The sequence below is a fragment of the Lampetra planeri genome, chromosome 19 (genome assembly GCF_965212315.1).
Source record: "Lampetra planeri chromosome 19, kcLamPlan1.2.h2, whole genome shotgun sequence".
NCBI lineage: Eukaryota > Metazoa > Chordata > Hyperoartia > Petromyzontiformes > Petromyzontidae > Lampetra > Lampetra planeri.
Genome location: NC_136125.1, coordinates 7508429 through 7569376, shown reverse-complemented (window position 1 = coordinate 7569376; position 60948 = coordinate 7508429). Strand labels below are relative to the sequence as shown.

The following is a 60948-nucleotide window of genomic DNA, read 5'->3' as shown; positions in this document are numbered from 1 at the left end:
ACCAGTTGAAAGGGTAAAAACCTACTACTATATTTTGCCACTGGTAAAGGAGATGTCTCATAGTCTAAACATGTCCTGAGCTGCTTTCACACAACTTTGAAACCTTGATGGGGAATGAATCATCCAGCAATATGCACTTCCTTTGTAATCCGTGGCAGACATTCGCATCACTTCCTGTTGGCCTCAAACTGACTTCCCAACCTCCAATATATAATATTGCAAATCACCCTGGAAGGAGAGACTGTAAAGATCCGGTAGGGCATATCGCCCTACCGCGCTGGTCACGTGACTGCACTGACATGAAACCGCACTGGAGTAGTGTTGCAGTGAGCGGCCTCGAACTGTGGTGGAGGACCAAATTGTAATTTAAGTATTTTTTCTCTTACTAGCAAAAGTTGCAAACAAGCTCAAGACAGTCTAGGTATATTCAAGGTTATAGCATGTCTTCCAGCTGTCCAATGTTCTTCCACATTATCCAGCGTGTTGGCACGATGTCCAACGTTTCACTCCATCTGATGGGAGCTTGGTCAGGAACTGAATTGAACATGTGTACAACCCAACAATACATTGGAGAGCTACAAGACGACCAAAAAAACCCGCAAAAACCTATGCAGCATGTCTTCTAGGCTGCATCTTCCTTTAATGACAAATGGAATAAATCTTCCCCATAAGCTTAAATCCACAATTATTTATCGCACGTGCACTCATATTCACACATACCACCCCCACCACAGATAGTCACTAGTTTTCTTTACGTCGGCAAAAAATTTTGCTTCTAATGTTAACGAGCCCAGACACTCCCGCCAAACCGTCTCCTCCAATTTCCGATCAGCGAAGTGGACGATGAAGAACACCGGGATATTTTTGGAATGTCGCCGACAGCAGAAATAAGTACACGTAGAAGGTGGCCGAAAGGTCAGGACACACTGTTATATTTATTTTAACAAATCTTCAAACTGCCTCTCATTAACATGAATGCACGCATATATTTTGAAATGATTACTGCTGTAATCTTTGAACATTCGGCAATTGTTTTGTCAATTTATTCAACGGTTCTTGGTCGAGTTTTCTAAACGACAGTTTTGAGGTGACCTCACATGAAGAAAAAAAATATATATTAATAGATAAAATATTTACTTAAATAAAACAATTAAAATGCTTTCATGCCAGTGTTAAATTAAACAACCCTGTGTGTCCTGACCTTCCAGCCACCCAGTCTAGTTATTTTGATGTATTATGTATGTCTGTAGAACTTCTTTCGCACCATATGTAGCCAACCGTGCGAATTGGAGGTATTAAAAGTGTCGATGTGCAGCACACCACGAAGGGACCAGGACGGTCATTTTACTTTTTGTAAAACGGCGGTGTGGCGGTGCCTCTGGTGCGGTCTAAACACCGTGGTCATGCACACAGGAAGGAGAGACTGGATGCAAAGGGTTCCTCCTTGTGCCATGACGATCTCGCATGGGAAAAAGAAGTGGAAGGCAGGCCCAACCTGGTGGCAAAACGTAGGTGCTGCTAACGGAGAAAATGGTAAATCTTTGACACACTGGACGTTCCTTGATGCCAATGTCAGAAATGCTTCTTGTCAAGTCCTTAAAAAAACCCAGCGTGTTTTGGCAAGGGGAAATGTTTTTTGCACATTTTTGTTAGGGTCCTCTTGTACTACCGTTCATTCTCGAGTTACAAGCCGATTGACGAACATCTTTCAATTGTTCTGCACAGACGACGACATGGATACTTGCGTCTGCTGCCACATCGAAGAGAAAAAGAGTACATTCTTCTCAAGAGTGTTTCTCTTAAATTAAAACGGAGAAAAAAAAAACCAAAACCAGATATCAAATAAAACCGGGGAAAAATAAATCACAAACACAACGAAATGAGAGGATTGCACTTTAAAACCGGGGTGTGGAACCTGCCTTTCGCAAGGCACTGCGGGCACACGAGGCCTACTGCTTCAAAATGGCCCGCAAATCACATGAATCCATCGCTGCACGCAGCATCTCGCGGTTGCATTAGTCAGTTACTAGAAGGGAATGTTACCCACCTGGAAACAATGTTTCTAATGCTATCACCCTCAGTCACTTCTGGCAATACAAGACCCTCCCCTTGATACTCGGTCGACATTATCATTGGATAATGTTGGTATTAATGTTTGGCCCGCCAAAGGTATTTGAAAGTTCTACCTGGCAATCGGTAAGAAAAAGGTTGCCCACCCCCTGTTTTAAAACAAAACAAGGACAACAATAAATCGTGACGCGACTGCGACGCAATAATCGTCGCTTCGATTCGGTCGTGCGGGGACGAGAGATTGAATTTTTGTCGCACGAGACGGAAACAACACGGACGCCACACGCATCGCACCGTCACTACACGCGGACGTTGTAAAACCAACAGAGCCCCTGGGTGAAGTTCCATCCCAGCGCCAACGACAGCACGTACAGAAGCGCTAGTGGCGCCATGGGGTACAGCAGCAGCACCGTGTTCTTCAGGAATGGCAGCACTGCGTCACGCACGCACAGGAATACACGTGCAGCGCTTTGTGAATCTACCACTCAACGCTGTCACTCGGCATCGCATTTATCACAGCGGTAGGGGCCATCCATTTAGTACATACGTAAAAATCTGTCTAAACTTTACCCCTCCCCCCCTCCCTGTACACACGCGTACTTTTTGCACCCCCCCCCCCCAATCCTATAGAACGGCCGATATTTAATCCACGCAAACAGATAGTCCACCGCCAGGAGCATTATTATTCTTTGGTTCTCTCGGTAAAGGCACGTAGATAGAAAAATTGAAAGTAGATAAAATAAAAACTGACGTTTCGATCACAACACAAGCGATCGTCATCAGGAGGAAGAAGGGATTATTATCAAGGCTTCATCCCCCCCCCCCCCCATTTCCTATGCGTGCGTACATTGTCAGTAGACCCCCATACGCAAACGTATGCATTTGGGTTAACCCCCCCCCCTCCATGCGTACGTACTAAATGGATGGCTCCGTATCATATCGCTCAAAGTCACGTAAATGTACGGGCCCCTTTTGTCAATCCATTGCCGGATGTGGCGCTCAATGTCCGCCACCTCTCACGATCCTGCAATGTAATAACCCACTCTGCACCCACAACACACTGGTGATTTCAGCATTTCGAGAGGACATCCTAAGGTCATTATTCTTAACCACCGGCCATCATCCCTCCTAAGCGACGTGTCCTGCCCAAGTAGTAACCCACTTCGTAACTACACACAATCCATATGCAGATATTATAAAGTGTTTGAAACGTAGCATCTGAAGTTGTCGAACCTCTCACATCTCAGATTACTCGCGAGTTGCCGTGCTGCCGGGCTCACCGTTGTAGCCAAGGAAGGTGATGTAGATGTAGTAGCCGATGGCGACGAGCCACAGTGTGTTTCCCACGAAATATCCGATGAACCAGTCCTGAATGATGACTCCTGCACGCAGAGGAGACATGACTACATCAGCCGCGGCGTGCGCCGACACGGAAAACTTTCAGTACACTTTGCTCTTTTGAAAATTATTTTTCTTTTCCCCAAAATGCTATCCTGGTTGGGCTATCGGCATCGTGTTGCGAGACAAATAATCCGTTTGGAACTTTCTCAGGGTAGCATAACGCATAGAGGACGGTTCCGGATATCACGAAACTGCTTTTTGAGATCCCTCCATGTGACCTTTGATCCACACAGTAGGGGGGGTCAGCACTTTCCCACCCACTAACGCTGTTGCAGAAAAATGTTGCATGACAATCAAACATTAGTTATAATTCTCAAAGGTGGAACTCTGCCAAAGCAAGCTCAGAGCCAAATTTATTAGGAGATTTAATTTTTTGCTGTGCCCATTAATGAGCGGGCTTAGAACATCAACTCCCTTAAATTTAGAATCACGTTTGAATCACGAGGTACTCGGCTGTTGGCGTACTATTGATGAAGAACAGCTGGATGAAGTGCAGGATGACGAGGAGCGGGAAGAAGGCGTTGAGGTGAACATCGAACGCGTAGCCCCACTCGACGTCACTCTCCCGTACGCCGCGGCCCATGAGGTATCGATTCGATATCAGCCTGGATCAATCACACGAAGAAAAAGATTCCCTATTTTCTATCCATACAGCCTCTTAGGTCAAGTCCTGTTACCAAGCACCTATGAGATCCAGCACGATGCACAAATGAGTAGTGTGGCCAGCACCATTCCCTGCCAACTTTGTCTCCCCAGTGCTAATGCTTCGGAACCGCACCTGGTACTCATTTAAAATTGAGTTGGAACAAAGGCAGGCCCAGGATTGGTGCAGATATTCACCACTGATGTTAGTCATGAGTGGAAATTGAATACGGGTCACTACTGCTTCCCACCACAGTATGCAAACCACGACACTACTGCTTCCCACTACGTAACTAATGCAGTGATTAGGAGGCCATGGTTGGTGGATCAGAGAGATGTGAAACTCAAGACACCACACCAGGTACGTTTTAAGGTTCAGATATTCGCTATCGATGTTGGCCATGACCAGAAATCGAACTTGGGTTGCCAGGTTCGTATTATTGCAGTGTGCTCACCACTACTTTTCTGCACACATATACACAAAGATAAAGATCCCCCGTATAGCCTTAATAGACTGTAGGGGCAAGTGCTGTTAGCGAGCACCTATGAAGGCCGGAACGGCACACGAGGGGGTGGGTGGCCGGCACTACGCCCGACTGCCTGTCTCCCCAGTGGCGATGTTTACACACCACACCAGGTACTCATTTCAGACTGAGTCGACCTAGGGGAGGCCCAGAACCGGTTCAGATAATCGTCACTGGTGTTGGCCATGAGTGGGAATCGAACCCGGGTCGCCAGGTTCATAGCGCAGCGCGCTAACCGCCACACTACCACTCCCCACAAATACATATACACACACAGCTATACACACACACACGGTCCTTCTGCCCAGACGTAAGTTGAGGAAATGGAGCCACCCACCACATGAGCGTCGATATGAGAAGCCCCACGCCGATGCAGTCGATGAACACGACCCACAGCAGCAGCTTCAGGGTGTTCAGGAAGCTCATACTCAGCACAAAGCCAAACCCCAATGTCGACACTAAGACACAGCGACGACAAAAATAACTTTCGATTTAAAGCTTTCGTGACTGCAGGGATTCTTCCCTTCTACGTGACTTTACCGAAAGAACCAAGAAGACAAAAATAACCTTCATCCAGAACACACACAATAGGCAAGTACCGATCGCCAAGTACCACGGTTCAAATAATTCTTAAAACTGTCTGTAATGAAACGGAGCTGTCTAGCTAGTGTAGCTGATGGTCTCAATTCAGTCACCAATGATTCCAGAATTTGTTTTATAGCTGTCACTCATTTTGGATTTTCCAGCTCAAAGAAAAAAAACATGACTTTGCCATGTGACACACAACTCTACAGCAGGGCATGCGCATAAGAAGGTGCACCGCCTGTTAATGATCAGTAGCAATTCAAGGGACCTCAGATTGTAGTTCTGCAAAGTTATCTTCCAGAGAGCATTCAGAATCAAGGGGTGATATCACACTGCTTTCTGCGAGAGTTCTGAATTAAAATATCTCCATCTCATTCTATTCCTCCACGTCTCCAGCAATGTATTTACAAAGGGATGTACTCTACATTGCAACATTATGCTGACATCGACATTAGAACACAATTGAGAATAACACACAAATTAGCTTAGAGGACAGTATATAATTTCCATGCAATTTAACGAGGTAATTTCATTCCACTTGTAATATGCAATTAGTATCTCAATTTCAAAGTAATTGGTAATTGTATTTAAATTACACAAGACATGGCTAACTGGTAAATTTCATCTACATAACGTGATTCCACTAATTTGTTATTTTAATGAATTTTGCCCATCTCTGATGTTTTATTTATTACGAACTTAACTTTACAATTTTACGCATTCTGATTCGCGATGTTTGCCACTGAGCCCGTAGATTGGAACAGTCTACCCTAAAGAAGCAAGAACCATTCGTTCTATCCACAGATTCAAATTTTCTACACTTAAAAAATCATCAGGAACTGATGAAGGCACATCCACTATAACCCCACACACAGGAGGGGTGATGCCTGGCTCAATGTCCCATTAGGGCTCCTGCCGGCATAAGCTAATTAAGATCAAGTTCACGACCTCGTCTCCTGCTTCTCACCACACAGCCAGACGCTGAGCAGCACGAGGAAGGCAGGGTCATCCCTCGCCCACTGGTCCTTGGTCTGCTTGCGGTAGTGGAAGTTGCGGTAGACCTTCTGCGGTGCCGTGAACAGGTAGAGCATCTGCCACGTCGCAAACTCGAAGTCCATCTGGCGGAAGCGCAGCAGCCTGCGCAGGTAGCGCGAGCGCTTGAAGCAGGCAGTGGCCGGCCCCGCGTCGCGCCCGTTTGCCCGCGGCTGGTTCGACGAGGGCAGCATTGCGGCCTGACTGCCCCCGGCCTCTCAGCTGTGATGGGGCTCCGGATGAGCTGACAACAAGCGAGTTGGGTGTAGACCTGGGGGTCAATTATAGGTACAATTACAGCAGCATTGTTAGCAGAAATTACAATTACATTAGGACTGTTAATTATTATTAATGTACGTATGTTGAACTTCTTTCGCGCCGTACGTAGCCAACCGTGTTAATCGGAGGTGTGGGACAACTGACATAATGACAACTGGCATAATGACAATTGTAATTGACACCTGGTATGGTTGAAGGGTGGTTGGGTGGGTGGCTCAGTGGGTGAATGTGACTGAATTCGCAGGTTGGTAGGGGAGTTAGTGGATTTGTGATTAGAGTGGGTCGCCCAATGAGTTGGTTGGACTGTTTGGCGATAGATGGGGTGAGTCAATCAATGGGTGAGTAAACGAGTTAGTGAGTGAGTGTAACTTCGTGGTTGGGATCGTGTGTTGGTGTCGGTAAATGAAGGGGTGGGCAACTGGGTGATTGAGTGGTTTATTGAATGGAATGCATTAACGTGACGTCTGGTGTGGACCAACGGCGCTGGGCGTAGTTATATTGTGCACGTAAAACAAAACAAAAGGCTAACAAAAATGAAACGGTCAAATTGTGAACTGCTGGAGATGATTCTTCTTCTTGGTTCTTTCGGTAAAGTCACGTAGAATGGAAATAATAAAATAATAAAAATAAAACTTGCTGGAGATGAGATTGGAGGTATAATTTCGAATAGTTGGAGGGCTATTCCGAGTGACTGGTCGTCTCGTTGGCTATGCCCGTGAAGGTGATGATCAAGTTGGAGAGCCAAGTGCTCGCTTGGCTACGGAATGGCAGGCGTTTGGCTCGCTTGCGTGCTACGCTCAAAAACGCATGCCCCCCCCTCTACCTCCTCTTACTTGCAATGTTTGACCTCTTTCATATTATATTCTTGGTTCTTTCGGTAGAGTCACGTAGAAGGGAAATAATAAAATACAAATATGAAACAATAAAACTTCTCACGACGTTTCAAAACTTTTTCATGTTATTTTAGTTTCGCATTTAATCCACGACGTCCACAACTTTCCGCGTACAAAGGGTGGCGCGGCTCACGCCTTGTGATCCAGCACTTTGGAGGGCAAGTGTTGGTGAATCACGCTCAGATTTGTTTCTGTGTGTACCCCTGATACTCTAAAGCCCCGCTGTTTTGTCGGGGAGATCGCCAGTGGGAGTAGATTCGTAGATCCGCCTGTACGGACGTTACCTCCCCAACCCCGTCACGGACAAGATGACACTGCCCCAAATATAAATACGCGGGCGGTGTGGTACTGTATCTGCAATTTACCGACTCTAAACAAAAGGAATTGGGAACGGAGAAATCACTTAAAAGAGAACTTTAATCTCTAATCGGCCGCGGGGAATCAACGTCACCCCCTCCGATCGTCTCCCACGCGATGCCACTAATTAGTGGAATTGGCCACGAATTATTGTAATTGGCAATGTAAGGAGAACCCCTCCTAGAAGCATAACATAGTCTTGAGGCTCGGGATTACGTGGGCATCGCTCTACTTTGAGACTTTACATTTGCAAAGTCTGAGGGGGTTTTGGAGAAAATTGTTCGACGAAGCGATGCGAATTTAAACAGCTCAGGGCTTTTTTACTCGCGGATGTTTGTTTTTATCTTTAAACAAACATAAATATTAGAACATAAGCAAACATAAACCTTACAACACAAACAAATATACAAATAAAAAATAGCCGCGTTAACAAACAATAAAACGATACAGCGCATAAGCAGCATCTCCAGAGAACCGAGCAACCCGATTGGACCCGCGCTGCAGTCACGTGCGCAGCGCCGGCCAACCAGCGCGCCGACTCGCGCATCCTCGCTACGGTTTACAAAACGCGGCCTGCGTCTGTTTGCAAGTTTACCCCCCTCCTCTCCTCTCCTCACAGCCGCGACGCAGGCGAATCCCCTCGCGGGGCGATCGCACGCGGGGCGAACGCCCCCACGGCCGATCGCCAACTCGCACGCGACCCGCGCGTGTTTCCGCGCCACATCACCTGCACAGGAGAGGGGGGGAGGTGTTCAACTTGGGCACAAGTTCCGCCTCTGCGCTCGCTTGGCCCGGCGGGGTTGAGGGGGGGCGAGTGACGTGGTGGAGGGGGCGGGGCACCGGCGGTCGTTGCTGGGAACAAAAATAAAGTGGATGCGAGAGACGCCCTCAGGGCACATCGAACGCTGAGCCATCCCGTGCGTGAAGCGACAACACCCGCCCCCGGGGCGATTCGAGTTTACAAAGCTGCTCGCGTCGTACATCCAGGAAACGTCGGTGATCGGACTTCCGTCGATTCCTCTCACAGTGTTGAGTGCACGGAATCGATTCAATGAATGACGACACAGTGCGTCGGCAAGGTCACGTGCGCTGTGGGTACTCCCACCTCCTCTCAGACGTGGAAGAGGAGGCCAAAGTCACCCTCTAGACCAGTGACGTGCGCTGAGCCAGATTCACACACTGAGGGGGGGCGTGGTCTCACAGAGGGGCGTGTCCTGACTGAGGGGGGCGTGTTAGACACGTCCCCCTCAGTGAGGCAGATGTGATAGCTGCCTCCCCTGGTGCTTTTTCATTGCAGTTTCATGACGAGACCAGCGAGCCTAAATATGTTTATGCAAATACGTGAAATAAGTTACCTGGAGTATGGAAGGCGAGGACATGAAATGAAGGGGTCTACAAACATTACATTGGTGACATACTGAGATAGTAACAGGCACGCGCTTATTGCCCGCGCTCCACCCAGTTACTGAGGGGTTGCGCAATCAGAGGGGAGGCTGAGCTCGTCGCTGCCTCACCTCTCGTCTCTTCCTGTATTTGCAGCGGAGCTTCGCAAATTTGGCGATTTTGACAAAAAAAACCGATTGGAATCGTGCAGAAATTTATAACACAGATCAGTGGAAAATCTTAATATGTATTTTATTTGATTATTCTTTTTTTTACTTTTCGTAACAGCTATTTTAATTGGAGTATGATAGGTGAGGCTCTGCCTCCCCCTGCCTCCCCTGACCGCACATTCCCTGCTCTAGAACTTGAACTTGAACTAGACGGCCTAGAGGGGGGCCCTCTATAGTGGAGGCTCTCCCGCGGTGGCTAGGAGATGTTAACTACCTCGCCTGGTGTGCAGGAGGTCGTAGGTGCGATCCCGACCCTGACGCCTGCTGCTGTATATTTCGAGTTTTCACGTCTCTCTCTCTCTCCCCTTGGTCGCGTGGACTTTTATCAGGGTCCTCCGGGTTTTCCCCTCCACATTTAGAATCAGCATCACGTGTTTAGTTCTAAAATTAAGAGTGTTTAGAGTAGTTGGCTGCTGTACATTTCCACGTGATAAGCCACCTCATTGAACTATCATTTGCGTTCGTAAGTCGGGCGCGCGTAAGTCGGGTGTGCGTAAGTCGGGTGTGCGTAAGTCGGGCGCGCATAAGTCGAGGACTCACGAGAATTTCATCGCGAGTGTTTGCACAGAATCGATTCCAGAATCGAGAATCAACAACGAAGGAATCGAATCGTTACGGACCCCAAGCTCAAACTCGCGTGTGCCCCGCTCACGGTCACGCAGACAGCAACACGCAAGGCGATTTTAAACATTAAACGCACAACTTTGATTTGTGTGTAGTAGTTGTAGTAGTAACACACCAATTAGCTGGTGATCGTGCGTTGTCTCAGTGTTAACCCGCCCGCACAAGACGAGACGCGGCTCGGGTGAGTTCGAGGCCTAATTATCATCGCAATGCACGACCAATAACATTACACTCATACTGTACATCTAAGGGGTTATTTTTGCGTGCGTTAGATCGCGTAAATATATAAACGCGTCGTCAAAACCCGCCACCACCCGACACGGCCGCTCAGTAAGGTTTGTCACGTAAACAGAACGTGGCCAATTCGTGAGTTAGTACAGCAACAGCGGTGGTGTGTTGGAGAGCAAATCCCACAACATTTACAGTCTAGCGGGTTTAACGACACACATTGATGTGATCCTAACCCCCCCCCCCCCCCAAAAAAAAGCCTCTATTATGGATGACATCGGTCGCGAAAGCCCCAACGTGTTAAACATACATTGCACTTAATAATACATTGCACTTAATAATACATTGCACTGCTGTTACCCCTTTCGTTTGTTATTCCACTGCGAATACATCATCACCACCACCACCACGTACTTCTTCACCACCGCGTAATTCACCGTGCCAATGAGTGAAAGCTGGCGAGGACGTGAGGCCCCCAGGACCACCGGCTCGTCGGACTATCGCTTCTGAGCCACCCACCCATTTGAAATTGAAATTCGCATCGCGGTTCGCTAACCGCTGCGCCACCGCTCCACCACGTGCTTCGCGAGGTCGCAGCTAAAGTCGCGATGCAATGTCACAACAGCCTGCAACTCCATTGGGACCTCCTTTGCCAGTAGCAAAATGTGATCATTGGGTTTTTTACCTTTTATCTGGCAACAAAACTGACACCGTTTTCGATTTAAAGCTTTCGTAACTGCAGGGATTCATCTTCTTGGTTCTTTCGGTAAAGTCACGTAGAAGGGAGATAATAAAATAATAAAAATAATACAATTCTCACGACGTTTCGGCCACAACGCAAGCAGCCGTCCTCAGGTGAAGAACAGGTCTGTCGGAAAGACAGTGGCTGAATGAACACCACTAAGCTTGGCAGCGTCTATTTAAGCTGGGTTAGGGGGGGAAGAGCGCCTTGACAAAGGAATTTGCATATCAACAAAGGAATTTGTATTATTTTATTATGTTTTATTTTTATTATTTTATCTCCCTTCTACGTGACTTTACCGAAAGAACCAAGAAGATGACACCGTTTTGTTGCCAGATAAAAGGGTAAAAAAACAATTATCATATTTTGCTACTGGCAAAGGAGGTTCCAATGGTGTAAATGCTTTACCCCGAGCTCTCATACTCTGATGGTGCATTGTCTTTGAGTTGTGCGCCTTTTGGCGTCATCTGGTCCAACACCAGAGTGAGACTAGGCTCTAAGGAAAGCTGTTTCGGGTGTGGACCAATCAATTTCAAGGACAGTGCATACATTATCAGAGTTGTGTTTTTTGTTTGCATTCCGACTGCAGGTATTGTGGTCAATGCAAACATGACTCCTTGTAAAAAAAGGTGTCAGTTTTGTTGCCAGATAAAAGGGTAAAAAACAATTATCAGCCTGCAACTCGTTCATGTTGTAGGCTCGCGAAAAAGCGTCGCTGGAGGCTTCCGTGTTGTTGAGTTGACGATGGCGGTGACGAGATGTTGAGGAGCCCGCAGGGGCTAGATATTTGGCGGTAGAGGGCAGGGCAGCGAAACCAATTGGACTGTACTTCTATGCCCCCCCACCCTTCCCTGACCGGCGTGTTGGAGAACAGTACGGGCAAATAACCCCCACGGAAATTGTATTAACAACATGGGTGTGCAAACGAGATGATGATGTTGATTTGAAGCTTTCGTGACTGCAGGAATCCATACTCTTTAGTTCTTTCGGTAAAATCACGTAGTTAGAAAATAAAATAGATCACGACTTTTGGGCGCAACACAAGCGTCCGTCAACATGCTTTCCCACGTGATGGTGGACGCTTGTGTTGCGCCCGAAACGTAGTGATCTATTTTATTTTTATACCTACGTGACTTTACCGAAAGAACCAAAGAGTATAGAGATGATGAAGTTCGAGAACCAGATCCCGGATCCGTTCATCAAGAACATCATGTCGGCAGTGATGTTGAGTGGCAGTGACGACGATGTGATGTTGATGGGAGAGTGGCGATTATAGAGAAGGCTTGGGCGGGAGACGCACGTGGCCGGTGGAGCGATGCCAGCGTACTACGAGGACAAGCCGGTGGACTCACGCCCGTGCGCGGGACTGCGCGAGGATCTACGCTCGTGTCTCGTGAAGAGCGACTGCGTCAAGGTGACAACCTCGCCCATCCGACGCTCTCTCTCTCATTCACTCACCCACCCACTCTCCCATATTCACTCGCTCGCCCGCTCTCTCATATTCGCTCGCTCGCCCACCTGCTCTCCTTCACTCGCTCGCCCACCCGCTCACTCATTCATCGTTCTCTCATTCAATCGCTCGCCCACCCGCTCGCTCGCCCACCCGCTCGCTCGCCCACCCGTTCTCTCTCATTCACTCGCTCGCCCATCCGCTCTCTCTCATATTCACTCGCTCGCCCACCCACTCTCTCATTCACTCGCTCGCCCACCTGCTCTCCCATATTCACTCGCTCATCCGCTCTCTCTCATTCACTCGCTCGCTCTCTCTCATTCGCTCACTCACTCGCCCACCCATACATTTGCTCACCCGTTTTCTCTCATTCACTCGCTCGCCCACCCGCTCTCTCATATTCACTCGTTCGCCCACCCACTCTTTCACTCGCTCCTCAGCTCCTTCGCCCACCCATCCGCTCTCTAATATTAACTCGCTCGCCCATCCGCTCATTCTCATTCACTCTCTCACCCACCCGCCCTTTTATCCACTCACTCGCCCGCTTGCCCACTTAATACGTTTTTATCATGAATAAAATGAGGGCGTCATTAATGCCAATTGCATCCCACAACGCTATACGTGAATTATATATATATGGCCCACATCCCTTTTAAGCCACAATAAATGATTTTATTTTACCAGGTATATAGCAACTACCATTTCATCCACCTGATCACTCACCCACTTGCCCAACTGCTCAACTCACTCGTTCATCCACTTCATTGCCTGCTTTGCGCGGCGCGTGCAGGCAGGGAACAGCGCCAAGGTGTGCCTGCGGACCGACAGCACCCTGGAACCCATGTGTAGAGCCCTGCAGATGTCCTTCTTCGAATGCAAGCGATCTCTGGTAAATGTGTGCGATGGCTTTTCAATTGAAACATAGTTTTAATGACAAATTGCCCCCTTTGTTAATTCACCGCCGGGTGAAGGCATTCCCTTTGCCGCCCGTCGGGGGTTATTTTACCATACTTCGCCATGCTGATTAATGGAGGGTTAGCGCAGAAGGGGGAGGAACCCAGGACCGGTTGAGAAATTGCTCACCACTAATAGTAGCCGTGGTTGGGAATCGAACAAGTTCATAGCGCAGTGTGTGGCTTTGCCCAGGAGTGAGAATAGATGTTGCTTGCGCACTGTCTCAGCATATGCTCCCCCACTTGCCTGGACCTGGTACGGCAGTCAAGGCTGGACTTGAATCACAAGCACACGACAGAAGCACTTCCTGAATGTCACTTTAAAGTCACTTTCCCGATGAACGAATCTACAGACTCATGTTCAATTTCCACAGCCTGTGCGAATCTAAAGCAGCTATTTGTCTTTGTAATGCCTGTCTTAAGTGATATTTTCACGGTTTTTTTTCCCGTTTCTTTTGCCAGCTGGACAACAGAACACGTTTTCGAGGGCGGAAGGGTTACTGAGCAGTGTTGAAACAAGGGGACATCTCGACCATTTATTAAACACGATGACCCAGCCGCCTCACCGTTGTCTCTTGGAATGGCTACGATTATGCTTTGTTCTGTTTAACTACTATGTAAAAAGAAGCGTACAACCAATAATAAATAAGTGAAAACAAATGCGCTTTGTGTCCAATATCTTTATTCCTTTTCGCTTCTTGTAAATTAGTGTTTGAGAGTTGAAGCAACAGCACAGTGTGACCCACAGCATCTGGACAATGATGGCAATCAAAACAAGTTCAGTGACCGTGTTGGCAGGCAGTGGTGTGAGCGCACATTCACAATGAAAATACTTTACCACCACCATCACGAACGAACACAACCCTGGTAAGTTAAAGTACAACTCGAATCGCCACCTTCATTAAAACTAAACAAAAATCCAATGACCAGATCACCTGGAATGTGATGATCTCATGAGATGCTGGACGTTGATCTGGATGGCGCTATTAAGAAGAGCCACTGCCCAAAACGTCTCCGATTATATATTTTGAAGGCAGTGTTCACAAAAATGTTGAGTGTTTTTGGGTCGTACTGGATGGATGATCATCGTGCATAAAATGGGTTGTTAACGGGGCTACGTTGTGGAAAGTAGAGGGCAGTGCAGAGAAATCCATTTGACTGTACAACACTCCCACGTCTACGCTCTCCGCCTTCAATCTGCAGTAAACTAGATGGTTATATAACCCACACTACGTGGGGGAGGTCTTCACTCAGCAGTGGATTTACAATATGGCTGTACATGTTCAAATACACACACAAATAAAGATAGACTACAGTTTGGTGCAATGGTTATGTTCAGAACCACAATGCACCATAATGATAATTATACCACGTTCACATTGGAGTGGTCTTCTGGAGATAAAAAAACATAACCCACTCCAGCTTCATTGGAACACTTTACAAACCACATTTTTATTGTATCATCTCCCCACAGAATGCACCTGAATAACTTATTTTTAATCCACCGAATTTACCTACTTTCGACAAAAGCCTACTTTCTGCACAATGAGATAGTGGATGAGGCTTTTATTTCAGGACAACCTTGCTCAATTAAGAACTTGCAACCAACGATTGATAACAGCAATAGCGTGTTTGTGTCTGGCATATTCCTAGTTTGAAGAACGGACAATGCCAGAATTGTTAACCTGTTGTAGACTTCCCTTTTATTAAGCGGTGTTCTTAATGAAGGTGGCGAGTGTATCGATTCATACATCCTTAAGTACGAATGTATTGATTGAACAACACAAAACAATCATGTTTTCACCAATGGTGCCTGTCTGCTCTTAAGCAGAGCCACGGTCTGCCAAAATGGACATTTCGATTTCATTGTCCTCTTCGATACAAACGGTGGTAAAGTATTCATTCAAAGACAGACGCTTCTAAGTCTGGCTATACACATTAGTCGCAAACAATGCAGATGGCAATGATAACCTTGATAAAAAAAAAATACAACAGACGACAATAAATTACTACGGCGACATTGCGCATGCAACGGTTAGAGTCGGGACGCGTTCACTTAAATGTACACCGCTTTTGTGCCACACGCTGACGTTAATACTGCACGAGTTGCGTTTTAGAAAACGAGGCTGAACAGCTGCTAACATGGCGACGGGAAAGTACACCATTGGAGGCTGCATGCAAACGGAGGTCGCTATTACGAAGTGAAATAAGGTAAAAAAAACATTACTGTCAAAGTCCTATTCTGGCTTTGGGTGTTTAGTTGTTGGGAATTCCTGAAGCCTTTGCTCGGCCTGTCATGGTGCAGAAAAACCACTGAACAGCAGTCGATTACACGGATCACGCAAAGCGACATTCACCCCACTGCTCAAAACAACTCCTTTTGAACAAACTCCCGCACACGCACACACACGCATGCACGCACGCACGCACGCACAGGTAAAGCGCTAACCCTGGGCACACACCAGCCCGATTCATGGCCGAGTGATACGAACGACAATGCAATTGAATTTCAGTTTGATCGCACGTTAGCGGGCTTACGTGGATTCAAAATTATGAATTTACTAACATTTAACTTATCAGTGATGTAATGTTTGTATTTATTCTGTAATACATCTTGTTTGATAGTTACTATGCTTTGCAGTTGGATTGTTAAGTATTGCGCGACACCTTGGGCCTGACGGGCGCCATGTTAACGCAATGTTCTGTTATTCCTTACATTTTAACATCAATTTAGTCTGAATTTGATACAAATGTAGATACCAATCTCCAAAGCATGCTTTTAGAGATTGGACAATTTAGCAGCCGATTTGGCTTTGACATTTCAATCACGTCAGCAGCGAGCGTCGCGACTTGTCGCGTCTCCCTCCTCCCCCCCAATTTTTGATCGCGTCAGTTTAGGAACCCAGAACCCACCTAACGAATCGATCCCCAATTGCATCATGATCGCAAATTAACCGAGCCTGAATCGGGCTATATTGTACCGCCCCGGCTTAGAATCGCTTGTACACCTTCACCGCTACCCCCCACGGCTCAGCACGGGCTCCGTGCTCAGCCCAATCGGCTCCCGAAGACGGCGGGGCTAAAGCGCGAGGTTGCGGCTCGGGAGGGGAGTCGTCCGCCAACTACTTGCGCTTGCTCTTCGAATCGGTGGTCTGGAAGACGCTGGATGCCGACATGAGGTTCTCGATGTACTGACCCAGGACCTGGTTCTCGGACTTCAGCTTCAGGTTCTCCTCCTTCACGGCATCCACACGCGACGAGAGGTCTGCGGCGGAGAGGGAGGGGGGCGGCGATGGCGATGAGAAACGCGAATCTCCCATGGCAATAACGAATCGTTTTGGTTGTGGGAATGGATCACTGGTTTATGGTCAAAAAGAGACAAGCGACTATCTTATCTTGTATGGATGTATATAGCGCCTCAAAACGAGGCGCTTTACCCACAATTCTAAAAGTGTACATAAGACTGCGGTTAAAATAAAGTGTGGGGTTACAGGACAAGTAAGAGTGGGGTAGTGAAAGGGGTTGCGGTAGGCCTGGTCGTAGCTGGGGGCTGGGGGCAGGGAGTAGCAGTAGTGGGGATGGACAAGGGAGAAGAGATGGGGGTTTTAGGGAGGAACGAAAGCACGTTAGTGACGATTGTATTATGTGCAGGGGGAGTTAGTTCCAGTGAAGGGCAGCAATAAGGGAAAAGGGACAAAACATGTGACTTAAAGGCAGGGCAAGGGAGGCACAGAGAGGGATAGAATAGATGATAAATCCACTGCTGGATGGAGGCCTCCCCACACTATACTGGTCTTGGAGGGCTGTTGGATGATGATGATCAGTGCTGACCGAGTGGGGGGATGGAGGGGAGACGTGCCCCACTGAATGTTAGCCACGGGCGGGAATAAACCGAAGCTGGCTAAGTTTGTAGCGCAGTGCACACACCTTCGAGCGTGTGCTGGAGCTCCAGAACCTGGTTGATGAGACGAGTTTTCTCCTCGACCTCCTCTGGGTTCTCATAGTCTGCACCTGCACAGCAGCAGCAGCAGCATCACCACGATGCAAAGTGAGATACAGACTTCCCATTACAAGGCAACAGATACTTAATGCAATTAAAACCGCACAGCAGTTTCTAAATTATAGTAAAAACATTGTAATGCGAGTCTGGGAAGTGTACCCATGTCCAGGGCATGTTACAGGAAGCCACCTGGTCTCCTACCCATCCTTGGATACAGCATCTCCCCACTATGAGCTCACATCACGTTGAAAACTCGGATTCGTCCAAGTGCTCCCAAACCAATTCTAGATCACACAACAAAGTCTTCAAGATCCTTCATGGACCTGCCCCTGCCTACCTCTCATCTCACTCTACTCCCTCCCCCTCCGCATGGCCAATGCTCCATTCTACCTCTCCACCTCTCAACTCACTCTACTCCCTTCCATTCACTCTCCAACCCAAGCAATCAAGGCCTTCTGTCAAAGCCTAGAGTCAGTCAACCTTCACTCAATGGGAGGCCACTCTTTAAATAAGACCCAGTATGTTTGGGCTACAGCTGCAGATGGGCTAGGGCAAGGCATAAGGTTGGTTCATTGCGACTCATCTAAGGTATGTGTCTCGTGTTTATTTTCGGACTCGGGTTAGGATCAGGGGTGTTGAACGATAACTAGAAACCGTTGCAAAAATATTTTACCGGTTCTGAGGTGCAGGATACAGGAATAATTTTTCGTGGCATTTTAGAAATCAATGCACCAACTGCCACACCTGGTACAAGGTAAAAGCACAGCCCTGCAATTGCTTGCTCATGCCACTGCTGTCGGAAGAAGCCTCCTCTCGCGTCAACTCCGAGGGTTCCTCTAAGGCAGTGGCTCTTAACCTGGGGTGCACGCACCCAGCGGGGTACGAGATGCCCTTTTTGGGGGTGCGAGACGTGGCCACTTTTTTAGAAGGTAAATCATCGAAACACCAATTAACACGGGCACGTAAGTACAACTATTTTGTTTCATCAAACCCATTTATTTATTCAGTTTAATACGTAGGCTATGTATTTCTTAACATACATTTTGAACGAACTTTTATTATTTATTTTAATTTTTCTACCTACGTGACTTTACCGAAAAAAACCCAAGAGTATGAATCCTTGCAGTCAAGAAAGCTTCAAATCTGAGAAGCAAAGGTTGTGCAAGGCTGCAGTCAAAGCTAAGAACCACTGCTCGAAGGGGTATTTGTTCCACGAGACGTTTTGGAAGAAACGAGCATCCCCACACTTTTCCCCATCACACATGGATGGGTGGGACAGGCCGTGGTGGGGTGGATTTTAGAAACTTGCCACATTGTTTTAACCGCCGTCTTGGGAGACAGAGTGGAAGAGACTAATTCTGGATTGCAAGTACAGTGCACCTCACCATTATGCCACTCCATCTCATTTTGTTTCTCATTTGATTCCAATATGCGCGGCTAACTGGGTAACTGTGTTTTTTTTACTTTTTAACACATAGGCTTTCACTACCAATATTATCCACAATACAGTTTTTTTTTGGGTTGGATCACGTAAATATAAATGTGTCGTTCAACCCGTCACCACCCGACACAGCCAATTATTAAGGTTTGTCACATAAACAGAACGTGCCAATTCGTTACGAGTACAGCACACCGGTGTGTTGGAGAGTAAATCCACAACATTTACAATCTGAGTACGACGTTTCGCCAGCAATTGCAACTCGCATCAGGCTTTTTGTACTGTATCCATGTGGTTATTGCGACCACATGAATACAGATTCACAAAGCCCTTTTGAGCTCTGAAACATCTTTGGAATGTACAAATGCATTAAATGCACTCGATTGTTAAGCTTAAGCTATGAATGCATTGACTCGGGTGTGTGTAAGCATCCATTATTTTCTACTCATTTTATTATTTAAAGCCGATGGGCAGAACCGGGCAGAATAAGACAGTACAGTACTGTAGAGACATTGCAAACAGTACACTACGGTTTACCTGGATTCTTGTACGTGGAAATTGAGTTTCCAGGTCTGTACGGCGAACAGTTGTATCAATACGGACACAAAAAAAAGTCTGTCTATTTGTGTTTCTTCCTTGTGATGGGACTTTGTAGGATGAACGTCGAGATTTATAAGTGGCACGGGGGTGACCCATAAGGTGTCTGAATTGGTCTGTAACAAGGTAGGGGCACTGATAAGGGGTTGACAGGTTTGAGACAGCATAGACAAAACAGAACAAGACACAACTAGAATGTACAAACCAGACGAAATCACCGAGCACAAACGAAACGATGCAAACGAGCTAGGAGTTAACAATGTGAATGACGCAGCATAAGACAAAGGCTGGAGTCTAAATGATGGAGACAAGGCAGACGATACAATACATACTACAATACATACTGTCATCATTATTTGGTTTTAATGGAGCGCTCTTTATGTAGGGGCTACTCAGAGTGCAGTACACGTGATAGGCGATGTACATCCCATCTCAAAAGTGCTCTTACACGCCAAAAGCGATGTCCAGTGGGGGGCGCGGGAGGGAGGGTGGGAAGTTTTGCCACACGTAAATCCCAATTGAGTAATTTGCAGTGTCATTTTTTTTATTTGGCAACTTTGGAACAGAATACCAGCACACAATGGCGTACTCTTGCAAAGAACTAGAGCAGTGTTCTTCAATCATTTTCAGAAGTGGGGCCGAGGCGGGGCACTTTCGCCGATAAGACATCATCAGTGAGGGCCGCCAAACATTTGAAACCATTGTTGGGTTTGACAGCAGCATAATGATGAGGTGGTGTTCACACTCTTTGTGAATTGTCGGCGGGCCGCACGTCAGGGGCAGCACTAAAGCCCACCAGGGGCCGCCAGTGGGCCGTGGGCCTTGCAATGAAGGACGCTGCAGAGGCCGCCAGTGGCCTGTGGGCCTTGCAATGAAGGACGCTGCAGAGGCCGCCAGTGGCCCGTGGGCCTTGCAATGAAGGACGCTGCAGGGGCCGTCAGTGGCCCGTGGGCCTTGCAATGAGGAACACTGCAGGGGCCGTCAGTGGCCCGTGGGCCTTGCAATGAAGGACGCTGCAGGGACCGCCAGTGGCCCATGGGCCTTGCAATGAGGAACACTGCAGGGGCCGCCAATGGGCCGTGGGCCTTGCAATGAAGGACACTGCAGAGGCCGTCAGTGGCTCATGGGCCTTGCAATGAGGAACACTGCAGGGGCCGCCAGTGGCCCGTGGGCCTTGCAATGAGGAACACTGCAGGGGCCGCCAATGGGCCGTGGGCCTTGCAATGAAGGACACTGCAGAGGCCGTCAGTGGCCCGTGGGCCTTGCAATGAGGAACACTGCAGGGGCCGCCAGTGGGCCGTGGGCCTTGCAATGAGGAACACTGCAGGGGCCGCCAATGGGTCGTGGGCCTTGCAATGAAGGACACTGCAGAGGCCGTCAGTGGCCCATGGGCCTTGCAATGAAGGACGCTGCAGGGGCCGCCAGTGGCCCGTGGGCCTTGCAATTAAGGACACTGCAGGGGCCGCCCGTGGACTCGAGGATCTTGTCACGTCCGCCGTAGAGCGGAAGTCGTGACGTCGTATTTGGTCCGACGATTACAATCTCGGTAATGATCTGGGTGGCCACTGCCATCAACCCTGATAAGCCTCACTGATAAGGGGGGGGGGGGGGGGGAAACCCCTTTACATTAAAAAATAACGCAGTCTTAAGCAAGAGCATATACTAGGCGACGTTTCGGGCAATTGGCCCTTCATCGCCGCACATAAACAGTGCAATGTTGCCCGAAACGTCGCCGATTATTTTACTGGACTAATTTTCTATTGAAAGGCCACAACACAGAAGCTGTTCGTGACGAATGCGTCGAGTTCATTGTCGTAGTTGTTGTTGTTTGTGCACCGATGCCACCGTCAGGGACATGGGGTCAGAACGTTTCATTCATGGTTTTGTTTTTTGTTTGTTGCGGTTGCACCCGAGTCAAGAGGCGAATGGCTCACAGGGTTATACCCCCTTAACTTGTATATAAGGGCTTGTCTCTTGGATTTTTCCTCACTTGGCGTCATCTGGTCCAACACCAATGGAGACTAGGCTCTAAGAAAAGCTGTCTCGGGTGTGGACCAATCAACTTCAAGGACAGTGCATATCATTATCATTATCAGAGTTGTTTCTTTTTGTTTGCATTTTGACTGCTTGTGTTGTGGTTATTGCAAACATGATCCCTTGTATAAAGGTGTCAGTTTTTGTACCAGTTGAAAGGGTAAAAACCTATTTCTATTTCTTGATACAGTAAATTTAGCTGTGACGGTCCCACCTGATGACGGAGACTTGTGTTGCCTCCGAAACGTCGTGAATTATTATTTTATTTCTATTATCATTTCTATTATTTTTATTATTTATTTCCATTTTTACCTACGTGACTTTACCGAAAAACCTAAGAGTACTTTACCTAATAGACGAAACTGAAAACTGAAACGTTACAGCAGCAGCACCAAAAATCACTGCTTAGGCGACACGGCCATTATAGAGGAGGCCATGCAGCGAGACGTCCAAGACACGACAGAGACACACGAGAGAGACACACACGGGACAGAGACACACACTAGAGAGACAGAGACACGAGAGACATAGATAAGAGACACACTAGAGACACACAGACTGCGTGTACTGTACGAACTGTACCACGTCACCTTCTGAATCCGCGTTCATCTTCGCCGGCGCAGGCAGATCCTCGCGAAAACCTTTCAAGACAAAGAATTACCGCCACGCCTTCTCATTTAAAACGTAGCCAACACATTTAACAAACACATTTTTTTTTAAACGTTAACATCGCAGCCGTTCTGTGTGCATTGGAGCAGCAACAACAACAACAGCACCGCGTATGGATAAAATCGTAGCTTTTGATTTCCCTGTTAGGGTCTCGCACAATGTAACAAATATTGTATTGCTGCTGTCGTTAATAGCACGCGTCAGGTGTTGTAATGTTTAATATATTTTATTTAAAAAAGGGAGAATTAAAGATCCATCATCACCTTTTGTGTGCCGCTCCTCCCGGTCGCTGGGCGTAAAAATGTCGGACAGTGGCGATGACGTCGACGCTTAAACGCAAAGTGTACCCAATAACAGCCAAAGCGCAAAGTGTACCCAATAACAGACAAAGCTCAAAGTGTACCCAATAACAGCCAAAGCTCAAAGTGTACCCAATAAGAGCCAAAGCGCAAAGTGTACCCAATAACAGACAAAGCTCAAAGTGTACCCAATAACAGACAAAGCTCAAAGTGTACCCAATAAGAGCCAAAGCGCAAAGTGTACCCAATAACAGACAAAGCTCAAAGTGTACCCAATAACAGCCAAAGCTCAAAGTGTACCCAATAACAGCCAAAGCTCAAAGTGTACCCAATAAGAGCCAAAGCGCAAAGTGTACCCAACAAGAGCCAAATCGCAAAGTGTACCCAATGTCAGTGAAAACACAAAGTGTACCCAATGGCAGACATAGAAAGTACCCAATGGAAGCGAAAAACTCGTTGGCTCAAAAGTGGCTTAACGCTACCACTTAGGGTGGTAAATGCTGACAATGATTTTATTAAAGAATTTTGTCTAGAGAAAATAGATATGCATGATAGCAAGGTCACCAGTAAGTAGTTTTTTTGCGAGGAAAAAAAATGAGATTAAAAGGGTAGCATAGTGTGTTTGATAAGAGTATCGTTTTGATGGAGGAAAAAAACCCGAATGTGATATGAAACATGTGGAATGACGTTAAAAAGGAAGTATGGACCTTATATTAAAAATTGTCTACACTCACAAACAGTATGTACGGGGGGTAAAAATAGTGAGGGAGATTGATAGGTTTCCCTAGTAATTTCTTCCCATTTCCAACCATGCTTGCAATGATTACATGAATCAAGTTGTCGGTTGTGGTGTATCACCTTGACAGTGGGTTAGAGACAGTATCTCCACAGCGTTGGTCCAAGCAGACTGCATTCTCACATCTGTTTCGGCTCAGACATCGCTTTCCCAGTGGATAAAGCAAGGTTAAGGGGCCGTCCATAAATGACGTCACGCGATTTTGGACGATTTTTGACCCCCCCCCTCGTCACGCGGCGTCATAAAAAGTCAGACCCCCCTCAAATATGACGTCACAAAGCTCTGCCCCCCTCCAAAAAATTAAACATGCTTCAAATCGCTTTAAACTATTGTCATTGTAGCGCGTATTTAATGTGGCGCTGCACTCTGTTGTAGGATGTTTTTATTAAAAAGTATATTTTATTAAGTAGAACGTGTTGTCTATATTTATTTAAAGTTGCGCATTTTGATGTGACGTCACATTTCTCACCCCCCCCTCGTCACACATCGTCACAAATGTCTGACCCCCCCCCCCCCCCCGGTGCGTGACGTCATTTATGGACGGCCAACTTCCCCAACCGGGGACAAAACAGTGCACTGCAGAGCAGAGGAACACAATGTGCGACAAATACACACACACAAATACAGGTGTGCGACATCCAATAAGGAACACGTGTCATTGTGAACCCAATGGGGGAAGTGTGTCAAAGCAGAGTGAAACACAGGCGTTAACAAAACACACATCGAGTTCGCAAAGACGACAGCAGAAGCGAAACCCAAAGAATGATGTGTGGGAGGCACCGTGTTCAGTTTCTCAAATTACTTTATTGGATCAACTTTCAAGTCCATCAATTCGAAAAACCGAGAACTCATTTTTATTTCTCATCTGCTTAAATAACGTGAGGGGTGTCTTCCTACACCTGCTGCCAAGAGCAGCCTAGCGCCTAGCACACACCGTATCCGTTAAACATGTACATTCGTAAAACGCAACTAGCTAAATTGTTAAATCCAATTTCGTTGGGGTTTTGTTTCATTAATTCGCTTTTTTAAGAAACCTATGTCATGTAACAAGAGATAACGCAAAGCTTATAAGATTTCACATTGACTTAATACGGGGAAGAGGGGGGGGGGGTCCTCACGAGTCCGTTACTCCAGAGACTGGCGATTCTGCATGAAGATGCTGGAACTTCTCGAGACCTGAACGAGACCGCCAACTTTTGCTGTCGTTAGACAACTTGTGACCCCAACATGGGAGTTAATTTGGATTTATTTTAGAAGGTTTAAGCAGCATCAACTTCCGGTCACACTGCATATGGCTAGCAACGCGTTTGATTTCAACCCTTCACAAGATTTATATCCCCACACAATCCCATATTCGATAATCCTTCATCCAACAGATCATGGGGATGCCTTTCGTAGTTGTCAATTGCGCAAAAAGCGTGCAGCAATTACAAAACCTTCACAACATTTTAATCGGCGTAGGAAATGACACCATTAACATTAATCGGCTGACGATTATCAACTAGAACTGATCTTCGGAGGAGTTAATTGATCATTGACTGCAACTCCAGTGGAGATAATTTTCACAGCACTCCCTAATGAAGGGGCCTTCATTTCGCTCGGTGTAACGTTTATGGACTGGGGGAAACCCACCGTTAAGGAATTTAAAAACAGACACAAACACACAAGGAGCCGAATTTGGGTTTGGCGTTAATAATCTGATGCACCAAAGTTTTAGATTTACACGAGGGGGGGGGGGGGGTGGGGAGTTCATGATCGCTACCGATTGCATAGAAACCGGTTGTTGCCCAGACTACTTGGCGAAAATTAAGCAATAGTTGCCCGTTCAAATTGTTTTTTAGCATCATGATTTTATTATCTTCTAGACATACAGAGCACATGCAGCAGTAGCTATTTACAAACCTATAACATAACTAAGATTCATTGGGTCGGGCAGGTGGGTAGGGTGAGAAGCAAAAACAATCCCAAAAAAATTCAGTGCACATTTTGGGCTCAACAACAAAAATGGTTACGAATGTTAAAACATTGTATGAAATATTTTCGCTGGCTGCCAACAGCTTCCTTGACCGCACTCTGCAAATAATCCCAGCAGCGGAAACAGCAGCGTCAACACGGCAGCTGCTCCAGCTTCAATACCACAGACCGTACTCTGGAAGCGAGATTTATTTGGAATATGAACTATGTATTGTACAGTGTAATCCACAGATTGGTGTTCTGCACACATGTTGAGCAACACTTATGTTGGTCCGATGTGCATCAAGGGAACACGACGTTCCTGGCTGCAAATTGAGTCAAATATTGTGGGGGTTGGAGCATTCAAAGTCGGCAGTGCAATCACCACCCACACTCACAAATGTACCTAGACATACAAAGGATAGTGATTGGATAGTCGTTTCCAGCCACGGGCCCAAAAAATGTAACCTTTTTCGCGATTAACAATGCTGCATCATAGTATACCGTGATGTAAATTCGCAAATGCAAAGCAGTCGCAACTACGCAGTTGCCGTGAGCGTCAGACTGAGTGGCTGTTGATACCCACCACCCAATCACATATTTGCAGTTGTGGCCACGTGAATTGGTAAATCTTTTGTTACAATCGCATCCCGGTTGAAAGGGATCATCTCCCATGGGCCATCAAAGCAACGGCAGGTGTTTAGAGATTTTTAACCGTCGTCAATGAATGTCATGGATTCACTTGCAGTTAATTGAAAAGCGGTTATGATCTCGGTACCAAAAATTGTGTGTGAAATATAAGTGCACCGCACATGTGCAGGGGGAATTCTGTATTGAGCTGGCAGCGGGAAAGTTAGGAAATTCTGGACATCCCAAAAAATGTATACGTTCACACCAAACATACAACAAACGCCAAACGCGACAGCTTTTATTTGTTAGTCAACAAAAAGCTGCCGATCCTGTCCACTGAGGTCCTTCCAGCTTCACGTGCAAATCAAGTTCACGCGCGAGACTTTTCAACGTTCCTTCAATGTCCCACACCGTGTTTCGTTGGTACCACGCTAATTTAATGGACGCCGTGAAAAATTGCTGACACGTCAACTAATGAGAATAGTTGCCGAGGTGGAATGACATTTTTAGGGGGGGGGGGTGACTGTATTTAATTTCTCTTTATTATGCAGGAGTTTTAAACATGCAAGTTCATATTATGGTACTTGCTACAGTGTCAGTGTTTCCTAACCAAGAGTTAGATTCAGTCTAGGGTTGGTCTTGGGACCACAGATGCTGAGGATAAACTCGCGTTGTAACGACGGCAAATGGAGGGTTAGGGTAGTGCCAGGTTTAGGGTGGGTGCTAGGGTTTGTATCTTAAAGTAGGCGCAACCCAAAAGAGTAGCTCTTTCTTTTGATGTACACACTTAAGCTTGTTCATGGTTGTACCAACACGAGTTTTAATCTTCAATAAAAAGCAATAACACTTTCAATTGACCTTCAAGCACTCCGGTGTAGTGCGCACCAGTGACATCACTAGTGACGTCACTAAACCGCTATGGCGTCGTGCCGACAAGTCTTTTTGCTTGATAACGAAACTTCAAACTCGTATTTGGATAGCCTGTGTCACAAAGCCTAGGAACATCTACAAGAGCTATTCTTTGAGGGTCAAAACTTCCTTTGGCGGTGCAGAATTATAACGAGTCGTCACCTCGATTAACATCGCTCCTCCATCTGCGCTGAGCCGACGGGCATGACCCCCCGTCCCCGCTCAAGACCATGGCAACGTTGTCAAGTGAAGCTGCGACACGCTGGCACAGTATTGAGATGTCGCCAGACGGCTGACAAGAATGAGAAACCGTGGCAATCTCTAAAGCACGGACCACCGCAATCGCTATCGAGAGACGCGTGCCAAGAAGCACTGCGTGCACAGGCAACCAAGCAGGAGCCGGCGAGCTGCATGTACGCTCGTTTAAAACGCTTAATTTCCGCAGGAGGGAAAAGGAGGCAGTGGATGGGTGGGGAAAAGGGCTTCCCTAGGCGTTTAAATAACGTTTGTCTAAGTGCGCCAAAGTAAGCCAAGCCATCATCCAAGGTTTCCACGCAGAGCACGCTTTCTAGGATTGCTTTCTAATGATTCGCAAAGGCGGTAGAGGGGTCGGTGGACCGGACTGCTGAACGCGTGTGCTGTGCACGTTGCCGTTTTTGCGGCCACTAACAAAAGCGGCTCTTCGCGTGTTTCCTTTTTTAAATTATAAAACACCTAAGAATGTAATCGACTTGCGCGGCGGCTTACGATTGAGAGCGAAGGCTCTACCAGAAAACCTCGGAAGGTTTCGTCGTTGGCAAACTGGGGGGAGGAGAAAAAAAACCCACAAAAAATGTTAAAAAAATAAAATAAAACGGCGTGAAGTAGGAGGAGTTGAGGGGGGTTGGGTCACACACGGCGTTGTCCCTGCCCCCCAGGCCCCCCGTACCCCCCCCCCCCCCCACATCGAGGGGGTTCTCGTGAGGCTTTGGGCGATGCCTCCCGCTCATTCCTTTCGGGCCTTCCTTTTCCTGGGAGACGTTTTACCAGCGTCGGCATCATTCGCCTGTACCTGCTGAGAGAAGTTGAGCGCAAAGTGGTTAGCAGGTGACAAAAGCATCCCCCCCTTCGTCCATGTATTTACCAGTTATGCAAATTATTCATACAGAAACAAATAGGCTAATATTAGACGTGGGCTAACTGCGCGAACGCAAATGTACAATTGATGCGGTGCAAAGTTTGCGAAGAATGAGACAAAGAAATTGACCGTTAATAATTAAACCGCGAACCACAATCGCTATGATTAAAATCGTTTCGGGAAGGTCAAAAGCCGTCAAGAGGTTTATTTTATAGCGACAGTCATACGCAGAAGGGCAAAAGCAGTGTTGTTGCTTGACATAATAGGTGCAGGGCATCAACAGCACGGGATGGCTGGGGGAAGGGAGTTCTAACTTTAAAGTATTTTGTCTAACCAGGTGAGAACTCAAGAGACTAGTCAGTCATATTTGCAAGAGTGACCTGGACATAAGTATGCCAGTAGGGGGCAGTAATTAGCATGTATAATCCAAATAAGTAGATAATCAGCGCAGCAAAATTTGGAGCTTGACGCTGGCACACATTGGCCTACTCTTGCGAATGACGTCAGGGGATCAGGAGATGGTTGAACGTCCAGTGTGGAGCCGACGACGCGTGGCACACCATCTCGGTTACGACACCCGCAGTAATAATCAGGGTGGCCACTGGATTTCAACAAACGTGAAGCTCTGCAACAAGCGGTAAACGCGCTAAAGCTGGTGCGACGTCACCGGCCAGACAACGGGACCAGAAGAGGAGGAAAGAAACGACCGCTGGGGTTGGTCAGTCACCTCGTCGTCCGCCTCCAGGTCGGCCTTGGACTTGGCGGCCTTGTTCCTGGGCTTCTCCTGCTGCTCATCAGCAGCAGCTGCGGCGTCTTCCTCCTCCCCGCTCTTCCCCCCTTCTGTGTCGCTCCCACCTGCGAGTGACAGACACAAGGAGACGCGGTCAACATCAACACTGCTGCTGCTTCTGGAGGCACCTGAACGGGCTTTTCTTTATCCAACACCAGACCCGTGTTGGTCCTTGCCGCTCTTTAAAAGTGTCACAATTTTAACTCTCCGAGCTATTATACATTCTGAAGTGGGGAAACATCTAATTTATTGCTTTGGTGCTTTCGTTATCAAGGTTGCCATTGTTATGGAGCGGCAAGAACGGTATATACAGGCATTAGATGGGGAGATAGAATCGCCAAAAATGAGAAGTGAGTTCCGGTCATTGGGGAACAGCATAGCAGCAGGCTTGTATCTATGTTGGGATGTCTTTCACACTGTTATGTAGCCAACTGTGTTCATTAGAGGTGCGGGGAAGAACAAACTAACCACAAAAAGCAGGTCTAAAGAAATTCGTTTTTTATATAGATTTAAAAGTGAGTAGCTCCCAGTGTCTTCCTAATATCGGAAAGAAAGTGCGTTCCAGACGGCCGCAGAAGCGCATCTGAAAGCGCGCGACGCGGTGACCGGCTTTGTCCGATGGCCAGCCAAAAGCCGCTGCTGCCAGGATGACCAGCTTGACCCAACTGCGCAGAGCGGCGTCCCGATGCGGTCACCTTTCTTTGCGGCGCCGTCAGCTGCGTCGCCCGCCCCCTCCTCCGCCGCTTCATCTTCCTCCTCGTCCTCCTCGTCCTCTGCCTCCTCCTCTTCCTTCTCGGGGTCGTCAGGCTGGGGCTCGTCAGTCTTCTTCGGGTCGCTCTCGTCCGGAGGCCCAAATTTCTGCCATAAGCACAACGGTTGGGTGGGGGTACAGGTTAGGCAGTGTCCGCGTCAAGCAGGTGTGGGGCAAGGCTTCACCATGACCAACGCCAAAACACCTGACCATCGCATCCCTTGAGACATTCTTCAGATGTTGAACGATCAAGCGCCGACACATGCCAAGCACCTGACATCTTAGTCTTATTATCACTACCGCCACCACCAGGATTACATTTTTCTCACCTGGTTCACCAACCTCTGGGTACCATCTGTGATGTCAGTCTCAATAACCTGCACTGCCCAATTCCTGAAAATGTGCCTTGGCCATCGCAACCTCTCCCCCCACCTCCCAAATGTCTCAATTATTTCGTGCCACAATCTATTCTTAACTTCCGAGTCACTTCTCTTATCCTGCCATGACATTTGCAGCAGCCTTTTCTTGTCCCTGCAGATAAAGGCTAGACACGTCTTTTCTAATTGCTTTGTTAAAAAGGTCTGGCTCACTGACCCACACAGTAACAAAGACAATATCACTGCCTGTAAACAGTTTATCTCAAAATTCTAAATTATATGACGGGGAGGGATATGAGAGTCAGGAAGGTGGCTTATAGGACTGGCTACCTGTCTATTTGATGAGGGCGAGTAATAGGCTGTCTTGCTAGTTGGTGAGTGTTACTAGGAGATATACAACTAGAGGCTAGTTGGTTACGATTTGGCTGGTGCCTGGTGCTAGCGATTCGTTGGTTAGTGCGTTGGGGTTATAGGGATAGAATTTGATTGGCTTGAATACCCTACTCACAAAACGCTCACCCATCCCCCCCCCCCCCCCAAGGCAAAACCACAATGACAATAAAACGTAATACAATTTTCATGAAGTGTAAAAACAACCGCGTCTTTAGACGCCGTACACAAACAGCGGGTACGTTTACTATTAACTATTAAAAACTATGAACTATTTTTATTGTACCAGGAGGGGCCCACTGAGCTGTATAGCTCTTTTCATCATGTAGAAATGTATTTCAGCCAAACACTCAAATCGCACGTTGTTTCTAAATGTGGAGGGAAAAACCAGAGGACCTGGAGAAAAACAACGCGGCCACGTGGAAAACATGCAAACTCCAAATATACAGGCGTCAGGGTCGGGATGGAACCCACAACCCCCTGTACGTTGACATCTCGCCACCGTGGCACCCTTTTCACTGGCCGCAAGAGGATTACAATTAAAATGCATCGCTCGTTGTCCTCCCGGCGACGGTACTCAAGTTTGTGCCGTGCCTCACCTTGCTGGGCCAGCAGAAGGAGACGAGCAGCACGATGGGCAGCGCTACGGTGAACACGTACACGGCCCACAGCCACGGCCGCTCCTCCGCCGCCTGGTACAGCTTCATCACAATGCCGGGCTGCACGCAGCAGCAGCAGCAGCAACAACACACACACACAGCCACACAGGGGTGGCGGCACCGGGGAGAATATTAAGGATGGCTTTCATCCAGCAGTCGATAGATAAGGCTGATAACTGGTAGTTCAGATGACAATTATCATGAATTAATTAGTAGCAAGACAAGTGGATTTTGCTGCACTGCGTGGTGTTTAGCCCTGGTCTACGTCGTGCTATAACTGCTGTATGCTCCTACATCTTAGCCCCCCCCACCCCCACAGCCTTTAACCAACCCACTCTGACCAGCGTAGTGAAGGTTGCCTAGATAATCAGTGCAGCCTGGGGAGGCCTTCAGCCAGCAGTGTACACGTGCACAGTAGTAGTAACCCACCTGAATCAATTAGCCTACAAACTCAAGCACCTGCTCACCAACTATTATTCAACCACTGCTAACTCAGCCATTGCTACATAAACAAATGTAATTGCTCAACCACCTCTACTTCCACTAGCTCAACGTGGATAGCTCAACTACTCAAATCCACCACCTTCCAAACTCAACAACTCCCAATTTAACCACTACCTGATCGTCAACTTACATTAAATCAATCCCTAACTCAACATAAAGCAATAACCGTTAACTCAACCACTGCTAATGTAAGAATTATTAACTCAATCGTTTATACCTAACTCAACCACTTTTATCTGCACAATGCCTAAAACAATGAGCAACACTGAGTGGGGAAATCAACAGTGCATCGACTCGCCCCCCGCCATAGGAACGTGGAATTCCCAAGACTAATCCCTAACCCATTCCGCCTTCACAAACGCCCTTGCTGCAGCATCTCCTACACGCGGCACCGTGACTGCCAGCGGCTCTCGCTATGCTGAGCAATGGAAGTACACTCACACAGGGGGGCACAAGGAATGGACGCACGCACGCACACATGAGCAAGGGAATGGCACACGCACCTCGTCAGCAGCGGCTGCCTGCCTCTTGAGGCCCCAGCTGTCGGCGGCCCATTGGTCGGCGACGGCACGCTCCGAGCAGATAATGAAGTTGTCGAAGAGGATATCGGACGTCATGGACCAGAGTTCGAGGCCAATGGCGTTGAACGCCGTCAAGCGGAAGGGGTGCAGGTCCTCGAAGAAGTCGGGGTTTGCGATCTTCCGCGGCTTCCAGACGCCCTGGAGGAATCGGATAAGATGGTTTAAACCGGGGTTCAACTCTATTTACCGGGATCCCACAACTGGTGTGCGCTGGTCGCGTGTATGGACGTTATTGACGTCACATGGCGGGGTGACATCACAATGTCCATACCTGTGCCCACTAATCTGTGCAAACTGTCTGCACGTCTGGTCTCTTCCTTGTTCATCCTGCTTTCATAACAAGAATCTGTATTTCTCGAGGCCTCGCCGAGCCATTTTGCTTTGTGGGGCCACAGTTTGGCAGGTCGCACCATGAGGCTTCTCGGATGTCTGTTTTAAACAACTGTGGTAAAACAATAGCGGTAGCAATAATAATAATAATGAAGAAGCGTAACAATGTGCCTGCCTCACAGTTTGGAAATTGCAAAAAGAATCATTGTATCTTCTATGGCAATTGTGTTACATGCAGGATACGTTATAGTGGCTGTAGGATACACAAATCAATAAAAAAAATTCCAATAACGAAGGATAAAGGTTCTCATCACGTTCACTGTAGTTCACAAAGACTTACGCCACCAACCTTAGGACAGACCGGTACAGAATTTCTACGAATAATGTTACGATTGTCACAATGTCCGCGGCGCACAGGGGGAACACTCGCCTGGTAGTTGGGGTTGTCAATGTTGGACGCCTTCCACTTGCCCTTGTAGGCCGGGTTGGAGACCATGGGGGCCTTCCACACGCCGCAGCCCGGCGCCGTCTCGCACGTTGGGTTGGGGACCTGCGGAGCCTCCCACTCGCCGTCCATCTCCTCGTCCCTGTGCGACAGCATAGAGGGGAATGATGCAGCGACGCGCACACGCGCCGAGGTTTACACCACGCGTGGACCCACTGTGGGCTAAAATGGGCAACCGTCAAGCAGAGCAGAATGTGTGTTTACAGACCGAGGGGTGCTGGCACCTCCTCCTCCACCTCAACATCCAATCTCCTTGTGCCCCCGGTTCGTGAGGATGGGACACAGAGAGGAACGATGCAGCACGCCCGCTCAGATTTACATCACGTGTTGACCAGGGGTTGTAACAGCAACGCAACGATTTGTCAATTGAAAAAAAAAACATGCCAACACTCATGATAAGAGCCGGGACCTGAACAGGGGCAGAGAAGGCGACTGCACAGACGTTTTTGGGAAGCAAGTTCAAGTTTATGGGGACAGCAGAATCAAACAAGTGACCTCTCACTGAACGCAGGCTTTGGAGAGCAAGTCTTCTTTGCTCGAGTAGAGTGTGCGCTGAAGCGAGTAGATTGAGATGAGAGGGGAGATGGGAGGCAAGGGCGAAGAGGCCATGGAGGATCACAAAGACGTTGAGTGCAATCTTGAAAATAACCGGGGATTGTATTGGGAGCCAGCAAAATAATTGGAGTATTGGGGTTATGTGAGAATATTTAATTATGTTTTATTTTTATTATTTTATTACTTCCCTTCTACGTGACTTTACCGAAAGAACCAAGAAGATTATGTGGTCTCGTTTATGGGTGCCTGTGAGGTGATGATCTATGACTTTGGAGAGGAGGGAGTTCGGGAAGCGGTCGGCAGTAGAGGAGAGAGTTGCAATGCTCCGAGTGAGCATGTGATATGATGATGCTGATGACGACGCTCACCAATCCTCCGGCTTGACGGCCTCGGGGTCGGCCGTGTACTCCGGCTCATCGTCCAGCCAGCCCTCCGGCTTCACGGCATCCGGATCGGAGATCTGAGCTGGGGCATCCTCATCCCTGTTGGCCCGTCAACCACGGGGACCAAGCGGGGACAGCGGAGAGTGGGACACGGGGAGACAAGCCAGGCGGACGGTAAGATACAAGCATCGCAACAACGTTTACTGAAATATAGAATGTTACGTTATAAGCTTAATACCAATGAATACAAAAACAATGTATTGGGACACACTGTGCTTTGAACCTGATGACCTGCGTTCAATTCCTGTGTGAGAATCCATGTTTAATAAAAAATCTATGAAAATTAAATGACACTGTACCATTTAGGCTAATGGAAACAGAAGAACACGAGACGGAATAAACGAAAAATAATATAATTGAATAAAGGGGAAAACCAGACAAATAAAGCATACATTCTTGCTTTCACTTGTAACGCCCAGTCAGAACAATCAGTGAGGGGGGGGTGAATGATTACCATGCCTGGTTGCCAAGAGAGTACATTAGTAATAAAATTTTTACAAGCGTGTCGAACACGGTAAGAGTAACAAGGAGAGGATGATACAACGGAACATGCCTTGGCCTGTAGTAGCGCTCATAACCTTGAAGACTACTTGGATTTTATTGCATAATCATTGCAGTGTCACCACGAAAATAACGCATGTGAGTAATGCTAAGGCCCATTACCCGTGTTACCACACAGCTGACCATCGTGTCACCAGCGCATTGTTAATGCCCAAGGATGCTCTCCAAGGTCACTTATTGCCAAGTACTCTTTTATGGCAAGTTTACCTGTGGGTAGGTCGTCTAGACCGTGTAAAATTCTAATTGCTTCCAAAGCGACCATATCGCTCGCATTGTTTACTTCAGCCACACCACTTCTACCACCGGCAAAGCTCACGGAAACCACACCACTGTTCTGGCAACACCAATTGTTCCTGGCCACACCACAGCTAATCTGCTCAAATCAACACTACCACTCATTCACCACAACGCTCACACGCTGAACCAGATCACTCATTCTTGACCACACCACAGCTAACCCGCTCCAACCAACATCACACTCACGCTGAACCACACACTCGCTCTACCCCAACCACACCGCTCTGTGTCGCTGTGTGGCCACACCACCCACACCCACCAGTCTTCGGGCTTGACGGCATCGGGGTCAGGGATCTTGGCGCGCTCGTCCCAGTCTTCGGGCTTGCTGTCGTCGGGGTCCTCAATTTCACGCGCGGGGTTCACGGCCGGGGTCATGTCCTCGAGGAGGCTCCCGCTGCCCACCACCGTCTGGTCAATCAGGATCTCGTATCGGTTGTCCGGGGACAGCACTGTCGAGGGAGAGCGGCGGTGGTGGCAGTGGTGGACGGAAGGGTTGGGGGACGGCGGGGAGGTGGACGGGAGGGGAGGTGGAAAATTGACAAAGCAAAGTTACAAACAACTAACCCAGGTTATAAATTCTATACAGCAATGATACCCTGCAGGGTCAGAATACTATTATATGGTTAGGTGGAATGGTTAGGATGCCTGCGCAAGATTTTGTAGAACCACGCTCAAATTGGCTTTTGTTTATATTCTCAGGTAAAAGACTAATAGGCCAACTACCAAGTATGATAATAATAATTGCAAGTATGACAACAGAAGAATGGGGCAAACTGGCCGGAGGGTAAACTACAGCAGGGAGGGTGCTCAAATAATGTACAGCATTCGGATCCTACAGTGGGGTGAAAATACTCCAAGGTGTACCCAAAACTCTGAAGTCATTTTGGAAGAAAAAAATTCTGAAAGTGGGAAACAAGGGTGTCAAATAAAAAGTTACAAAATGGAAGTGGCCATGGTGGCAATAAAGGCTGCATGCCTCAACATAAAAACCCTCCCAAGTTTAGCTGTAAAATACAGGAGAAAAAAGTTCACAATGGGAATTGTGAGTGCCCAATACGGCGGCAGCTGCCAGAGGGCTCTCTCATGAGGGCTCACACGAGGCGTACCCAGCGTGTAGAGGTGGGGCTTCTTGTCAGTGTAGTAGGGCTTGAGGTCAACATCGGATTTCTTGGCATGCTTCTCCTCGTAGGTGCCCGTCTTGGGGTTGCGGTGGCGCATGATGAAGTGCAGCTTGTAGTCCTCGCCGCACTTGTCCGGCCCGAACATGATGGTGTAAGATGTCTTGTCGTAGAACTTGGTCTAGGAGGGAGGAATACATGGGGGGGGGGGGGCGTGGGTGGCAATACAGGAGGGCTTTTAGGCTTGCCGCACGTTTACCCAATGGATGAAACGGGCCCCTGTCCAATTTAAAAGACCCCCCCCATCCCACTTTTCATAGCCCTCCCCCCCGGGCCCTCTCAGTTCGTGGGACACCATGCAGTAGCACTGTTTGCAGATTCGATAGCTATGCCACTGATGGCAGTGATATACAAGTTGATGCCAGGTTCGCCCAAATCACACATTCGATAGTTCGTCTCTGCCTGCGTTATTTGGCAAAGTACGGCCACATTAGCACACAATGCTGGTTGTGGTTTAGTCTTCATGAACACAAAATTAGCTAAACTTCAAACGGATTGTTTAGAGTAAGGATATGAATGATCTAGCCCAGCAAAGGTTTTGATGCATTCCCACCATTCAGGATATTAAACAGCATGATTGATGGTATAATAGAAACGAGTAAATGTGTTTCTGGAATTTAGAACGGTTTTAAAAGTACTTGGGAAAAGGGACGATGGCGGGAGAAAAATGGGTTTTCTGGAGCAGTGAGAGGAAACAAAAATAAATATATTTTTTGCATAAAGATTTTTTTGGGTTATATCGTGGAAATATAAAAGTGTCGTTAAACCCATCACCACCCAACAAAGCCAATTAGTAAGGTTTGTCACGAAAACAAACCCTGCCAATTAGTTACTTCAGCACCCCAGTGTGTTGGAGTAAACCCACAACATCTACAACTCGAGTATGACGTTTCGCTGCCGATTACAACTGGCCTCATCAGGCAATAGCCAGAATTGCAAAGACATGTTTTGACCTGCAGAGTGACGTTTGAACTAAGGTACGGTTATACGAACACATGTATAAAACAGTGTGGCTGTAGGAACACGAATAATTGCAAAGTGCAAGTGATCTCCACTCACCAAGTCAAGGTCGGCGTTTCCAGAGAGCAGCTTTATGTAGGCACCACCGCACTCGATGCCGTTCTGGAAATTCACCTCATATCTGCAGGAAAGACAGGCGTTTCAGTTTTGACGACTCATTTTCGCCACCACTATCATTCATCATTGTCGTCACCATCGCGAGCCACAACCTTAACTCGTGCTGGATAAAAGCCGGCATGTCCTTCAGTGTCCAGCGATGCTGCAATTCATCTCACAACCTGTGCATGAAATTATCTCATTGCCCCATCTCACACACACATACAGGTACGCACACGCATAAATGCAAACACGTATATAATGATGCTATTTATTTATCTAGGAAACCCTGAGTCTTAAATACACTTCTCAGCAGGGCCCTGCATTAAGGACATATGGCCAATTTCTTTGAAAGTAAAATAATGCCAACACTTTTGAGGTGGTAAAGCTCAAAGCTCTACACAGATATATATATTAAAGAAACCATTGTGGTACTCTCCTGACCACCTCACAGCCCCAAGGCCACAAAGAGTATTCCAAGGCAGTCTCCCATCCAATAACTATCCAGGCTTAAGCTTCCTTGGCTTCCAGGGAACATTACGTACGAATCACTAATTATATTGGCTGTACAATAAAAAGCCATTAACAAACGTTTGCCACTACGTGTGCCTTTAATATGTATTCTGTCCAGTGGTCTAATGTCAATGATTGGCAAGAACAGCCACCGCATTCTATCACGAGTGTTGTCTATCAGTCGCCATCTGCCTTTTAGCGACCCAAGCCCGCTTTAATTTTCTCAACACAATGTCGCTAGATATATGTTTGTTCCCCGAGCCACTATAAAAAATTCAAACACAGGCGCACCACAAATGTAATTGTTCGCGCCATACTGTGCATCAAAGGACCTCCTCTAAAGTGTCATACGTGAAAAAACATTTATGTTCAAAATGAATAATATTGTATTAAACACAGGTGGGGCAGTCAAAGCAATTAAACTTGTATAATTATGCTCAGAAAATTCACTTTGATGAAAAAATCCCCACAAATTGTAGGGTTCTGGCCTGAAATTAGTGACGCATCTATTCAACCATAAATATAAATGCCCATGCTAAACGATACATGTAGTGGATGTGCAAAGATTAATGTTGTTCTTATCTTATAGGTTGTATGTAATAGAAATTGGGTCAACCAACCAGCGACTGAGGGCACTGCCAATGAATGCAAAGTAAAACAAATTCCAATCTTGAATTAAATTGCTAGCAGCAACCCTGAATGGAAACAATTCATTGAAAAGAATGGCAAATAAAACCATTCCTACAAAGCAAAATCGTACATGGATGAACAATATAGGAAGCACTGGAAATGCAGGCCAAAGTGACATAGATAATGTATTCCCAATTCCAACTCTGCATGTTCTTCTCAGACACGGGGGGGGGGGGCGGGGGTGCCTGCGTTTTCATCACCATTTTTATTAGGTCCCAAAATAAATTCCGCCTCACAACACTACCGAGTGCCTCTCATTCAGCTCAGAAGTTTCCCCACTCTGAATTGGATATCAAAACCACCTGGTGTCTCCACGCAGCTCGTTTCGCCGCAAACATGCGGTTGCCTCATTTCCATTTTTAGCTCTCCCCTTGCACGCACCGGCAAATGTGTTTTGATTGAAGCACTCCCGGCTTGGCCAACATAAATAGATGCACTGTGCTTCTGAACGCCGTTCGGTCCAATCAACACACAAATGTTTAATTTATGCACGAGCAAATTATCCTTAAGTTCTTCTTACTCCTACAGCCAATTCAATCATGTGTACACACGCTACCCTACTGGCAGGCTTTATCAATCTACTGCTGAATAAGAGTCTCCCCATACCTGGACAATTCATGAGAGATTATTTGACCACACATGATAATGCTGGTCAATGCGGATCAGTCAAGGGGCGCAGAGACGTCGAAGCACGAAAGAACAGCACAACAGCGTTTGCTGCACTGACCTCTACCGGTCACCACGTAGCCTTACAACCTGTTTGTGAATGGTGGTTACCCATTTAAACACTGCCCATGGTCACCTCTGCTTAAGCTGCAGCGATATCATGAGATTGGGCATGTTCCGGGTAATTTGGTCACGCACAAATTCCAAGAAATGCAATGAACACCTAGACATCCGAAATACTCTTGTTTGCAAGTACCAACAGCAGCATTGAAAATGTTCATGTCGAAAGTTTGCAACCCCTTGCTCGGTAATAATAATCACAGCTGCACAGCGAAGGATTTACAGCACAATCGATGTCTGCAATTGGAGTTGTATCCTAGCGAGACCATCCACGGCAACACGGTTCGCCGTTGACTCTAAACAAAAAGTTAGCGTGTGGCATGCAGTTTGGGATCAAACATCGGAAAAAACCCGGCTCTCTTTCTGCTGCTCGCAAAGACAACTTTGCCAACAATGTTAAACACTCGAGGGACAAAAGACGAACAAAGTGGAAAATGTAATGTCCTTCTGTAAAATGCTAATTTACAATGGATGAGAAAAATATATTTAGCTTGTAAAACAAAGCACTGTTTTCTGAAACTATTCCAATTCAGCTATTTTCTCTGTGCAGCCAATGGGAGTGGCTTGCTTTAAACTTTAAATCCACATTCCACTCGGCCACACATCTGTGCAAATAAACTAACAAACCAATCACATCCCCCCCCCAGGCACACATTGGCAAGAGCATGTGAATACACACACATAGAAGCACTCCCAAACCAAAAAGAGAAATATCTTCAGCCGGCACAGCACGAAGGGGTGGGTGGCAAACACCACGCTCGGCCGCCTTTGTCTCCCCATTGGCGATGTTTACACACCGCAACAGGTACTCATTTGAGGCGGAGTCGACCTAAGGGAGGCCCAGGACTGGTTCAGATAATTGGCCGTGAACGGAATCAAACCTGGGTCGCCAGGTTCGTAGCGCACTACGGCTCCCCCATACATACGCATACAAACACATATGCACACAGGCACAAAGACAAGGATCCAGGAATAACCTACAAAGGCTATGGAGGAAAGTTCTATGTGCGAGCACCTGTTAAAGCAAAGCACTCGTGCACACAGACGTGTACCTAGAACACAAAAAAAAACACAGCACACCTGGCCAACTGTGCCAGAGCCTTCCTAAACGGTCTCATCAACATGCCTGCGTGGCTTCAAAAGATGAAGGCTCGCACAATAATGAAGGGATCAAAACAATATAAAACCCAAACGCCGTGCACCTGTTTCCCAAAGGGCCCTATTAAACAAGAGCCCACAGCTGCCATCACATTCACAAGAACACAACGGTTTCCCAGAGGGGTATAGGCGCAGCATTGGCAGCGACACGCTCGGACCATCCAGTGTGGCACCATATCTAGGTCCACGGCAAGTGATATCCTGCGCTGGCAACAAGACCCCGACCACCACACGGTCACTTGCACCAGTCCAGGAAGCCGGCAGCAACGAGTGAGCACGTAGCGGCTTTGCACCGCGAACACCAAATTGCGCGTGTTAGGAATGGGCAAGACAGGCGATATACAAACGGCACAAAAACGTCAGTCGAGACGAGCATTCCAAAACGAGACGGAGGGAACACACAGAACAAGACGGCACAAACGAGACAAAAATCATCAATTCTTGAACTCGGTCATGATCCTTGAATGGGGGTGACAGTTCCTGAAATTGCATGTGGATGTTAAATTGTATCACACCCAGTAATAACGGTCATTGCCAGCAGTTTCACAAACACTCCCTGCCTGTAATTTATTTCGGTGGAAACCATTTACAGTGTTGTTACATTAATACATTTCATCTGTAAATCCTGCATGAGGGCTGTTAAAGTGGTGAAAGCCTACACTAGTGCCTCGGCTTTCTATTCGGTATTCATTTTGTCAGTGATCTTACCAATGACCTCCTATGGGTAGGGTTACAGTCAAGGTTAAGAGTTTTGTAATGATCCAAGGTTCAGGAAAAATAGGCATTCATCCCACAACTTCGGCAAAGCGGAAATAGACCATAAAAAAGAAAGTGACAGAATTAAAAGGCAAAATCAATGGCTGTGGTGTGGGACACGCACTGCACGATGAGCGGCTTGTCGATGAAGTGGAAGGGTCTGGTGAGGGCGCCGGAAATGGCGTGGTGCTTGGCGCGAGACTTCAGCACCAGCCCCTTGTCGTCGGGCAGCTTCCCATCCAGCTGCTCCTCCACGAGCCACTTCCCTGTGGTGGCACAAGATGGGGCACGCGCCATCCATCAGTCGCTCATCGTTTGCCGAGGGTGGTGGCGGCGGAGAGCACGCGACGCTCTTTCATGCAGAGCGACGACCGGTCCTCGCCTAATGTTAATAGCCCCATATATATACTGCACTTTAGAATGAAGTGTTTGAGCAAACCAGAAACAAAAGTGCACGCCTCAGACAGTGGCATGGGGAAAACAGTGCTATAAACCAACTTCATTCGCTGTCTGACGTTGGGCAACCTTGAAAACTTTCACCAGAGGGTTCACCAAACTTTCATCTCCATTTAATCTCCAATAGTGGTTTTGAAGGACTAGAAAATGTGACACCGCTATTGAAATTGTGTTATCCCTGCGTGCCATCCGAGGCAGGCAATTCTGTTTATAGTGACTGGAAATATTTAATGATCCTCTATGGAATTGACCCTGCCTATTTTTCCCCTCTCAGCTCACTCAACTCCACCCACTCATACCTCTCTGATCTCATTCTACGACGCTGTACGCATTCTCTGCTCCAAAAACCCACGACCAAATAATTCTGTCACAACCCTTCGCTCAGGGGGAAGCTGCTCATTCGCCACTGCTGGTACCTCATCTCAAACTCCCTTCCCCCAGCCATACATGCTGTCGACTCCCTCTGTGCAAACACATGCCAGAAACTTTTTACAGATTTTTCTCTACCTTTGTATCAATTAAAAAATAATCTTCCCAGTATGCCGATTTCTCACTGTTTAGCTAGGTTACATGTTTGCACATGCTGTACCTACCAAACTAAGCTCTCTGTACTGAGCTGAGGCTGCTACATAAAACCAGACTTTCACGTGTCCAAAGCCAAACCAAGCATATTTTTCATTAGGAGTGCTTTAAAATCTAAATATTTACAATACACGGGTATGTTTCTCCATTTACAAAATAAACATGGTTCGTTTATATTCTTCAGTAGCATTTGTTTCCACTGGTCGTCAACTCTGGACTCGTTTAAAAATTTCTGAAGCTCATTAGCAGATGGTCCATTTATTTGCAAAGAATGAATAATAATTCACCACTCATTGTTATGCCACTGCTGGATGAATACCACCAATGCTGTGTTAAGTCACGGGAGATGTTTGACCACACTTCCCATGTTGGCCATTGTGGGTGAGTGAAACCAGCTGGGCATGATCGGTTTAGAAATAAAACACCATTGATACAAGCCATGTCCAGGAATTTAACTCGGGTCACCAGGTTCAATGGCATGGTGCTCCAATCCCAATGCCACTTCCTCCCTCAAGATATAAAATATTCATTCAAATTAATAGCAATAAATATAAATCCAATAATTGTTTTATTCAGAGCAAAGTTAAAGTCATTAGCAGTCTAACAACTTAATTTATATGGCTGCCCTCTGTCTGCTCCCAAAGGCAAATCCTCTAAAACATGTGTAGAGGAGAGCTCAAAATTAAGGTGGTAATTTGTTTTGCTTTGTGGTGCTCAAGTGGTCCCTTAACACTTGTGTGCACTCGGTCAATGTCAAATTGACGCCGGCTCGTTGGTACTCGTTTAATCACTTATGGATGCCATAATCAGATTGCTTGGTCTGTCCTTTGTTTAACCGAGGTTGCAATGAGATTATCACTCTTGAAGAACTCCAAGGATCTTGTGAGTCTGAATCTCAGCAGCACCGAGGTTCTGCTCTCGGTAATGAACTCGGGGAGGTATGGGTGTTTGAAATCTGCATTGCTTTGCATCAGACCTGGGGTTAATTATAATTACCGCAGCACTATTCGTGGAAAATTACAATGACAATGCGCTTGTAATTTATTATGAATTGCGAAGTTGCAATTGACCCCAGGTCTGATTGTGTGCTCGAGGATATAAAAAAAAATCCCCCAAAAAATACATGCCGTCTTGGGTGGCATGCAACCAGGCCATGCATCCCATACCGTTTAATACGCATTCAAAGCTTCAATAAGGGACTTGAAATCACGATGAAGTGTCTCATCACGGCACTGCAATCATGTCACAGTCCCAAATCTTTATACGTCAATGGGTGGTGTAAGTACAGCACTGTGATTAAGTGCCCGACTTGCCAACAGGAAGCACCGACAAAGGACAACTTGTTTTTGGGTTGCATCTTGTTCTGACATGTACATAAGCCTTGTCAATCCACTGCTGAATGAAGGCCTCCCCTACGTGAGGTACGCAAATGTAGGAGCCAAGTACTGCACAATAACACAGCCTATATAACCTGTCATGCGCAGTGATCGCCCCTTCAAGGACTGTGCAGGTTCAGCCCTGCTTGGTGTGGGTGATTCGACATATTCCGGGCAATTTGTTCACAAAGCCTTCCAATGAGCAACGCTCACATTATTCATTTAGATCGTACGACATCAGTCTGGCCTTTCTTGCTGCCAAACGGAATCCATCAGCAGCGCCGACACGTGACAAGTTTATGCCCCTTGCTTTATAAGGACAGCATTCATAGCCACGGCCGGCAGTCATGCGATTTCCTCAAGCATCCATGAGTGCCGTGGCATTCTCACCCCTCCCCACCCAGCCCTGACACAAAAGAGGACCATCTTCAACAGTGCAACATGTACAATTACACCCACTTACCATCATACTTAGCAATATCTTCATCCGTGTCCTCTTTCTTGGCTTTGGAAACGACCCAGCTGGTGGTGGGAGAAACAGCGCCAAATCACCCAATTATGGCAAAACCCACACACGTGAAAACGCGCCCTCCCCACTGCCCGTATCCTTTAACAAGACGGGGTGCCAAATTGGACGAAGTGACCGCCAGAAGCTGTTAACCTCCCCAAGATTGAAATCAAAACCACACGATCCACAGACTAAAACGTACAACTAAACAAGCTGGGTCTATAATAAATGTATGCTGTAGCTAGGCAAATGGTGTAGGACAGGGAGAATTACTGTGGGTATCTGTCCATTTAAACATTAATTATCCCAAACTGTGAGGCAAGGCACTCTGTTAGTAATGAATGAAAAAATGAAGCTGTGGGTCTGCGTTCTGTGCACACACTTGTCCAATGTGCCGCTGTCGAAGGAATCCACGAAGTACGTGTCTCCGATGGGATGGGGAGCCTTGTACACGACCTGCGAGGAATGCCAGGCACACAGACAGCGTCTATGATTCACAGTTGTTATGGGTAAACACCAGTTTCATCAGCCAAACCCACCAACAGCAATTTAATATCTCAAGATTAAATTAACTACCCGCATCTATCTTAAAGACTAAATTAATATTTCCAAAACCGTCTGTGAAAATATGAACATATGGTGTTTACGTAAAAAAGCTGCACTCTATGTAATCATTACGAGCATGGCCAACACGGAGATGCAGCAATGGGATCAGAATCAACATCTTTATTTATCCTGGAAGAATCCGATGAGCTATGAAGCTCTTTTTCACGGATGTCCAGTAAGGATCAGCTCAAAGGCATGGGCGAAATGGATTGTTACATCAAGAGACCATGAAGAATGGTGACCAAGTGCGGAGGACTTCATCCATCAGTCGAATGAGCTGATTCTGATGTATCAACATCTTTGCAAAGTCAGCTTTATTTTTCACATCTAATAAGTTAACACATTTTAATTTGTCGCTAAGCTTACTGAGATTATTTACTTCCCACTGTTTTACGAGAAACATTAATAAACTGAGATTGCGTCGCCATCATAAATCTCTGCTGCAGCCACTATGTGTTAATGAACAAACTCGACCTCCCAGATTCCCTCCTCCCACCACAATCAACGACCTCTAACCTCCGCTCCCCACTTTGCTGCTGCTCCTCCCCACCCAACGGCTTACTACATGTGGTCACGATATGGTGGACTCATACCTTGGGGGCGGCTGGAGGCTCGGGCTGTTTGGTGTCCACGTCGTCCAACTCTGGGTCGTTGTCGATGTTCAAGTCCATGTCATCCTCTACATCATCGTCCAGAAGTGGCTCCATGTCGTGGTCGTGATCGTGGTCGTGATCGTGGTCGTGATCGTGACCATGGTCGTGATCGTGGTCGTGATCGTGACCGTGGTCGTGATCGCCGTGCGAGCGAGCAGGGCCCGGCACCAGCACCAGCGTCAGCAGCACCAGCAGCAGCGACGTGGTGCTCAGCAACCGGCAGCGGGAAGCCATTTTATCGGTTTGTTAGGGCCTTGGTGAAGCACCTGTGAAGGGATGGTATAGGTATGATTCCACATCACCCAAATATTGCATCCTTTCATCATTCTACTCCCCTCTATCCTAGGCAAAGCTTTTCTATCGAAGCCTTCATTAAGTCGAATGTTGCGAAATGTTTCCTACTGCAACCAGTCTGGAACTCCATTCCCCCAGGCGCCAATGCTGTTTACTATAAGCCCCTGTTGCAGAACAGGCTCAACACCTTTTGTCGAGAGTTTTGAGATGCAGTTATATTTATATGTAACAAACCCAAATAGTAGTGTAATATAATCGTTGGCACGATCATAGGTACGGTACCAATATCATTATTATCAATGTCATCATTATCACAACAATGACCAGCAACAACCACCACCAAAATAAATACCACCAATCACCACTACAATCAAAAATGTCACTGCTAAAAACATTAACGCTGTCTAAACGGTCACAACCACTACTCATAATACTACAAGCAACAATGCAAAGATTGAAGTAAATACATGCTTATGCTCACGACAGATGTATCCAACCGTACGCGAGAAAAGATTCTTAAAAAGGTTTTATGCGATTGGTTCATGTGTTCTCTACTGCCACTAAAAACTTCCCGCACTGCAAAGGCGGAAAAGAATCGATCACCGAATCGTAACCATTCCAATCGTGAGCGAGCGATTCGTTACATGACTGCATCTCAATCACCACCTCTACTGCCAGCATTGCTACCACAACCATCACCATCGCTATTATAACCACGACCATAACTGTCATAATAACAAACGCCACCATAATTATCACAAACACAATTATCGCTACCATCAACGCTCACATTACAAAAATATTTTCACGTTCAGAATAAGCATTGACAAGTGGCGGTGACGTCACAAACGGCGCTTGTGCCAGGCTATGTGCACGTTAAAGGCCACGTCAAGTGTCGAACACCCACAGACAGGAGGTCACGAGACAGACCCAGGCAGGTTCCATGGGTTGACTGACGGAGATGACTGCTCGATGCACACCACCTGTACCCTCTACTGTGCATCACAACCACCAGCAGCAACATAGCTGCTGTCGGTGTAACGATCGAAGCTCCTGTTAACCTGACGATGCTGGATGCAATCACCAGAGAAACGTCGTACCCATTTCAATATTGTAACATCACTCTCCAACACGCCGGTGTGCTGAAGGAATACATATATCTAAAGCAAGTTTGATTCACGTGACACTTACCATTGTCTGCGTCGGGTGGAGGAGGGTTTACGACACATTTTACACGAACTAACGCAACACACCCGATTATGAATCGACATCGCTTTTAACGCTCCAACCACTCACACCATCACAACGATAACTTACAACCATTCCCATCTCCACCATGAACAACATTCACATCACAACCATTCTCTATGAACGTCTGGACGAATGCCACGGCCAAACATTAAAACGTAAAATCGCACTCGCACACTAAAAAAACACCCTTCGACTCCCCCCCTCATTTCTCGAACCACAAAAACCCAACGAAACGAAAATCCATTCAATTAAACTTCCTTATTCCTTCATCAACGCAGCAGATCGTCGACCAAGCGTCACTCGACGTTGCTACCGGCGGAGGGAACAATCGCACCCTGTATATCATTCCAAGGACGTAACATTTGTTGGCAAGATGTGCGGCAGCCTCAAGAGGCTGCTCACAAATGTCCAACTCGCCGACAGATAACAACACAACAGCCGTGAATGTCCAGACTTCTTCTAACGTCCAGACGGGCAAACATCTCTGGAGGGGGGGCCCGGGACCGTGCAGAGCATTTTAACGTCACCCCCAACCCCCCCCCAAATTAATGTTTTAATTAGGCGTAACCGATTTTACACGGTAAAATTACAAGCCGCGCACGATGTTGAAGGTAACACGTTATTGACGTAACACATTATTAATGTAACACGTTATAATGTAATGTTATAATTATAAATGGATGGGGAGGGGGGGCGCCTCAGGCCTAGCAGCCGCAAGGCCGCGAGCTCGGTCATTCTACCTCAGGCGAAGCCTCATTAAAAAACAAACAAAACAAAAGCGGCGCTTTATGGCGAGCAAACAACCGACGGGCAATGTTATCCACGACATTAATTTCAACGAGAGATATTTTTTTTTAATAAACAATCGCGGAAAAAAAACCTTTTTAATTTAAAAGCCGTGGAAGCGGCCGCGCGACGTCCCCTCACCTCGGAGTCTCCGCGTCTCAGCCCCGCCCCCCCCTCGCGTGACGTCACGCGCGGCGCCCTCTTCACGCCGTGGACGCTCCCCATTGGCCGAGGGCGGAGACACCCGCGGGCGCGTGGTGGTGCAGCCGAGTTGACCAATGGGAGGGCAACGCGGAGCCCGGCGGCAAAGGCGGCGGCGCGTGATTGGTCCGCGGCGGGTTGGCCATTCACAAACGGCGTGGACGCGACTACTTTGGCCTCGGCGAGGAAGGGGGGTGATTGGTAGTTCGTGCATTATCTTAGTGTTAGTTTTTTTTGATAATTAAACAAAATTAATCACGCGTTTTTATATTTAGACCACTATTATTCATCTGGAGATTGCTCGTAAGGCGACTTCTTTGCAGATCGTCGATTTTAACGCCTGCGCGAGTGGACTCATCACCTCCGAGTTAATGATTAATGGACTCGTCCTTTCGGCAAAGCAGCAGCGCGCAGAACCGTCGAGAATGGTCGCGAGAATCGATTCCTGAATCTGAAGCACCCGTCGGAATCTATTATTTTATTCACTTTTTAAACAGCAATTGTTATTAAGACTACACTGAAACCAGCAAGGTGGCGTCTTCCGCGAACGATGACTGTCTTATCAGCAAATAGGTATCACCGTGGGCTGCTTACGCTTCTAGAAGGTGTTTTTCAACGACGTCAACCCGATTTGCGGAATCGCTAAGCTGACAATTCCTACACCGAACGATTCAGGCGGGCGCTGTCAATGGCCGAGCAATTACGTCACAACAATATCTAGGAATATTTCCCCCAGATATTGCCTAACATTCTGCACTTGATTCTAGATTTGAAGCTTTCGTGACTGCAAGGATTCATACTCTTAGGTTTTTTCGGTAAAGTCACGTAGGTAAAACTAAATAATAAAAAATAAAAATAATATAAATAATAATAGAAATAAAATAATAATTTTATTCTGCACTTGGTAAAATATTACGCCAGGTGATGCATTACGATGATAATCTTTCATAATAGAGGTTTTTGGGGGGTTAGATCGCGTAAGTATAAATGTGTCGTAACCCTCCACCACCCGGCACAGCCAATTAGTAAGGGATTTGTCACGTAAACAAAACGCCAATTAATTACCACGTCAGCCCACGGCTGTGTTGGAGAGTAAATCCACAACATTTACAACACACCGGTGGGCTAAAGTAGTAACTATTTGGCGTTTTGTTTACGTGACAAATCCCTTACTAATTGGCCGTGCCGGGTGGTGGAGGTTTACGACACAAATAACGCGATCTAACCCAAACACCTTTATTATGAATATTGGTCGCGAAAACCTACGTGTTAAACGATTATGATGTTTAACCTAACGGTGGCCAGCAGGGGGAAGTGTAGAAAAAAAATATTGTTGTACGGTACTGCACTTACGTCTATGTTCCCTGCATTAACCAAGCTGCTTTGGCCAGAATGGCGAAGCATGGTCAAATAACCTCACCATGACTTGCATAATGTGGGGAGACCCTCATCCAGCAGTAGATGACCTTTTTAAGAATATATAAGACTAGCAGTAGTACCCGGCGTTGCCCAGGTGAAAAATATATTTCTTAATAACCTTACATATATACACACCCTCACCACTCACCCTCACCATTCACCCTCACCACTCTCCCTCACCACTCATCCTCACCAATCACACCCTCACCACTCACCCTCAACACTCACCCTCACCACTCACCCTCACCATTCACCCTCACCACTGTCTCTCACCACTCTCCCTCACCACTCATCCTCACCAATCACACCCTCACCAATCACCACTCACCACTCACCCTCAACACTCACCCTCACCACTCACCCTCACCACTCACCCTCACCACTCAACCTCCCCTCACCACTCACTAATCACCACTCACAATCGCCACTCACAACCGCCCTTACCATTATATTTTTGCCCCAGTCAACGCCGGATATTTCCCATTCGTAGCAGTTTATATCAACTCTATAAGCAACTTATATTAAACAGGAAGCGCGATCCTAAAGTAATTTACAACCTTCGATTAGTCCTTTGTGCGATTCAAAGAATCGATTCCTGGCATGTTGGGGGTTTACATTTTGAATGATAGAGTTTCATTTTCATTGTTCTTTTTTTTTGTAATTTTTTCAGGAGTTTTTAATTACATTTTTGCCCCGGTCAACGCCGGATATTTCCCGTTCGTAGCAGTTTATATCGACTTTAACCAACTTAGAGTAAACGGGAATCGTCCGAATCTAAAGGAATCTACAACCTTCGATTCCTTTGCGCGATTCAGAGAATCGATTCTTGGCGCGTCGGGTTTAAAAGTAATTGCACAGTTGTTTTTTCATTGGTATGTAATGTTTGAAAGTTTTCATAAGATTTTAAATGTATTTTCCCCCTGGGCAACGCTGGGTATATCGAGTTTATACCACAAAGTCGTCGCTTGACACGGGTGGGGTGTCGAGGCCTAGTACCGTGCAGAGCCTCCGGCCTCGCCTAGATTGCCCACCCGGCTGAGGCTGGGTACCGGGGCCGTTACCCCCCCCCCCCCGCGCTACAATAATACTGTGTAATCGCTATAATTTTATTATCTACCGACCCTATAATAGTAATTGCACACATTGTGGTGGGGGGGGAGTGAAGAGGACGTGAAACTTTGATGAATTTACCTCAGAGTCGCGTGGTGGGTGTCGAGGCCTAGTACCGTGCAGAGCCTCCGGCCTCGCCTAAATTGCCCATCCGGCTGAGGCTGGGTACGGGTGCCGTCCCCCCCCCCCCCGCGCTACAATAATAGTGTGTAATCGCTATCATTTTATTATCTACCGACCCTATAATAGTAATTGCACACATTGGGGTGGGAGGGGAGTGAAGAGGACGTGAAACTTTGATGAATTTACCTCAGAGTCGCGTGTTAATGCGTGCGCATATTTGTAACGGGAACTAAAAATGGCGTCCACCCGGCAGCGAATGCGTCGCTACCCGTTGCCAGGGGCAACCGCCGTCCAATGAAATTGCGTATGGTCCGGCGACACACAGACACACAGACAGACAGACAGATTTGCGATTTTATATATATAGATTGCTCAGTGCTACAAATTTCCACATGACTAGCCACTTCGTTGCGCTATCATTTGTAGTCAGGTGGCTTCTGAAAATAATCTGATAGTTCAGTGGGCCTTACCTGGCAACATAACAATAGTTTCGTATTTTGTGTGATTTGTTTGTTTCCTTTTTGTACTTTGCACTCCAATCGTGCTTTTGTATTATAACATTTTAAACCCAACCCGACTGGAAATCTGTGAAAAAGAGCTTTATAGTTCATCGGATTCCCCCCGTGAAAATACATATTTCCATTATTCCGATTCTTATTGGAATGTTGTTACTTGTGTTCGTGCACCACTGCCGCACGGGAGCTACGGATTTTTCTTGACAGATTTCCAAATGCATTCTTATCCATCACGTGGCACGATTCCAATCGTCCAGTTGGAATACATTGGTGGGGGGGTAAATGTTTTATTGAATCCCGGGTGTCTTTTTTTTGTTTCAGGTTTCCACAGTGAAAAGTGTAACCTCCAAACCGCAAATTAAGAGCGTGTCTTTTTCCCTACTATGCTGTGAGAAAGGGCCATTGCCCGAAACGTCAGCCTTCTTACATGTTGTAAAGCAACGTTTAATGGCGAATGTTGTTTTCGTTTATCCAGAAGGGGGCAGTGTTAGCGCGTGTGACTCAATCATTGTAGGCCCTGTATAAACGCGTGTACATTGTATAGCAATTTATTGAAAATAAGATTAGGCTTTACCCTTCCTGGCAATAAAACAGGTGTTAAGATGTTCAAACACCAAATAGACCGGATACCTTTTGCAAGCAATCAAGTCTGCATTAACCATAGATATAACTTGTGTTAATCTACGTGTGTGAATCCATTGCTGGATGACGCGTCTCACCAGACCGTGCAGGCCAATGGGGATTAGTCAACCATATACTGGTAGGAGCCTCCTGGTTCCACCAGCCCACAGGGGATTATTGTGTCCGTCCGTCCGTCGTGAATCCAAAAAGGGGAGGGGTGGGGCTGGGTGGAGAGGGGAGGGTGGGGAGGGGCTGGGTGGGGAGGGAGGGGAGGGGCTGGGTGGGGAGGGTGGGGAGGGGCTGGGTGGGGAGGGTGGGGCTCGGTGGGGAGTGGTAGGGGTGGGGAGGTGGGGGAGGGGCTGGGTGGGGAGGGTGGGGAGGGGCTGGTCACCCCGTGGTGCCCTTATAAAACTCAACGTTTAACCTACTCACGCCGGCTTGTGCCCGCCCTCACAGTCGGGCATATTTGCGGAATTCATTACGCTGCCGTTGACCCTGGCCATTGACCGAGCAACCCAACGTTCCTACCAGCTCCCTCCGCAGGAATGTGTTTTAACCACGCTGGTCAACGCGAGTTGGTGAAGGAGAGAAGCACAGCAGTAGGCTTGCGCTCTGCTACCCACAACCCAACTCCGCTTCCTTATGACAACCTGTGTGTGCGCATTTATGATGGTCGCCCATCAAAGCACCTTCCGGGCTCAATACCTGTTGAGCTCCCGAGATCGGCTACAGCCCGGGCGATTGTATCATGGGTCCATGAACTAAGCCCACACTTTAGAACATCTGGTGATCATCGATGATAAACCGGAGATTAAGGTGATAACATTTATAATTTAATGTTGAACATTCAGGCTCAGACTCCAGCTGCTAAAGGCCCTTCGAGCTAAGCAGCTCTGTAGAGGCAGTTACAGGACACAGAGACTCATAGCGATCCATCGAGCTAAATAGACATCCATGCAGTTTGTTACACAGAGATCCAGAGACTCGGGAGTTACACAGGTCTACATAGAGACCCACAGAGATCGATAGAGTTACGTAGACATCCACAGAGTTAGAGGGGTGCCACGCTGGCGAGATGCAAATTACCTCGCCTGGTATACAGAAAATCGTGGCTTCGATCCTGACCCTGACGCCTGTTGTATATTTGGAGTTTGAATGTTCTCCGTTCCCGTGGTCGCGTGGGTTTTTATCTGGGTCCTCCGATTTTCCCCCTCCACATTTAGAAACATGCGCTTAGAATATTTGGCTGCTATGGACGTCCACGCGATAAGCCACTGAATTGAAAGAGAGCGATATAGCTCAGCGAACCTTATCTGGTAAAATGCAAATTTGGAAAAACTAAAATAGAGACCCATGGACCACAGTCCAGGACTGTCGGCAGTTGGCGGCAGTCACGGGACACTGCAGGGAGGGGATGTGCAAACTAACAGAAGATTAAACATAAATAACTTGCACGAACCCCGCGCCATAACGCACTACAAACAGGGTAATAACAATAAACAACGTTTACATACAGATCAAAAACGGTGTCAACAAATCTTGTCACAGACGTGGGTATATCACCCGTAGATACGTATACAGCAATAATTATATCATGGCACCTAAATCTAGATTTGAAGCTTTCGTGACTGCAGCAATCCCATACTCTCTGGATCTTTCGGTAAAGTCACGTGACACCTACTTCTAACGCACATGCGACGGGGTAAAGAAGCAATGGTGCAGCGCACAAGGGTGGCACAGTCGTGTTTTTTACAATCGGGTTTAATTGTCTTTTTATATTAAACCCGATCATCTGAGATTGGGAGAAATCCGGTTTAATTGGTTCTAATTGCAGAACCGCACTTCGCCAACTTCTCAACGATGGGCTTCATCCATTCCAAGCTAAGGAACTCACTGGCGCCCACGATTGTGGAGGAGAAGCTCGTGTTCATCAAGACCAACCTGCCCGCCGCATTCTACGACTACCCCGTGCCCGACGGCCCCCCCCCCCCCCGAGTACGATAGCAGCACCGACGAGGAAGCAGACTAAGCCTTGGATCAGAGTTTTGTATTCATGAAACCAGGTTTTAATTCCCCGAAATCGGGTTTAATTGTATTAAAGAAAAAACCCGATGCCTGCCGCTGTACAAATCGGGTTTTTTTCACCCATGGCAGCACACTGCACTCCGAACTGGTGCCACCTGATCTCGATTCCCGGCAACGGCGAACAGCAATGGCAATTCATTGTACCGGTTCCAATCCCGATTCTGGGTCTCCCCTGATGGGATACGGTAACATTATTTCGTGAAGCTCAGTCCAGGAGAGCTCCGTCTGAAATGCAGACCGATGACAATGATGGTGATGGTGAAGTGCTGCTGCTATTGCTGCCACTGCTCATGACAATGAAAACAAAAGTGTAAATCAGCTGGTCGTTTAGGGCCCCTGCGCTGTTCATTGGATTGGCGAGTGACGGTGGCGACGGTGGTGCTGCGCTTAAGTCACGCCCGCTCTCCCGCGCCCGTGGGCATCAGTCACTCGTGATTATTGCTCATTACGGGTAATGATACCATTACATACGTGAGCATATGTACTCACTTGCCTTTCTATGAGCTCACGTCTATAAACGCACATTTGGCGGGAATCACGTAAATGTAGCGCTACAATTGCGCGGAGCGGTGGCGCAGCGGTTGACGCACTGCGTCGTTAAACCGTCAAAGGCAATCAACCACGGCTTATATCAGTGGCGAGTGATATCTGAACCCGTCCACGGCGCTCCGCCCACAACCCTTCACTCACCCGCAATTATCAGAGTGGTGAAGAATGGGGAAATGAACCCCCCACGACCAGGGCCGGATAATGGTCCCGTGAGGCCCCTGGGCTTTCCTATATTGGTGTCTTTCTTGCCTTCCTCCTCTCAAAACCATCCACTAGATCGTCAAAATCTAGCTGTTTGACAAGGTCTGACTCTATTGACATAAGTGACAATGAGTTGAGACGTGTTTGGCACATGCTACTCCGCAGCTCATTTTTTATTCTGCCTAAAAGGGAAAATGTCCGCTCAGCCTGGCAGTTTGTCACTGGCAATGCTAGAAAAATCCGAAGTGCCACGAAAACATTGGGGAACACTGACTGCAAATTAAGTGCCTGCAACGTCTCAAGCTATTTAGTTGGACAATTCTCATCCTCAGTGTCAGACATGGAAGACTTGAATTGGATGAGTTCGTTGGCAAACTTCATATCCAGGTCTGATGGATATGCGGCGGAGAGTGCATTTACCGTTTCCACTATGACATCAATGTTCCTTTTCCGCCAAACTTTTTAATGTTCAGTTAAGAATGGGTCAAATTGTGATAGCAATTCTAGGATGCCAAGGAAATTACCGTTATGGGATGACCCAAACCGTTCATCATCTCCCCTAAACGCAAGTCCTATTTCACCCAAGAACTTGATCACTGCTACAACTCTTTTCAAAATGTTCCTCCAATATTTACGCTCCCCATCAAGTTGCTGCATGAGATCTGCATCTATTGCACTGCCCTTTGTGCAAGGCAAGCATGCATGATCTGTGTTCTGCACTCTTCTCGTGTTCCCCTATTCTTTCAGTGCTTCCAGTCACTAAACCCCTGACTAACGCCACCGAGCTTGCTGGAGAACAGTTTACATGCAAAACAGTGCACATAATCTGTTGAGGGTGAGTACAGTAGGCACTGCCTATAAACCTTCTGCCCATTTTACAATATACAGTTCAGAAGTTCATTGTTGAAACTTCTAGTCTTTCCACCAAGCGCTCTATCTCGGACTGAAGCTGGGTATTTTTCACTGCGGTTTTGGAAGGGGACTGCACCTCTTTCAATAAGCACTGACTTAACAATGTCACTGGAAGTGGTTTGCCATAAAGCAGGGTCAGTGAACTCATAGCACCAGGAATGGCTTGGTTGCTGATTTGATTCTTGTGAAGTGGCCAACTGCTTCTGAGGTGGAAATGATGGTTCTTGTACACCATTAGCTATTGAGAGTTCGCCTTCAAAGGATGGCTCTGGGGGAGTGACAACATTACTGGAAACTGAACTAGTGCTAGTTCCTTTCTCACAGCTGACAATAGTGCTACTGTCATCAGTATTACTATCAGAGGGGTTTTGAAAGAAGTTGGCGATGAGTGGAACACTTTGAAGCAAAACTGCCTCTCTTGCATCCTTTTCTTTTTCGACTTTCCTTTTGGAAGCAGCACTATTCCAACGTTTGTGGTCCATATTTCAGAACTAGTATGCTATTTATATGTATATATTTATAACATATCTGAATACAGTACTTATTAAATAGTAAACAAATTAATATATATTCATAATGACAACACCCTTCAAATACTTTTGTTGGAAAATACAATCAGGTGGTAGTATTTTATAGTCTACTTGTACATAAAGGCAGCTTTGAGTAGATGAAAGAAAAAATAGGAAAGCACGTAAAAGAAAATAACCCTAACCATTTTAAAAGGCAGTTATAAAATAGTCCTTATGAGGGATTGTTGAATAGCCTTTCAAAAGGCTGTTGTTTAAAAAAAAGATGAACAAAGTCTCTGAATATATTACCGTTTCATACCAATCAAGAAACGGGCATCTGTCTGTGGCTTTTCCTACCAATAAATGTCTTATATACCTGCCTGATACAGAGAGAATTATGTTGCTTGAAATTCAGAAGATAACTTTTTTTCATTGGCTGAACAACCAACAAAGGTTTCTGATAAGTCAGTGAAATGACTTGGTCGAGACTATGCACATAGGGGGGCAAAACACGTTCCTTCGGAGTGGGCAGGTAGGAACTTGGTTGGACAGCGCATTCGTGCACGACGGACAAATATGCACGACAGACAGACGAATAATCCCTGGTGGGCAGTGTGGGAACCTGTTGTTCCTACCTGTAAAAGACCTCGTAAGAGCTGTTGACAATTTGCATGTCAACGTGAGCATTATCTATTTCCGTGGATCTAAAAACAGATGGTCTATGGAAAAAATGAATGGGGTTTTCCTTAATCTTTAAGTATGGATTGGATCTCTTATATATGCATTAGTGTATGAAAATATGTAGATTTTGGCATATACGGCTAACTAAGCTCTCAACGAACAACGAGCCCTCGGTCTCTCTAGCTGGCTTTTTAGTGCGGCTATTTTAGTTGTAAGGGCAGCTAGCTGTCAAAAATGGCAGCTAGATAATTTCTGTTAACAAGCTGAATCATATGGGCTGCTAGCTAGGGAAAATGGGCTGCTAGGTAAAATAAAGGGATAGCTAGTTACGGTCAGTCAAATAACGAACGGCTTGTCATAATATGACGCCCTTCAAACCAAGGCCGTAATTATAATATATATTGGGGGGGGGGGGGGACACATTCCCCCCCCCCCCAATATTCAAATATGCTCAAAATGTCCCCCCCGAATATATTGCTATAAAAATAATTGCTATGCTATGTAAATAAAAATAACAATTTGCTAAACCTTGGCCACAATAGCTGGACTTGTCTTCATATAAATTAATGCATAAATTTCCGTGTATTTGATTGTGGTTATGCTTTATTAATCAATAATCTCTGCCATTACGTACAAAGAATCAGGAAATGTTAAAAAAGTTAAAACAGAGTAATGTAATACAATACACTATTAGACATTATTGTACAAAATTAATCAAAAGTCCATCCCATGTGTTAGTGAATTTTTTAATATTTTAGGCAGGAAATTAGTTTTCAAATTTAAATATTTTTCTGGGTTGGGACCCCCAGACAACCCTGGAAGATTTGGTCCCCCCCAATGTTGACTCCATGGCTACGGCCTTGCTTCAAAAGGTCCTGTTATGCAGAATGAACTGACTTGTTGGTGAATATTGTATCATGTCACAGCATATTATAGCGTGCCAACCAGTGGCTCAGTTGTACAGAAGCACTGGACTCTCCGAGAGGCTCTCGTTTTAAGCGTGTAATGTGTGTACCAAGGGGCCCCCAGGTGTTACGCTCGATGTATGCACCGAGGGGCCCGGAGGCCCTAGTGGTCAGCTCACCCTTTCAACACCAAGAGGTCTGGGGGCCCTCGCTCTGTAAGCACTGCGGGGTCTGGGGGCAGTAGTGGTCAGCTCACGCTATAAGCACCCAGGGGCCGAGTGGTCAGCTTGCGCTGTGCGCACTGAGGGCCCTGGCGTTCAACTTCCTTCGCAAGTCTTGGGCCACGCACCGCGCGCGGCCTGAGGCTTGGAGGCCCCCTGGCAGTCCGAGGCCCCGGGGCACTGGCCCCACTGGCCCGGTCCATAACCCAGCCTTGCCCACGACCGGCAGGGCGTTGGGGGTACTTTCAAGCAGCGGTGGATTTAATTTACCGCACAGCTGTCAACCCATATGGGTTACCCTGTATTCTTGTACAGGGAAATTGAGTTTTTAGGTCCATACCGCAAACAGCCGTTTCAATACGGACAAACATGTTTTTGTCTCTATGTTTGTGTTTCTCCCTTGTGATGGGACTTTGTAGGATGAACATTGAGATTTATAAGGCCACGGGGTGACCAATAATGTCTGAATTGGTCTGTCATAAGGTAGGGCACTAATAAGGGTTTAACGGGTATGTTACCATTTGTGTTAACTTTTAAGCATGTATTTATTAAGCATGGCTATGGAGAGCCAATAGGCTGATGGGCTGATACATGTTAATATGTATATGTGGAGAAGCACCGGTGTTCTTGGAGTATTATCCGGCCAGGCGCCACGGTGGCGAGATGTTAACGACCTCGCCTGGTATACAGGAGGTCGCTTTTGAAAATCAGCGAAATAGCTCAGTGGGCCTTACCTGGTAAAATTCTAGTTTTATAGGTGTCTCCGTGGTACAACGAATGACTTTGCATCAGAAGGGTGCGAATTGAAATCCTCGTTAGCAGGGTTGACTCAATCAGGCCATCATCCCTGCGGGGTCACTAAAATAAGCACCACTGTGTGCGGGAAATCAACAGTGGCTGTTCCTATATATAGACTCCCCACCCCGCCATAGGAACGAGGAATTTCCGCCACTGGCTCAGGGCGTGTAAACGGGAGATGAACAACATACGCCTCAATGCTCACATGAGCAGGGAAATCAGCGTGCCTTTCACTGTCGTGGTGGTAGTGCGGGTGGAGAGGTGGGGAGGGGGGCAGTGCCCTGGCTCGTTATATTTATGGGTGTGTGTGTGGGGGGGTATCTGCCACGCTCCACCGACGCACACGGAGTGAACCACGTGGTCGCACCGATTGGTATGCGGGGCGCGCGCGCGACGGCGCAGATGGGATGATAATTGAAGCATTACAACGCACGCGCGGCGGTTCAAAGGGAGAGGGGTAGTGGGGTTTTTTTGAATTAATGTGGGGGGTGGTGGTGGGGAGGGAACATCACTCAAGACCCCCCCCCCCGCTCGAAGTGTCTCATACACGGCAAATGTGAAGGGGCGCACACTTGCAATCGAGATACGAAGGCAGCGTGGGACGAGCGGTGGTGGAGTTGTTAGCGCACTGCGCGACGAACCCAGTGACCCGAGGTTGATTCGCGGTGCTGGGCTTCCGCTAGATTGACTTGGCCGTAAACATTACTACCTGCATGATGCGGTCTGCAAACATCAGCACTGGGGAGACAAAGGCGGCCGGGCGTGGTGCTGGCCACCCACCTCATCGTGTGCCGTGCCAACTGTCATAGGTGCTTGCAAATAGCACTCACCCCAACAGTCTCTCTGAAGGCGATAGGGAAATCTTTGTCTTTGTGCGAGAGAGTATGCACGTGGGAGAGAAAGTGTGTATGTGTGTGCGTTGTGGAGTGCGAGTCTCTTTGTGTGCGGGGGATTGTATGTGCGGAAGAGTTTGTATGTGAACCCGTGATTAAGCCGGGTGATGTTACACTGTTTTGTGTGAGAATTTGCAATGGAAATTCGACTCATGACAACAATGACTGACGCCTGTTAGCATAGCTGGGAATGAATTGTGGGTTTAAAAAAAGAAGTGGAGGAGGAGGGAGAGAATGGTCGGTTGACGGGATAGAACTTATGCGGTGAAACATAACTGGCGTGTTGGTCATTGCCCAGCCGGGTCAAGGTCACCAATTGAGGCGCCGTGGTGGTGAGATGTTAACTCCCTCGCCTGCTATGCAGCAGGTCGTGGGTCCGATCCCGGGTCCTCCGGTTTGTTTTCCCCTCCACATTTGGAAAGACGCGTTGAGAGTATTTGGCTGCTATACATTTTCACGTGAGAAGCCGCTTCGTTGAGATATCATTTGCGGCCAGGTCGCTTCTGAATAAGAGCTACACAGTAGCGCAAGTGAATGTTACCTGGTAAAATACAAAGTTTATTTGGTTGAACAGATTTGTAAATAAGTAATATTTAAAAATACTTTTTTTAAAAAACACGCTTTAATGAAATGTACCGTACGAGTAATGGCAGAACTCCACGACTCCAGGAAGTGGCCCCAAGGCTTGCCACAACGTCAGGGGCCGTGGTGATTTACAGCCAACGTCAGTTGAGCGTATAAAAAAAACATATGTAAAAAAGATGGTTTAAAATTTTTATTGTTATTTTTAATGATAGAATATAGTATTGTCATCAGTATGACATAAATATACGAAGTTTGTAGTCGATACCACATTGGGAAGTGGGTTAAAATTTAGTTATAAGATTTGAGGATACGACAACAACAACAACAGACAGTGAGTTAAATAAAAGCGTGTAAAAAATAGACACTTGCAATCAAGCAAACATCATCCTCAACCCACCCGAAGCTAAGCAGGTTGGAGCCTGGTGAGCACTTGGATGGGAGATCGCCTGGGGGTGACCACGTGTGCTTTGCTTGCCATACGAGGTGGCCATTAGATGACAGCACAGCAATGCGATTCTTAAATCTATCTGTGTGGAGAGATGAGCATCACACGCTCGTATACTGTGTATAGGACTTATTGACAATCTTGCAAACGAGATGTTCCACACTCTTTGTTTTTTTCGGTAAAGTCACATAGTTGGAAATCAAATTTTATTTTAAGTACAATTTTATTTTATTTCTAACTACGTGAATTTTCCGAAAGAACCATTCCTGCAGTCACGAAAGCTTCAAATCAAGATTGAGATTTCCATCTCGAGGGAGTATCCCGGTGATTTATTTTAATTCAAAAGGATGCGCCGTGGTTGGTGTTCTGCGGGCTCTCCAGTTTCTCTGCCATCTGAAGCCGAACGCTCATCGATAGAACTGAAACGTAGCAGGAAAACGAATTTCTTTAGAACTGCTTATTGTGTTTAGTTTGTCGTACTTCCCCGCACCTACGATTAGCACGGTTGGCTATGTACGGCGCGAAAGAAATTCCACATGCATACGTACAAAAGAGTATTGAGACTCAATGGGTTTTCTTTTTACTGGGCAAATAAATGCAGTAGCGTGCAGCGATTTGTGATTCTAAAATCTTTTAAATCTTCTGAAATCGGCATCATCCCATCTCTCGATCAGACCGCCTCCCTCATCCTCCTCCCCGCTCCCCACTCGTCATCACGAAACCTATTTCACCCCGGTGATTGATGTGATTATGTTCTCATCACCACATCACCATATCACCATCATCATATCACCACACAATCACATTAATCTTCACAACGTCACACGTCACAATCATCACGGCATCGTGAAATCATCACAGAACACCGCCATCACACCGTTCACATAA

The 60948-nt window shown here is 47.0% G+C and overlaps 4 protein-coding genes across 6 annotated transcripts; 1 reads left to right on the top strand and 3 right to left on the bottom strand.

Annotated features, from left to right (window-relative positions):
- Positions 1–916: 916 nt before the first annotated feature.
- UNC50 (unc-50 inner nuclear membrane RNA binding protein) lies at positions 917–8598 on the bottom strand. Its single transcript, XM_078602854.1, has 6 exons — positions 8511–8598; positions 6190–6525; positions 4975–5095; positions 3937–4076; positions 3351–3452; positions 917–2503 (listed from the first exon to the last, which is right to left on the bottom strand). Exons 2-6 carry the CDS (start codon positions 6446–6448, stop codon positions 2370–2372), a joined length of 756 nt encoding a protein of 251 aa, XP_078458980.1. The 5' UTR covers positions 6449–6525; positions 8511–8598; the 3' UTR covers positions 917–2369.
- A 1370-nt stretch (positions 8599–9968) lies between these two features.
- On the top strand, positions 9969–14053 carry COA5 (cytochrome c oxidase assembly factor 5). Of its 2 annotated transcripts, none has more exons than XM_078602852.1 (4): positions 9969–10201; positions 12255–12404; positions 13231–13329; positions 13856–14053. In XM_078602852.1, exons 2-4 carry the CDS (start codon positions 12306–12308, stop codon positions 13895–13897), a joined length of 240 nt encoding a protein of 79 aa, XP_078458978.1. In that variant the 5' UTR covers positions 9969–10201; positions 12255–12305; the 3' UTR covers positions 13898–14053. The 2 variants fall into 2 exon arrangements, with proteins under 2 accessions (XP_078458978.1, XP_078458979.1); XM_078602853.1 differs by having other exon boundaries at positions 9978–10201; positions 12267–12404.
- A 5-nt stretch (positions 14054–14058) lies between these two features.
- On the bottom strand, positions 14059–22483 carry SCOC (short coiled-coil protein). Its single transcript, XM_078602851.1, has 4 exons — positions 22395–22483; positions 22053–22103; positions 17321–17404; positions 14059–16658 (listed from the first exon to the last, which is right to left on the bottom strand). Exons 2-4 carry the CDS (start codon positions 22069–22071, stop codon positions 16516–16518), a joined length of 246 nt encoding a protein of 81 aa, XP_078458977.1. The 5' UTR covers positions 22072–22103; positions 22395–22483; the 3' UTR covers positions 14059–16515.
- Positions 22484–24010: 1527 nt separating this feature from the next.
- Positions 24011–47526, bottom strand: LOC144724025 (calnexin-like). Of its 2 annotated transcripts, none has more exons than XM_078602848.1 (15): positions 47429–47526; positions 44897–45222; positions 44080–44153; positions 43653–43711; positions 40900–41041; positions 36816–36897; positions 35685–35877; positions 34838–35027; positions 33646–33759; positions 32648–32804; positions 31810–32025; positions 30743–30862; positions 29321–29483; positions 28563–28690; positions 24011–27772 (listed from the first exon to the last, which is right to left on the bottom strand). In XM_078602848.1, exons 2-15 carry the CDS (start codon positions 45188–45190, stop codon positions 27704–27706), a joined length of 2001 nt encoding a protein of 666 aa, XP_078458974.1. In that variant the 5' UTR covers positions 45191–45222; positions 47429–47526; the 3' UTR covers positions 24011–27703. The 2 variants fall into 2 exon arrangements, with proteins under 2 accessions (XP_078458974.1, XP_078458975.1); XM_078602849.1 differs by lacking the exon at positions 47429–47526 and adding an exon at positions 47382–47426.
- Positions 47527–60948: the final 13422 nt, after the last annotated feature.

Coding starts and splice junctions, on each gene's coding strand:
- UNC50 (XM_078602854.1), bottom strand. CDS start 6,448: ATGCTGCCCTCGTCGAACCAGCCGCGGGCAAACGGGCGCGACGCGGGG. Junction 3,453..3,936: donor CCAGCTGTTCTTCATCAATA/GTACGCCAACAG, acceptor CTCTGCGTGCAG/GAGTCATCATTCAGGACTGG. Junction 2,504..3,350: donor CACCTTCCTTGGCTACAACG/GTGAGCCCGGCA, acceptor TGCGTGACGCAG/TGCTGCCATTCCTGAAGAAC.
- COA5 (XM_078602852.1), top strand. CDS start 12,306: ATGCCAGCGTACTACGAGGACAAGCCGGTGGACTCACGCCCGTGCGCG. Junction 12,405..13,230: donor TGAAGAGCGACTGCGTCAAG/GTGACAACCTCG, acceptor CGGCGCGTGCAG/GCAGGGAACAGCGCCAAGGT. Junction 13,330..13,855: donor TCGAATGCAAGCGATCTCTG/GTAAATGTGTGC, acceptor TTCTTTTGCCAG/CTGGACAACAGAACACGTTT.
- SCOC (XM_078602851.1), bottom strand. Junction 16,659..17,320: donor GCTCCAGCACACGCTCGAAG/GTGTGTGCACTG, acceptor TCTCCGCCGCAG/ACCTCTCGTCGCGTGTGGAT.
- LOC144724025 (XM_078602848.1), bottom strand. CDS start 45,190: ATGGCTTCCCGCTGCCGGTTGCTGAGCACCACGTCGCTGCTGCTGGTG. Junction 30,863..31,809: donor AGGCAGCCGCTGCTGACGAG/GTGCGTGTGCCA, acceptor TGCTGCGTGCAG/CCCGGCATTGTGATGAAGCT. Junction 29,484..30,742: donor CCTTCTGCTGGCCCAGCAAG/GTGAGGCACGGC, acceptor TGCTTATGGCAG/AAATTTGGGCCTCCGGACGA.